Source organism: Balaenoptera acutorostrata, chromosome 1 (assembly GCF_949987535.1).
Source record: "Balaenoptera acutorostrata chromosome 1, mBalAcu1.1, whole genome shotgun sequence".
Taxonomy (NCBI): Eukaryota; Metazoa; Chordata; class Mammalia; order Artiodactyla; family Balaenopteridae; genus Balaenoptera; species Balaenoptera acutorostrata.
In genome coordinates, this window is record NC_080064.1 from 126,020,166 (window position 1) to 126,092,254 (window position 72,089).

Consider the following 72,089-nt stretch of genomic DNA (forward strand, 5'->3'; position numbering starts at 1 on the left):
AGAAAAAAATAATAAGGGGAATTAGGAAAACTGTGGACTTCGAAGGTCATGTATTAGTGAGTCAGACCTGAGGTTTCTGAGGAGTTATATACACATTTGCTATTTGGATTACTTGTTGATAAAGATAAGTGGAAAAACTAGAGTCGTTTCCAAGTGTAGGTAAGATATAATGAGAGGATGGAGGTAGAAAGTAGGGAGGCCTAGAGAGAAGTGGGAATGTCATATTGGGCCAAGATGGTGGTAATATCCAGCAGAACAGATGGTAGGGCAGACTATGGATTCATCTTTTTTATTTCGGCTCCCCACCTCATCCTTAATAATTCTTTGGGAATATTTCATGGCTCTGTGATGCAGGTACAGAATTCGAGTGAGGAGACTACACCCTCAGTGTCCAGCTGTCTGAGTCCTCAGTGTCCTTCAAATGATGGAGAACTATTGCTTCTTTATGAGAAGAGTTAGTACCTCGTAGCTAAGCTTAAGCTGGAGCTTATGCAATATTGATTCCATTTTATATATACTGTTGGCATGGAGGTTCCTCCTCCTCTTTTCTTGACCATTATGAAATGAATCTATATTTCTCAATATTTGGGTATATCAGGTAAATACATTAAGTAAAGGAATCTTATATATTGCTCCCTGCATAGTTTGCTCTTTCTTTTTTTTCTTGTTAAGAAATTCACGTTCTATCTATCTAACTATCTATCTATCTATCTACCTATCTATCTATTTATTTATTTATGACTGTGTTGAGTCTTTGTTTCCATGCGAGGGCTTTCTCCAGTTGTGGCAAGTGGGGACCACTCTTCATCGCGGTGCGCTGGCCTCTCACCATCGCGGCCTCTCTTGTTGCGGAGCACAGGCTCCAGACACGCAGGCTCAGTAATTGTGGCTCACGGGCCCAGTTGCTCCGCGGCATGTGGGATCTTCCCAGACCAGGGCTCGAACCCGCATCCCCTGCATTGGCAGGCAGACTCTCAACCACTGCGCCACCAGGGAAGCCCGTTTGCTCTTTCTTGTTTCTCTTTTACCTTTACTAAATTAGCATAGGGAGACACCTTGAAATGTTCTAATCAGGAGAGATTAGAACATCATATTTCTAGAGAGGTTGGTTGGACAGAGCAGGGGTCCCAGTGAAAATCAAAACTTCTGTTTCTACTTGGAAGTGTACCTGTATAGAGTAGAGGGCTCCAGGAAATATCCTAGAATGTTCCAATGTCCCTGCAGGAGATCATTAAGAGAGGTAGGATCTGGTACCAGATCAGTGTACTATGACATGTTTGTCAGTCATCTGATGTGAGATTCTCAGAGCCAATCCCATATGGTAGGGCTGAGTGCAGAGTGATGAAGAACCTGTGAAAGCCTTTGATTTCATGTTAAAGATGAAGCTCTGATTTTGGGGAGAATTTTCTTACCTGACTGAATGTCACCCTTCTGTGGTGATGAGATTCTGTGCTTTACCACCGTTGATGACCACTGACTGAAAATCATTAGAGAGTCATGTCTAGAAAGCATTCTTTATTTAATTTCTTAAAGAAGAAAACATAGAAAACATTTTTTTCCATTTTCAAATTGAGGATCAAGGGGAATGACATCAGTGAAAATGTCAGAGTAAGGAGCTCTGGCTTGTGTCCATCCCCAGAAACACTGACATACGTGGTACAACCTGTCAAAATGATCTTATCAACACATGTAAGTTTTCTTTTCTTTTCGCCCTGTAGATTTATCTTTCATTGAAACTTTGCTTACTACAGGATGTGGAGAATAAACAGGGAAGTAGAAACTGTATTTCCTGATGAGAGAATCACTAAGTCACATTAGCTGTTCTGAGCTACGTCTTACTCACCGTGACTGTAATTAAAACAAACAAACAAACAAAACACTTTTTTTTGGTAAGTCAGTTCTGACATTTCCTCGTTAAAGACATGGTAACATGGTAACAGATACAGACTTAGACATTTGCCTGCCTCTGTCTTTCCGATTCTTGTGGTTTTAGGTTATAGGCCCAAAAGGTGCCCTGCCGCATCATATGGTAGCTCAATTTTTACCTTTTCAAGCAGCTCCATTCAGTTTTCGTTAGTGCTGTTACCACTTTACATTCCACCAGCAGCTAGCAGGTACAGAGTTCTCTAAAAGCCCTTCAGCATTTATCGTTTGTAGACTTTTTGCTGATGGTCATTTGACTGGTGTGAGCTGAAACCTTTTTGGAAGTTGGATTTGTATGTGGCTAATAATTCCTTATACTGAGCTTTAGGCATGTCCTTTTTTTTCTTTTCGTTTTTTATTTAAAGAGTGACTACAACTTCCCTCTTCATATTGACTTCTTGAAACATTTGTCATGTGTTGAATTTTCTTACCTATTCCCTACCCCAGGGCATTTTTTGAGGACAGGTGTCATTTACAGCCCTGCAGTCCTTGTGACTATTAAGCAACCATTGGCACTTGGTTTAAAGCTGCTGTTGTGGGGAACAGCCACAAGGCGGCAGCATTATTACGTTCTCAACTCTTGTTACTAGTGCAAAAGAGTCTTCCTGGAGGTAGTGTTCCAAGGCTGTAAATTAGAGGGGAATGTACTGAGACAAGCCCCCTGAAGTTTATGTCTCCTTACTTATGTTTGTTTTTGAAAGTTAATTTCTATTTCTTATTGGAGTAAATTTGATTAGAGTGTTGTGGTTTTCTGGCTGTACAGAATCTGCTCAAGGATTCATACATATGTCTGTTTATCTTCGGATCCTGTTACCATGTATGTTGTTACTGAATGTTGAGTAGACCTCCCTTGGTATTTGGTAGGTGTTTTGTCATATATTTTATATGTATTGGTGACTATATAATTCAATTAGTTTATATACATTTAACATACATTACTATATGTATGTTAGCCCCATAGTCCTAATTTATCCATCCTCCCACCTTTCATTTTGGCTAACCATTAGTTTGTTTGATAAGTCTGTGAGTGTCTTTTTCTGTGGAAATATATTCATTGGTAACAATCTTAGGATAACATGTATACGTGATATCATAAGATATTTGTCATTCCCTCTTGACTTACTTAACCTAATGTGATTATTTCTAGACTCATCTGTAGTCCTGAAAACAGCATTGTTCATTGTTTTCCCGAAGCTACTATTCCGTTCTGTCCATATACCACATTTTCTTTGTCCATTCATCTCTTTATGGACCTTTTTTTTGCTTCCATGTCTTGGCTATTTCAGTATTGCTGCAGTGCACATTTGCCTGCCTCTGTCTTTCCGATTCTGGTGGCCTTAGGTTATAGGCCCAAAAGGTGCCCTGCCGCATCATATGGTAGCTCAATTTTTACCTTTTAAAGCAGCTCCATTAAGTTTTTGTTAGTGCTGTTACCACTTTACATCTCACCAGCAGCTAGAAGGTACAGAGTTCCCTAAAACCCCTTGAGCATTTATAGTTTGTAGACTTTTTGCTGATGGTAATTTGACTGGTGTGAGCTGAAACCTTTTTGGACATTGGATTTGCATATGGCTAATAATTCCTTATACTGAGCTTTAGGCATGTCCTTTTTTTTCTTTTCCTTTTTTTTAAAGAATGACTACAACTTCCCTCTTTGTATTGACTTCTTGAAAAATTTGTCATGTGTTGAATTTTCTTGCGTATTCCCTACCGCAGAGCATTTTTTGAGGGCAGGTGTCATTTACAGCCCTGCAGTCCTTGTGAGTATTAAGCAAACATTAGCACTTGGTTTAAAGCTTCTGTGGTGGGAAACAGCCACAAGGCGGCAGCATCATTACGTTCTCAACTCTTGTTACTAGTGCAAAAGAGTCTTCCTGGAGTCAGTGTTCAAAGGTTGTAAGTTAGAGTGGAATGTGCTGGGACAAGTCCCCAGAAGTTTATGTCACCTTACTTATGTTTGCTTTTTAAATTGAATTTCTATTTCTTATCGGAGTAAATTTGATTAGAGTGTTGTGGTTTTCTGGCTGTACAGAATCTGCTCAATGATTCATACATATGTCTGTTCATGTTCGGATCCTGTTACCAGGTATGTTATTACAGAATATTGAGTAGACCTCCCTTGGTATTTGGCAGGTGTTTTGTCATTATATATTTTATATGTATTGGTGACTATATAATTCATATCGTTTATATGTTATATGTTTATATACATTTAACATACATTAGTATATCTGTGTTAGCCCCATAGTCCTAATTTATCCATCCTCCCACCTTTCATTTTGGCTAACTAACCATTAGTTTGTTTGATAAGTCCGTGAGTGTCTTTTTCTGTGGAAATATGTTCATTGGTAGCAATCTTAGGATAACATGTATACATGGTATCATAGGATATTTGTCATTCCCTCTTGACTTACTTAACCTAATATGATTATTTCTAGGCTCATCTGTAGTCCTGAAGACGGCATTGTTCATCGTTTTCCCGAGGCTACTATTCCATTTGGTATGTGTACCACTTCTTCTTTGTCCATTTATCTGTTGATGGACATTTTGTTTGCTTCCATGTCTTGGCTGTTGTAAATACTGCTGCATTACACGGTTTTCCATCCCGTGCCTTTTTGATTCTGGCTTTCACAGGTGACAGGCCCAATAGTGGGCCTTCCAGATCATATGGTGACTCAATTTTTACCTTTAAACGCACTGCCGTCCTGTTCCTATTATTTGGCCGTTACCAGTTTACATCCCACTTAGACCGAGAGGTTACGCTTTTCTCCACAACTTCTTCAGCCCCTATTGTTTGTTGACATTGTTTTTCACACACACACAGTGTATTTTATTTTTACAAGAGATAAATAGACTGACATGAAGCATTGTACATGGATGACCACAACAAAAGCAACAATGATTGCAATTACCAAACCTGAAACACACTCATACTATGTCATAATATTGACATTCAGTCCAGTAATCCTCCACTGTAACAGCTCCTTTACTTTGCAGTGAAAATTGATTTGTACATTCTTTGCCTCTGAGTCCTTGTGGGATTTTTTTTAAATTCAGACAGAAAGTCACAAAAATTATACTCATCCTCATCAGTTCACTCAGTCCCATGTAATTAAATTTTTTTTTTCATCTTGATCTTTTGTTAGCACTTTTTTGATTTCATCAGTTTTTCATGAGAGTGCTGAAAATGCTTATTCATTCAGTTCAGCAGTACAGTCAGTTACCAGAACGCTGTACTTGTCAGAGTCTTTGCCATGAATTTCTTGAAGATGAAACCCTTTACTAGGAACATATTTGCCAAAGCATTAGAGTACACCCAGAACTGTCTGTAAATGAGAAAAGACTTAAAAATGACCACAGTTAAAGATTTGATGAAAGTTCATAATAACGCAGTTGACAAGAAAATTAGTTATCTCTGAGATATACATTTTAAAGTAATAACTAGGATTATTACCTATAACATTATACCAGAACATATAAGATGTTTAGAAATTTCATGTAATGTCTGAAACATTTATATTAACGTATTTCCATACATATTTCCATACAAATACAAATATAAGATTTTTAGAAATTTCATGTAATGTCTGAAACATTTATATTAACATATTTCCATACAAATAACCCAATGAAAGTTTAGTATTAGTTGTTTTGTTTGTTTGTTTTTTTATACTGCAGGTTCTTATTAGGCATCAATTTTATACACATCAGTGTATACATGTCAATCCCAATCGCCCAATTCAGCACACCACCATCCCCACCCCACCGCAGTTTTCCCCCCTTGGTGTCCATATGTCCATTCTCTACATCTGTGTCTCAACTTCTGCCCTGCAAGCCGGCTCATCTGTACCATTTTTCTAGGTTCCACATACATGCATTAATATACGATATTTGTTTTTCTCTTTCTGACTTACTTCACTCTGTATGACAGTCTCTAGAGCCATCCACTTCTCAACAAATGACTCAATTTCGTTCCTTTTTATGGCTGAGTAATATTCCATTGTATATATGTACCACAACTTCTTTATCCATTCGTCTGTTGATGGGCATTTAGGTTGCTTCCATGACCTGGCTATTGTAAATAGTGCTGCAATGAACAGTCGGGTGCATGTGTCTTTTTGAATTACGGTTTTCTCTGGGTATATGCTCAGTAGTGGGATTGCTGGGTCATATGGTAATTCTATTTTTAGTTTTTTAAGGGACCTCCATGTTGTTCTCCATAGTGGCTGTATCAATTTACATTCCCACCAACAGTGCAAGAGGGTTCCCTTTTCTCCGCACCCTCCCCAGCATTTGTTGTTTGCAGATTTTCTGATGATGCCCATTCTAACAGGAGTGAGGTGATACCTCATTGTAGTTTTGATTTGCATTTCTCTAATAATTAGCGATGTTGAGCATCTTTTCATGTGCTTCGTGGCCGTCTGTATGTCTTCTTTGGAGAAATGTCTATTTAGGTCTTCTGCCCATTTTTGGATTGGGGTGTTTGTTTCTTTAATATTGAGCTGAATGAGCTGTTTATATATTTTGGAGACTAATCCTTTGTCCGTTGATTCGTTTGCAAATATTTTCTCCCATTGCGAGGGTTGTCTTTTCCTCTTGTTTACGGTTTCGTTTGCTGTGCAAAAGTTTTGAAGTTTCATTAGGTCCCATTTGTTTATTTTTGTTTTTATTTCCATTACTCTAGGAGGTGGATCAAAAAAGATCTTGCTGTGATTTATGTCAAAGAGTGTTCTTCCTGTGTTTTCCTCTAAGAGTTTTATAGTGTCCAGTCTTACATTTAGGTCTCTAATCCATTTTGAGTTTATTTTTGTGTATGGTGTTCGGGAGTATTCTAATTTCATTCTTTTACATGTAGCTGTCCAGTTTTCCCAGCACCACTTATTGAAGAGACTGTCTTTTCTCCATTGTATATCTTTGCCTCCTTTGTCATAGATTAGTTGACCATAGGTGCGTGGGTTAGTCTCTGGGCTTTTCTATCTTGTTCCATTGATCTGTGTTTCTGTTTTTGTGCCAGTACCATATTGTCTTGATTACTGTAGCTTTGTAGTATAGTCTGAAGTCAGGGAGTCTGATTCCTCCAGCTCCATTTTTTTCCCTCCAGACTGCTTTGGCTATTCGGGGTCTTTTGTGACTCCATACAAATTTTAAGATGATTTGTTCTAGCTCCGTAAAAAAATGCCATTGGTAATTTGATAGGGATTGCATTGAATCTGTATATTGCTTTGGGTAGTATACTCATTTTCACAATGTTGATTCTTCCAATCCAAGAACATGGTATATCTCTCCATCTGTTGGTATCATCTTTAATTTCTTTCATCAGTGTCTTATAGTTTTCTGCATACAGGTCTTTTGTCTCCCTAGGTAGGTTTATTCCTAGGTATTTTATTCTTTTTGTTGCAATGGTAAATGGGAGTGTTTCCATAATTTCTCTTTCAGATTTTTCATCATTCGTGTATAGGAATGCAAGAGATTTCTGTGCATTCATTTTGTATCCTGCAACTTTACCATATTCATTCATTAGCTCTAGCAGTTTTCTGGTGGCAGTTTTAGATTTCTCTATGTATAGTATCATGTCAACCGCAAACAGTGACAGTTGTACTTCTTCTTTTCCCATTTGTATTCCTTTTATTTCTTTTTCTTCTCTGATTGCCGTGGCTAGGACTTCCAGAACTATGTTGAATAATAGTGGTGAGAGTGGACCCCCTTGTCTCGTTCCTGATCTTAGAGGAAATGCTTTCAGTTTTTCACCATTGAGAATGATGTTTGCTGTGGGTTTGTCATATATGGCCTTTATTATGTTGAGGTAGGTTCCCTCTATGCCCACTTTCTGGAGAGTTTTTATCATAACTGGGGGTTGAATTTTGTCAAAAGCTTTTTCTGCATCTATTGAGATGATCATATGGTTTTTATTCTTCAATTTGTTAATATGGTGTATCACATTGATTGATTTGCGTATATTGAAGAATCCTTGCATCCCTGGGATAAATGCCACTTGATCGTGGTGTATGATCCTTTTAATGTGTTGTTGGATTCTGTTTGCTAGTATTTTGTTGAGGATTTTTGCATCTGTATTCATCAGTGATATTGGTCTGTAAGTTTCTTTTTTTGTAGTGTCTTTGTCTGGTTTTGGTATCAGGGTGATGGTGGCCTCATAGAATGAGTTTGGGAGTGTTCCTTCCTCTGCAATTTTTTGGAAGAGTTTGAGAAGGGCAGGTGTTAGCTCTTCTCTAAATGTTTGATAGAATTCACCTGTGAAGCCATCTGGTCCTGGACTTTTGTTTGTTGGAAGATTTTTAATCACACTTTCAATTTCATTACTTGTGATTGGTCTGTTCATATTTTCTGTTTCTTCCTGGTTCAGTCTTGGAAGGTTATGCCTTTCTAAAAATGTGTCCATTTCTTCCAGGTTGTCCATTTTATTGGCATAAAGTTGCTTGTAGTAGTCTCTTAGGATGCTTTGTATTTCTGCGGTGTCTGTTGTAACTTCTCCTTTTTCATTTCGGAATCTATTGATTTGAGTCCTCTCCCTCTTTTTCTTGATGAGTCTGGCTAATGGCTTATCAATTTTGTTTTTCTTCTCAAAGAACCAACTTTTAGTTTTATTGATCTTTGCTATTGTTTTCCTTGTCTCTATTTCATTTATTTCTGCTCTGATCTTTATCATTTCTTTCCTTCTGCTAACTTTGGGTTTTGTTTGTTCTTCTTTCTCTAGTTTCTTTAGGTGTAAGGTTAGATTGTTTACTTGAGATTTTTCTTGTTTCTTGAGATAGGCTTGTATAGCGATAAACTTCCCTCTTAGAACTGCTTTTGCTGCATCCCATAGGTTTTGGGTCGTCGTGTTTTCATTATCATTTGTCTCTAGGTATTTTTTGATTGCCTCTCTGATTTCTTCAGTGATCTCTTGGTTATTTAGTAACGTATTGTTTAGCCTCCATGTGTTTGTCTGTTTTACGTTTTTTTCCCTGTAATTCATTTCTAATCTCATAGCGTTGTGGTCCGAAAAGATGCTTGATATGATTTCAATTTTCTTAAATTTACTGAGGCTTGATTTGTGACCCAAGATGTGATCTGTCCTGGAGAATGTTCCGTGCGCACTTGAGAAGAACGTGTAATCTGCTGTTTTTGGATGGAATGTCCTACATATATCAATTAAATCTAACTGGTCTATTGTGTCATTTAAAGCTTCTGTTTCCTTATTCATTTTCATTTTGGATGATCTGTCCTGTGGTGTAAGTGAGGTGTTAAAGTCCCCCACTATTATTGTGTTACTGTCGATTTCCTCTTTTATAGCTGTTAGCAGTTGCCTTATGTATTGAGGTGCTCCTATGTTGGGTGCATATATATTTATAATCGTTATATCTTCTTCTTGGATTGATCCCTTGATCATTATGTAGTGTCCTTCCTTGTCTCTTGTAACATTCTTTATTTTCAAGTCTATTTTATCTGATATGAGTATAGCTACTCCAGCTTTCTTTTGATTTCCATTTGCATGGAATATCTTTTTCCATCCCCTCACTTTCAGTCTGTATGTGTCCCTAGGTCTAAAGTGGGTCTCTTGTAGACAGCATATATATGGGTCTTGTTTTTGTATCCATTCAGCCAGTCTATGTCTTTTGGTTGGGGCATTTAATCCATTCACGTTTAAGGTAATTATCGATAGGTATGTTCCTGTGACCATTTTCTTAATTGTTTTGGGTTTGTTTTTGTAGGTCCTTTTCTTCTCTTGTGTTTCCCACTTAGAGAAGTTCCTTTAGCATTTGTTGTAGAGCTGGTTTGGTGGTGCTGAATTCTCGTAGCTTTTGCTTGTCTGTAAAGCTTTTGATTTCTCCATCAAATCTAAATGAGATCCTTGCCGGGTAGAGTAATCTTGGTTGTAGGTTCTTCCCTTTCATCACTTGAAGTATATCATGCCACTCCCTTCTGGCTTGTAGAGTTTCTGCTGAGAAATCAGCTGTTAACCTTATGGGAGTTCCCTTGTATGTTACTTGTCGTTTTTCCCTTGCTGCTTTCAATAATTTTTCTTTGTCTTTAATTTTTGCCACTTTGATTACTATGTGTCTCGGTGTGTTTCTCCTTGGGTTGGTCCTGTGTGGGACTCTCTGCGCTTCCTGGACTTGGGTGGCTATTTCCTTTCCCATGTTAGGGAAGTTTTCTACTATAATCTCTTTAGATATTTTCTCTGGTCCTTTCTCTCTCTCTTCTCCTTCTGGTACCCCTATAATGCGAATGTTGTTGCGTTTAATGTTGTCCCAGAGGTCTCTCAGGCTGTCTTCATTTCTTTTCATTCTTTTTTCTTTATTCTGTTCCGTGAATTCTTTGTTCTGTTCAGTGAATTCCACCATTCTGCCTTCCAGGTCACTTATCCGTTCTTCTGCCTCAGTTATTCTGCTATTGATTCCTTCTAGTGTAGTTTTCATTTCAGTTATTGTATTGGTCATCTCTGTTTGTGTGTTCTTTAATTCTTCTAGGTCTTTGTTAATCATTTCTTGCATCTTCTCAATCTTTGCCTCTATTCTTATTCCGAGGTCCTGGATCATCTTCACTATCATTATTCTGAATTCTTTTTCTGGAAGGTTGCCTATCTCCACTTCATTTAGTTGTTTTTCTGGGGTTTTCTCTTGTTCCTTCATCTGGTACATAGCCCTCTGCCTTTTCATCTTGTCTATCTTTCTGTAACTGTGGTTTTTGGTCCACAGGCTGCAGGATTGTAGTTTTTCTTGCTTCTGCTGTCTGCCCTCTGGTGGTTGAGGCTATCTAAGAGGCTTGATGGGAGGCTCTGGTGGTGGGTAGAGCTGACTGTTGGTGTGGCCGTCAGAGCTCAGTAAAACTTTAATCCACTTGACTGTTGATGGGTGGGGCTGGGTTCCCTCCCTGTTGGTTGTTTTGCCTGAGGCAACCCAACACTGGAGCCTACCTGGGCTCTTTGGTGGGGTTAATGGCAGGCTCTGGGAGGGCTCACGCCAAGGAGCACTTCCCAGAACCTCCGCTGCCAGTGTCCTTGTCCCCACGGTGAAACAGAGCCACCCCCCGCCTCTGCAGGAGACCCCCCAACACCAGCAGGTAGGTCTGGTTCAGTCTCCCCCAGGGTCACTGCTCCTTCCCCTGGGTCCCGATGCGCACACTACTTTGTGTGTGCCCTCCAAGAGTGGGGTCTCTGTTTCCCCCAGTCCTGTAGAATTCCTGCAGTCAATTCCCACTAGGCTTCAAAGTCTGATTCTCTAGGAATTCCTCCTCCCGTTGCAGGACCCCCAGGTCGGGAAGCCTGACGTGGGGCTCAGAACCTTCACTCCAGTGGGTGGACTTCTGTGGTATAAGTGTTCGCCAGTCTGTGAGTCACCCACCCAGCAGTTATGGGATTTGATTTTACTCTGATTGCGCCCCTCCTACCGTCTCCCTGTGGCTTCTCCTCTGTCCTTGGACGTGGGGTATCCTCCTTGGTGAAGTCCAGGGTCTTCCTGTCAGTGATTGTCCAGCAGCCAGTTGTGATTCTGGTGCTCTCGCAAGAGGGAGTGAGAGCACGTCCTTCTACTCCGCCATCTTGGTTAATGCTCTGTTTGTTGACATTTTGCTGATGGTCATTCTGACTGGTGTGAGGTGATACCTTTGTGTAGATTGGATTTGCATGCGTCTCATAATTCCTGATGTTTTGCGTTTATCAATGTTCTTTTCATTTTTTTTAAGATGGAGCTAAAGTTACAACTTCAGATTTCCTTCTTGAAAAATTTGCCACGTTTGGATTTTTTTGGCCATTCCCTACCCCAGGACATTTTTTGAGGGCATGAATCATTTACAGCCCTGCAGTCCTTGTGAATATTAGTGACCATTAGCAGTAGATTTAAAGCTGGTGTTTGAGGAAACGGCCTTAGGGTGGCAGCATTTCTACGTTGCCAACTCTGCTTGCTAGGGAAACAGAACCTTGCGGCAAGTTGTGCTTTTAGGTTGCAGATTAGAGTGGAATGTGCCAGGACAAACCCCCATAAGTTTTAGCCTCCGTAATTCTTGTCTGTGTCTTTAAGTTGTAGTTTTTATCAGAGCAAATTTGATTGAAAAATGTCTTTTTCTCTAGGTGTACAGAATCTTGTTCATTTACACATATACATATATCTATTGATCTTTGGGTCCTTTTCCATGTAGGTTGTTACAGAGTGTTGAGTAGACCACTTTTGGTATTCCATAGGTCTTTGGGGATTCTATATTTTCTATGTATTAATACATGTGTGTTAACCCCAATATCCTAATTTATCCATTCCTCACACCTTTTCTTTGGCTTAACCATAAGTTTGTCTTCTCAATCTGAGATTGCCTTTCTCTAGGAAATATGTTCATTTTTATGAATTTTCAGATAACATAAGGGACATCATAGGGCATTTGTCTTTCGCATTCTGACTTACTTCACGTTGTGTGATTATCTCTAGGCTTATTTGCGGTGCTGCATATGCCATTCTTTTATTTTTTGTGTGACCGATATTCCAATCTGTCCATATACCACTTCTTCTTTGTCCATTCATCTGATTATGGACCTTTTTTTTTGCTTCCATGTCTTGGCTATTTCAATATTGCTGCAGTGCCATTTGCCTGCCTCTGTCTTTCCGATTCTTGTGGTCTTAGGTTATAGGCCCAAAAGGTGCCCTGCCGCATCATATGTTAGCTCAATTTTTACGTTTTAAAGCAGCTCCATTCAGTTTTCCTTAGTGCTGTTACCACTTTACGTTCCACCAGCAGCTAGAAGGTACAGAGTTCTCTAAAACCCCTTCAGCATTTATAGTTTGTAGACTTTTTGCTGATGGTAATTTGACTGGTGTGAGCTGAAACCTTTTTGGAAGTTGGATTTGCATGTGGCTAATAATTCCTTATACTGAGCTTTAGGCATGTCCTTTTTTATTTAAAGAGTGACTACAACGTCCCTCTTCATATTGACTTCTTGAAACATTTGTCATGGGTTGAATTGTCTTGCCTATTCCCTACCCCAGGGCATTTTTTGAGGACAGGTGTCATTTAGAGCCCTGCAGTCCTTGTGACTATTAAGCAACCATTAGTACTTGGTGTAAAGCTGCTGTTGTGGGAAACAGCTACAAGGCGGCAGCATTATTACGTTCTCAACTCTTGTTACTGGGGCAACAGAGTCTTCCTGGAGGTAGTGTTCCAAGGTTGTAAATTACACTGGAATGTGCTGGGACAAGCCCTCAGAAGTTTATGTCTCCTTACTTATGTTTGTTTTTTAAATTTAATTTCTATTTCTTATCGGAGTAAATTTGATTAGAGTGTTTTGATTGTCTGGCTGGTACAGAATCTGCTCAATGATTCATACGCATGTCTGTTCATCTTCGGATCCTGTTACCATGTATGTTATTACAGAATGTTGAGTAGACCTCCCTTGGTATTTGGTAGGTGTTTTTGTCATTATGTATTTTATATGTATTGGTGACTATCTAATTCATATAGTTTATATACATTTAACGTACATTAGTATATGTATGTTAGCCCCATAGTCCTAATTTATCCATCCTCCCACCTTTCATTTTGGCTAACCATTAGTTTGTTTGATAAGTCTGTGAGTGTCTTTCTCTGTGGAAATATGTTCATTGGTAGCAATCGTAGAATAACATGTATACCTGATATCATAGGATATTGGTCATTCCCTCTTGACTTACTTAACCTAATATGATGATTTCTAGGCTCATCTGTAGTCCTGAAAATGGCATTGTTCATTTTTTTCCCTAGGCTATACTATTCCATTCTGTCCATATACCACTTTTTCTTTGTCCATTCATCTGTTTATGGACCTTTTTTTTGCTTCCATGTCTTGGCTATTTCAATATTGCTGCAGTGCACATTTGCCTGTCTCTGTCTTTCCGATTCTGGTGGTCTTAGCTTATAGGCCCAAAAGGTGCCCTGCCACATCATATGGTAGCTCAATTTTTACCTTTTAAAGCAGCTCCATTCTGTTTTCGTCAGTGCTGTTACCACTTTACGTTCCACCAGCAGCTAGAAGGTACAGAGTTCTCTAAAAGCCCTTCAGCCTTTATAGTTTGTAGACTTTTTGCTGATGGTCATTTGACTGGTGTGAGCTGAAACCTTTTTCACGTTAGATTTGCATGTGGCTAATAATTCCTTATACTGAGCTTTAGGCATGTCCTTTTTTTTTAAAGACGGACTACAACTTCCCTCTTCATATTGACTTCTTGAAACATTTGTCATGTGTAGAATTTTCTTGCCTATTCCCTACCCCAGGGCATTTTTTGAGGACAGGTGTCATTTATAGCCCTGCAGTCCTTGTGACTCTTAAGCAACCATTAGCACTTGGTTTAAAGCTGCTGTTATGGGAAACAGCCACAAGGCAGCAGCATTATTACGTTCTCCACTCTTGTTGCTAGTGCAAAAGAGTCTTCCTGGAGGTAGTGTTCCAAGGTTGTAAATTAGAGTGGGATGTGCTGAGACAAGCCCCCAGAAGTTTATGTCACCTTACTTATGTTTGTTTTTTTTAATTTAATTTCTATTTCTTATCGGAGTAAATTTGATTAGAGTGTTGTGGTTTTCTGGCTGTACAGAATCTGCTCAATGATTCCTACATATGTCTGTTCATCTTCGGATTCTGTTACCTTGTGTGTATGTTATTACAGAATGTTGCGTAGACCTCCCTTGGTATTTGGTAGGTGTTTTGTCATTCTATATTTTATATGTATTGGTGACTATATAATTCATATAGTTTATATGTTATATGTTTATATACATTTAACATACATTAGTATATCTGTGTTAGCCCCATAGTCCTAATTTATCCATCCTCCCACCTTTCATTTTGGCTAACCATTAGTTTGTTTGATAAGTCCGTGAGTGTCTTTTTCTGTGGAAATATGTTCATTGGTAGCAATCTTAGGATAACATGTATACATGGTATCATAGGATATTTGTCATTCCCTCTTGACTTACTTAACCTAATATGATTATTTCTAGGCTCATCTGTAGTCCTGAAGACGGCATTGTTCATCTTTTTCCCGAGGCTACTATTCCATTTGGTATGTGTACCACTTCTTCTTTGTCCATTTATCTGTTGATGGACATTTTGTTTGCTTCCATGTCTTGGCTGTTGTAAATACTGCTGCATTACACGGTTTTCCATCCCGTGCCTTTTTGATTCTGGCTTTCACAGGTGACAGGCCCAATAGTGGGCCTTCCAGATCATATGGTGACTCAATTTTTACCTTTAAACGCACTGCCGTCCTGTTCCTATTATTTGGCCGTTACCAGTTTACATCCCACTCAGACCGAGAGGTTACGCTTTTCTCCACAACTTCTTCAGCACCTATTGTTTGTTGACATTGTTTTTCACACACACACAGTGTATTTTATTTTTACAAGAGATAAATAGACTGACACGAAGCGTTGTACATGGATGACCACAACAAAAGCAACAACGATTGCAATGACCAAACCTGAAACACACTCATACTATGTCATAATATTGACATTCAGTCCAGTAATCCTCCACTGTAACAGCTCCTTTACTTTGCAGTGAAAATTGATGTGTATATTCTTTGCCTCTGAGTCCTTGTGGGATTTTTTTTTAAATTCAGACAGAAAGTCACAAAAATTATACTCATCCTCATCAGTTCACTCAGTCCCATGTAATTAAATTTTTTTTTCATCTTGATCTTTTGTTAGCACTTTTTTGAGTTCATCAGTTTTTCATGAGAGTGCTGAAAATGCTTATTCATTCAGTTCAGCAGTACAGTCAGTTACCAGAACCCTGTACTTGTCAGAGTCTTTGCCATGAATTTCTTGAAGGTGAAACCCTTTACTAGGAACATATTTGCCAAAGCATCAGAGTACACCCAGAACTGTCTGTAAATGAGAAAAGACTTAAAAACGACCACAGTTAAAGATTTGATGAAAGTTCATAATAATGCAGTTGACAAGAAAATTAGTTATTTCTGAGATATACATTTTAAAGTAATAACTAGGATTATTACTTATAACATTATAGCAGAACATATAAGATTTTTAGAAATTTCATGTAATGTCTGAAACATTTATATTAACATATTTCCATACATATTTCCATACAAATACACATATAAGATTTTTAGAAATTTCATGTAATGTCTGAAACATTTATATTAACATATTTCCATACAAATAACCCAATGAAAGTTTAATATTAGTTGTTTTGTTTGTTTGTTTTTTTATACTGCAGGTTCTTATTAGGCATCAATTTTATACACATCAGTGTATACATGTCAATCCCAATCGCCCAATTCAGCACACCACCATCCCCACCCCACCGCAGTTTTCCCCCCTTGGTGTCCATATGTCCATTCTCTACATCTGTGTCTCAACTTCTGCCCTGCAAACCGGCTCATCTGTACCATTTTTCTAGGTTCCACATACATGCATTAATATACGATATTTGTTTTTCTCTTTCTGACTTACTTCACTCTGTATGACAGTCTCTAGAGCCATCCACTTCTCAACAAATGACTCAATTTCGTTCCTTTTTATGGCTGAGTAATATTCCATTGTATATATGTACCACAACTTCTTTATCCATTCGTCTGGTGATGGGCATTTAGGTTGCTTCCATGACCTGGCTATTGTAAATAGTGCTGCAATGAACATTCGGGTGCATGTGTCTTTTTGAATTACGGTTTTCTCTGGGTATATGCTCAGTAGTGGGATTGCTGGGTCATATGGTAATTCTATTTTTAGTTTTTTTAAGGGACCTCCGTGTTGTTCTCCATAGTGGCTGTATCAATTTACATTCCCACCAACAGTGCAAGAGGGTTCCCTTTTCTCCACACCCTCTCCAGCATTTGTTGTTTGTAGATTTTCTGATGATGCCCATTCTAACAGGAGTGAGGTGATACCTCATTGTAGTTTTGATTGGCATTTCTCTAATAATTAGCGATGTTGAGCATCTTTTCATGTGCTTCGTGGCCGTCTGTATGTCTTCTTTGGAGAAATGTCTATTTAGGTCTTCTGCCCATTTTTGGATTGGGGTGTTTGTTTCTTTAATATTGAGCTGAATGAGCTGTTTATATATTTTGGAGATTAATCCTTTGTCCGTTGATTCGTTTGCAAATATTTTCTCCCATTCCGAGGGTTGTCTCTTCGTCTTGTTTACGGTTTCGTTTGCTGTGCAAAAGCTTTGAAGTTTCATTAGGTCCCATTTGTTTATTTTTGTTTTTATTTCCATTACTCTAGGAGGTGGATCAAAACAGATCTTGCTGTGATTTATGTCAAAGAGTGTTCTTCCTGTGTTTTCCTCTAAGAGTTTTATAGTGTCCAGTCTTATATTTAGGTCTCTAATCCATTTTGAGTTTATTTTTGTGTATGGTGTTAGGGAGTATTCTAATTTCATTCTTTTACATGGAGCTGTCCAGTTTTCCCAGCACCACTTATTGAAGAGACTGTCTTTTCTCCATTGTATATCTTTGCCTCCTTTGTCATAGATTAGTTGACCATAGGTGCGTGGGTTAGTCTCTGGGCTTTTCTATCTTGTTCCATTGATCTGTGTTTCTGTTTTTGTGCCAGTACCATATTGTCTTGATTACTGTAGCTTTGTAGTATAGTCTGAAGTCAGGGAGTCTGATTCCTCCAGCTCCATTTTTTTCCCTCCAGACTGCTTTGGCTATTCGGGGTCTTTTGTGACTCCATACAAATTTTAAGATGATTTGTTCTAGCTCCGTAAAAAATGCCATTGGTAATTTGATAGGGATTGCATTGAATCTGTATATTGCTTTGGGTAGTATACTCATTTTCACAATGTTGATTCTTCCAATCCAAGAACATGGTATATCTCTCCATCTGTTGGTATCATCTTTAATTTCTTTCATCAGTGTCTTATAGTTTTCTGCATACAGGTCTTTTGTCTCCCTAGGTAGGTTTATTCCTAGGTATTTTATTCTTTTTGTTGCACTGGTAAATGGGAGTGTTTCCATAATTTCTCTTTCAGATTGTTCATCATTCGTGTATAGGAATGCAAGAGATTTCTGTGCATTCATTTTGTATCCTGCAACTTTACCATATTCATTCATTAGCTCTAGCAGTTTTCTGGTGGCAGTTTTAGGATTCTCTATGTATAGTATCACGTCGTCCGCAAACAGTGACAGTTGTACTTCTTCTTTTCCCATTTGTATTCCTTTTATTTCTTTTTCTTCTCTGATTGCTGTGGCTAGGACTTCCAGAACTATGTTGAATAATAGTGGTGAGAGTGGACCTCCTTGTCTCGTTCCTGATCTTAGAGGAAATGCTTTCAGTTTTTCACCATTGAGAATGATGTTTGCTGTGGGTTTGTCATATATGGCCTTTATTATGTGGAGGTAGGTTCCCTCTATGCCCACTTTCTGGAGAGTTTTTATCATAACTGGGTGTTGAATTTTGTCAAAAGCTTTTTCTGCATCTATTGAGATGATCATATGGTTTTTATTCTTCAGTTTGTTAATATGGTGTATCACATTGATTGATTTGCGTATATTGAAGAATCCTTGCATCCCTGGGATAAATGCCACTTGATCGTGGTGTATGATCCTTTTAATGTGTTGTTGGATTCTGTTTGCTAGTATTTTGTTGAGGATTTTTGCATCTGTATTCATCAGTGATATTGGTCTGTAATTTTCTTTTTTTGTAGTGTCTTTGTCTGGTTTTGGTATCAGGGTGATGGTGGCCTCATAGAATTAGTTTGGGAGTGTTCCTTCCTCTGCAATTTTTTGGAAGAGTTTGAGAAGGATAGGTGTTAGCTCTTCTCTAAATGTTTGACAGAATTCACCTGTGAAGCCATCTGGTCCTGGACTTTTGTTTGTTGGAAGATTTTTAATCACACTTTCAATTTCATTACTTGTGATTGGTCTGTTCATATTTTCTGTTTCTTCCTGGTTCAGTCTTGGAAGGTTATGCCTTTCTAAAAATGTGTCCATTTCTTCCAGGTTGTCCATTTTATTGGCATAAAGTTGCTTGTAGTAGTCTCTTAGGATGCTTTGTATTTCTGCGGTGTCTGTTGTAACTTCTCCTTTTTCATTTCGGATTCTATTGATTTGAGTCCTCTCCCTCTTTTTCTTGATGAGTCTGGCTAATGGCTTATCAATTTTGTTTATCTTCTCAAAGAAGCAACTTTTAGTTTTATTGATCTTTGCTATTGTTTTCTTTGTCTCTATTTCATTTATTTCTGCTCTGATCTTTATGATTTCTTTCCTTCTGCTAACTTTGGGTTTTGTTTGTTCTTCTTTCTCTAGTTTCTTTAGGTGTAAGGTTAGATTGTTTACTTGAGATTTTTCTTGTTTCTTGAGACAGGCTTGTATAGCGATAAACTTCCCTCTTAGAACTGCTTTTGCTGCATCCCATAGGTTTTGGGTCGTCGTGTTTTCATTGTCATTTGTCTCTAGGTATTTTTTGATTGCCTCTCTGATTTCTTCAGTGATCTCTTGGTTATTTAGTAACGTATCGTTTAGCCTCCATGTGTTTGTCTGTTTTACGTTTTTTTCCCCTGTAATTCATTTCTAATCTCATAGCGTTGTGGTCCGAAAAGATGCTTGATATGATTTCAATTTTCTTAAATTTACTGAGGCTTGATTTGTGACCCAAGATGTGATCTATCCTGGAGAATGTTCCGTGCGCACTTGAGAAGAACGTGTAATCTGCTGTTTTTGGATGGAATGTCCTATATATATCCATTAACTCTAACTGGTCTATTGTGTCATTTAAAGCTTCTGTTTCCTTATTCATTTTCATTTTGGATGATCTGTCCTTTGGTGTAAGTGAGGTGTTAAAGCCCCCCACTATTATTGTGTTACTGTCGATTTCCTCTTTTATAGCTGTTAGCAGTTGCCTTATGTATTGAGGTGCTCCTAGGTTGGGTGCATATATATTTATAATCGTTATATCTTCTTCTTGGATTGATCCCTTGATCATTATGTAGTGTCCTTCCTTGTCTCTTGCAACATTCTTTATTTTCAAGTCTATTTTATCTGATACGAGTATAGCTACTCTCCAGCTTTCTTTTGATTTCCATTTGCATGGAATATCTTTTCCCATCCCCTCACTTTCAGTCTGTATGTGTCCCTAGGTCTAAAGTGGGTCTCTTGTAGACAGCATATATATGGGTCTTGTTTTTGTATCCATTCAGCCAGTCTATGTCTTTTGGTTGGGGCATTTAATCCATTCACGTTTAAGGTAATTATCGATATGTATGTTCCTGTGACCATTTTCTTAATTGTTTTGGGTTTGTTTTTGTAGGTCCTTTTCTTCTCTTGTGTTTCCCACTTAGAGAAGTTCCTTTAGCATTTGTTGTAGAGCTGGTTTGGTGGTGCTGAATTCTCGTAGCTTTTGCTTGTCTGTAAAGCTTTTGATTTCTCCATCAAATCTACATGAGATCCTTGCCGGGTAGAGTAATCTCGGTTGTAGGTTCTTCCCTTTCATCACTTGAAGTATATCATGCCACTCCCTTCTGGCTTGTAGAGTTTCTGCTGAGAAATCAGCTGTTAACCTTATGGGAGTTCCCTTGTATGTTATTTGTCGTTTTTCCCTTGCTGCTTTCAATAATTTTTCTTTGTCTTTAATTTTTTCCACTTTGATTACTATGTGTCTCGGTGTGTTTCTCCTTGGGTTGATCCTGTATGGGACTCTCTGCGCTTCCGGGACTTGGGTGGCTATTTCCTTTCCCATGTTAGGGAAGTTTTCGACTATAATCTCTTCAGATATTTTCTCTGGTCCTTTCTCTCTCTCTTCTCCTTCTGGGACCCCTGTAATGCGAATGTTGTTGCGTTTAATGTTGTCCCAGAGGTCTCTTAGGCTGTCTTCATTTCTTTTCATTCTTTTTTCTTTATTCTGTTCCGCAGCAGTGAATTCCACCATTCTGTCTTCCAGGTCACTTATCCGTTCTTCTGCCTCAGTTATTCTGCCATTGATTCCTTCTAGTGTAGTTTTCATTTCAGTTATTGTATTGGTCATCTCTGTTTGTTTGTTCTTTAATGCTTCTAGGTCTTTGTTAATCATTTCTTGCATCTTCTCAATCTTTGCCTCCATTCTTATTCCGAGGTCCTGGATCATCTTCACTATCATTATTCTGAATTCTTTTTCTGGAAGGTTGCCTATCTCCACTTCATTTAGTTGTTTTTCTGGGGTTTTTTCTTGTTCCTTCATCTGGTACATAGCCCTCTGCCTTTTCATCTTGTCTATCTTTCTGTAACTGTGGTTTTTGGTCCACAGGCTGCAGGATTGTAGTTTTTCTTGCTTCTGCTGTCTGCCCTCTGGTGGTTGAGGCTATCTAAGAGGCTTGATGGGAGGCTCTGGTGGTGGGTAGAGCTGACTGTTGCTGTGGCGGGCAGAGCTCAGTAAAACTTTAATCCACTTGACTGTTGATGGGTGGGGCTGGGTTCCCTCCCTGTTGGTTGTTTTGCCTGAGGCAACCCAACACTGGAGCCTACCTGGGCTCTTTGGTGGGGTTAATGGCAGGCTCTGGGAGGGCTCACGCCAAGGAGCACTTCCCAGAACCTCCGCTGCCAGTGTCCTTGTCCCCAAGGTGAAACAGAGCCACCCCCCGCCTCTGCAGGGACCCCCCCCCAACACCAGCAGGTAGGTCTGGTTCAGTCTCCCCCAGGGTCACTGCTCCTTCCCCTGGGTCCCGATGCGCACACTACTTTGTGTGTGCCCTCCAAGAGTGGCGTCTCTGTTTCCCCCAGTCCTGTAGAAGTCCTGCAGTCAATTCCCACTAGGCTTCAAAGTCTGATTCTCTAGGAATTCCTCCTCCCGTTGCAGGACCCCCAGGTTGGGAAGCCTGACGTGGGGCTCAGAACCTTCACTCCAGTGGGTGGACTTCTGTGGTATAAGTGTTCGCCAGTCTGTGAGTCACCCACCCAGCAGTGATGGGATTTGATTTTACTCTGATTGCGCCCCTCCTACCATCTCCCTGTGGCTTCTCCTCTGTCCTTGGACGTGGGGTATCCTCCTTGGTGAAGTCCAGGGTCTTCCTGTCAGTGATTGTCCAGCAGCCAGTTGTGATTCTGGTGCTCTCGCAAGAGGGAGTGAGAGCACGTCCTTCTACTCCGCCATCTTGGTTAATGCTCTGTTTGTTGACATTTTGCTGATGGTCATTCTGACTGCTGTGAGGTGATACCTTTGTGTAGATCGGATTTGCATGCGTCTCATAATTCCTGATGTTTTGCATTTATCAATGTTCTTTTCGTTTTTTTTTTTAAGATGGAGCTAAAGTTACAGCTTCAAATTGCCTTCTTGAAAAATTTGCCACGTTTGGATTTTTTTGGCCATTCCCTACCCCAGGACATTTTTTGAGGGCATGAATCATTTACAGCCCTGCAGTCCTTGTGAATATTAGTGACCATTAGCAGTAGATTTAAAGCTGGTGTTTGAGGAAACGGCCTTAGGGTGGCAGCATTTCTACGTTGCCAACTCTGCTTGCTAGGGAAACAGAACCTTGCTGCAAGTTGTGCTTTTAGGTTGCAGATTAGAGTGGAATGTGCCAGGACAAACCCCCATAAGTTTTAGCCTCCGTAATTCTTGTCTGTGTCTTTAAGTTGTAGTTTTTATCAGAGCAAATTTGATTGAAAAATGTCTTTTTCTCTAGGTGTACAGAATCTTGTTCATTTACACATATACATATATCTATTGATCTTTGGGTCCTTTTCCATGTAGGTTGTTACAGAGTGTTGAGTAGACCACTTTTGGTATTCCATAGGTCTTTGGGGATTATATATTTTCTATGTATTAATATATGTGTGTTAACCCCAATATCCTAATTTATCCATTCCTCACACCTTTTCTTTGGCTTAACCATAAGTTTGTCTTCTCAATCTGAGATTGCCTTTCTCTAGGAAATATGTTCATTTTTATGAATTTTCAGATAACATAAGGGACATCATAGGGCATTTGTCTTTCGCATTCTGACTTACTTCACGTTGTGTGATTATCTCTAGGCTCATCTGTGGTGCTGCATATGCCATTCTTTTATTTTTTGTGTGACTGATATTCCAATCTGTCCATATACCACTTCTTCTTTGTCCATTCATCTGATTATGGACCTTTTCTTTTTTGCTTCCATGTCTTGGCTATTTCAATATTGCTGCAGTGCACATTTGCCTGCCTCTGTCTTTCCGATTCTGGTGGTCTTAGGTTATAGGCCCAAAAGGTGCCCTGCCGCATCATATGGTAGCTCAATTTTTACCTTTTAAAGCAGCTCCATTCTGTTTTCGTTAGTGCTGTTACCACTTTACGTTCCACCAGCAGCTAGAAGGTACAGAGTTCTCTAAAAGCCCTTCAGCCTTTATAGTTTGTAGACTTTTTGCTGATGGTCATTTGACTGGTGTGAGCTGAAACCTTTTTGGAAGTTGGATTTGCATGTGGCTAATAATTCCTTATACTGAGCTTTAGGCATGTCCTTTTTTATTTAAAGAGTGACTACAACGTCCCTCTTCATATTGACTTCTTGAAACATTTGTCATGGGTTGAATTGTCTTGCCTATTCCCTACCCCAGGGCATTTTTTGAGGACAGGTGTCATTTAGAGCCCTGCAGTCCTTGTGACTATTAAGCAACCATTAGTACTTGGTGTAAAGCTGCTGTTGTGGGAAACAGCTACAAGGCGGCAGCATTATTACGTTCTCAACTCTTGTTACTGGGGCAACAGAGTCTTCCTGGAGGTAGTGTTCCAAGGTTGTAAATTACACTGGAATGTGCTGGGACAAGCCCCCAGAAGTTTATGTCTCCTTACTTATGTTTTTGAAATTTAATTTCTATTTCTTATCGGAGTAAATTTGATTAGAGTGTTTTGATTGTCTGGCTGGTACAGAATCTGCTCAATGATTCATACGCATGTCTGTTCATCTTCGGATCCTGTTACCATGTATGTTATTACAGAATGTTGAGTAGACCTCCCTTGGTATTTGGTAGGTGTTTTTGTCATTATGTATTTTATATGTATTGGTGACTATCTAATTCATAGAGTTTATATACATTTAACGTACATTAGTATATGTATGTTAGCCCCATAGTCCTAATTTATCCATCCTCCCACCTTTCATTTTGGCTAACCATTAGTTTGTTTGATAAGTCTGTGAGTGTCTTTCTCTGTGGAAATATGTTCATTGGTAGCAATCGTAGAATAACATGTATACCTGATATCATAGGATATTGGTCATTCCCTCTTGACTTACTTAACCTAATATGATGATTTCTAGGCTCCTCTGTAGTCCTGAAAATGGCATTGTTCATTTTTTTCCCTAGGCTACTATTCCATTCTGTCCATATACCACTTTTTCTTTGTCCATTCATCTGTTTATGGACCTTTTTTTGGCTTCCATGTCTTGGCTATTTCAATATTGCTGCAGTGCACATTTGCCTGTCTCTGTCTTTCCGATTCTGGTGGTCTTAGCTTATAGGCCCAAAAGGTGCCCTGCCACATCATATGGTAGCTCAGTTTTTACCTTTTAAAGCAGCTCCATTCTGTTTTCGTCAGTGCTGTTACCACTTTACGTTCCACCAGCAGCTAGAAGGTACAGAGTTCTCTAAAAGCCCTTCAGCCTTTACAGTTTGTAGACTTTTTGCTGATGGTCATTTGACTGGTGTGAGCTGAAACCTTTTTCACGTTAGATTTGCATGTGGCTAATAATTCCTTATACTGAGCTTTAGGCATGTCCTTTTTTTTTAAAGACGGACTACAACTTCCCTCTTCATATTGACTTCTTGAAACATTTGTCATGTGTAGAATTTTCTTGCCTATTCCCTACCCCAGGGCATTTTTTGAGGACAGGTGTCATTTATAGCCCTGCAGTCCTTGTGACTCTTAAGCAACCATTAGCACTTGGTTGAAAGCTGCTGTTATGGGAAACAGCCACAAGGCAGCAGCATTATTACGTTCTCCACTCTTGTTGCTAGTGCAAAAGAGTCTTCCTGGAGGTAGTGTTCCAAGGTTGTAAATTAGAGTGGGATGTGCTGAGACAAGCCCCCAGAAGTTTATGTCACCTTACTTATGTTTGTTTTTTTTAATTTAATTTCTATTTCTTATCGGAGTAAATTTGATTAGAGTGTTGTGGTTTTCTGGCTGTACAGAATCTGCTCAATGATTCCTACATATGTCTGTTCATCTTCGGATTCTGTTACCTTGTGTGTATGTTATTACAGAATGTTGCGTAGACCTCCCTTGGTATTTGGTAGGTGTTTTGTCATTCTATATTTTATATGTATTGGTGACTATATAATTCATATAGTTTATATGTTATATGTTTATATACATTTAACATACATTAGTATATCTGTGTTAGCCCCATAGTCCTAATTTATCCATCCTCCCACCTTTCATTTTGGCTAACCATTAGTTTGTTTGATAAGTCCGTGAGTGTCTTTTTCTGTGGAAATATGTTCATTGGTAGCAATCTTAGGATAACATGTATACATGGTATCATAGGATATTTGTCATTCCCTCTTGACTTACTTAACCTAATATGATTATTTCTAGGCTCATCTGTAGTCCTGAAGACGGCATTGTTCATCTTTTTACCGAGGCTACTATTCCATTTGGTATGTGTACCACTTCTTCTTTGTCCATTTATCTGTTGATGGACATTTTGTTTGCTTCCATGTCTTGGCTGTTGTAAATACTGCTGCATTACACGGTTTTCCATCCCGTGCCTTTTTGATTCTGGATTTCACAGGTGACAGGCCCAATAGTGGGCCTTCCAGATCATATGGTGACTCAATTTTTACCTTTAAACGCACTGCCGTCCTGTTCCTATTATTTGGCCGTTACCAGTTTACATCCCACTCAGACCGAGAGGTTACGCTTTTCTCCACAACTTCTTCAGCACCTATTGTTTGTTGACATTGTTTTTCACACACACACAGTGTATTTTATTTTTACAAGAGATAAATAGACTGACACGAAGCGTTGTACATGGATGACCACAACAAAAGCAACAACGATTGCAATGACCAAACCTGAAACACACTCATACTATGTCATAATATTGACATTCAGTCCAGTAATCCTCCACTGTAACAGCTCCTTTACTTTGCAGTGAAAATTGATGTGTATATTCTTTGCCTCTGAGTCCTTGTGGGATTTTTTTTTAAATTCAGACAGAAAGTCACAAAAATTATACTCCTCCTCATCAGTTCACTCAGTCCCATGTAATTAAATTTTTTTTTCATCTTGATCTTTTGTTAGCACTTTTTTGAGTTCATCAGTTTTTCATGAGAGTGCTGAAAATGCTTATTCATTCAGTTCAGCAGTACAGTCAGTTACCAGAACCCTGTACTTGTCAGAGTCTTTGCCATGAATTTCTTGAAGGTGAAACCCTTTACTAGGAACATATTTGCCTTAAAGCATCAGAGTACACCCAGAACTGTCTGTAAATGAGAAAAGACTTAAAAACGACCACAGTTAAAGATTTGATGAAAGTTCATAATAATGCAGTTGACAAGAAAATTAGTTATTTCTGAGATATACATTTTAAAGTAATAACTAGGATTATTACTTATAACATAGCAGAACATATAAGATGTTTAGAAATTTCATGTAATGTCTGAAACATTTATATTAACATATTTCCATACATATTTCCATACAAATACACATATAAGATTTTTAGAAATTTCATGTAATGTCTGAAACATTTATATTAACATATTTCCATACAAATAACCCAATGAAAGTTTAATATTAGTTGTTTTGTTTGTTTGTTTTTTTATACTGCAGGTTCTTATTAGGCATCAATTTTATACACATCAGTGTATACATGTCAATCCCAATCGCCCAATTCAGCACACCACCATCCCCACCCCACCGCAGTTTTCCCCCCTTGGTGTCCATATGTCCATTCTCTACATCTGTGTCTCAACTTCTGCCCTGCAAACCGGCTCATCTGTACCATTTTTCTAGGTTCCACATACATGCATTAATATACGATATTTGTTTTTCTCTTTCTGACTTACTTCACTCTGTATGACAGTCTCTAGAGCCATCCACTTCTCAACAAATGACTCAATTTCGTTCCTTTTTATGGCTGAGTAATATTCCATTGTATATATGTACCACAACTTCTTTATCCATTCGTCTGGTGATGGGCATTTAGGTTGCTTCCATGACCTGGCTATTGTAAATAGTGCTGCAATGAACATTCGGGTGCATGTGTCTTTTTGAATTACGGTTTTCTCTGGGTATATGCTCAGTAGTGGGATTGCTGGGTCATATGGTAATTCTATTTTTAGTTTTTTTAAGGGACCTCCGTGTTGTTCTCCATAGTGGCTGTATCAATTTACATTCCCACCAACAGTGCAAGAGGGTTCCCTTTTCTCCACACCCTCTCCAGCATTTGTTGTTTGTAGATTTTCTGATGATGCCCATTCTAACAGGAGTGAGGTGATACCTCATTGTAGTTTTGATTGGCATTTCTCTAATAATTAGCGATGTTGAGCATCTTTTCATGTGCTTCGTGGCCGTCTGTATGTCTTCTTTGGAGAAATGTCTATTTAGGTCTTCTGCCCATTTTTGGATTGGGGTGTTTGTTTCTTTAATATTGAGCTGAATGAGCTGTTTATATATTTTGGAGATTAATCCTTTGTCCGTTGATTCGTTTGCAAATATTTTCTCCCATTCCGAGGGTTGTCTCTTCGTCTTGTTTACGGTTTCGTTTGCTGTGCAAAAGCTTTGAAGTTTCATTAGGTCCCATTTGTTTATTTTTGTTTTTATTTCCATTACTCTAGGAGGTGGATCAAAACAGATCTTGCTGTGATTTATGTCAAAGAGTGTTCTTCCTGTGTTTTCCTCTAAGAGTTTTATAGTGTCCAGTCTTATATTTAGGTCTCTAATCCATTTTGAGTTTATTTTTGTGTATGGTGTTAGGGAGTATTCTAATTTCATTCTTTTACATGGAGCTGTCCAGTTTTCCCAGCACCACTTATTGAAGAGACTGTCTTTTCTCCATTGTATATCTTTGCCTCCTTTGTCATAGATTAGTTGACCATAGGTGCGTGGGTTAGTCTCTGGGCTTTTCTATCTTGTTCCATTGATCTGTGTTTCTGTTTTTGTGCCAGTACCATATTGTCTTGATTACTGTAGCTTTGTAGTATAGTCTGAAGTCAGGGAGTCTGATTCCTCCAGCTCCATTTTTTTCCCTCCAGACTGCTTTGGCTATTCGGGGTCTTTTGTGACTCCATACAAATTTTAAGATGATTTGTTCTAGCTCCGTAAAAAATGCCATTGGTAATTTGATAGGGATTGCATTGAATCTGTATATTGCTTTGGGTAGTATACTCATTTTCACAATGTTGATTCTTCCAATCCAAGAACATGGTATATCTCTCCATCTGTTGGTATCATCTTTAATTTCTTTCATCAGTGTCTTATCGTTTTCTGCATACAGGTCTTTTGTCTCCCTAGGTAGGTTTATTCCTAGGTATTTTATTCTTTTTGTTGCACTGGTAAATGGGAGTGTTTCCATAATTTCTCTTTCAGATTGTTCATCATTCGTGTATAGGAATGCAAGAGATTTCTGTGCATTCATTTTGTATCCTGCAACTTTACCATATTCATTCATTAGCTCTAGCAGTTTTCTGGTGGCAGTTTTAGGATTCTCTATGTATAGTATCACGTCGTCCGCAAACAGTGACAGTTGTACTTCTTCTTTTCCCATTTGTATTCCTTTTATTTCTTTTTCTTCTCTGATTGCCGTGGCTAGGACTTCCAGAACTATGTTGAATAATAGTGGTGAGAGTGGACCTCCTTGTCTCGTTCCTGATCTTAGAGGAAATGCTTTCAGTTTTTCACCATTGAGAATGATGTTTGCTGTGGGTTTGTCATATATGGCCTTTATTATGTGGAGGTAGGTTCCCTCTATGCCCACTTTCTGGAGAGTTTTTATCATAACTGGGTGTTGAATTTTGTCAAAAGCTTTTTCTGCATCTATTGAGATGATCATATGGTTTTTATTCTTCAGTTTGTTAATATGGTGTATCACATTGATTGATTTGCGTATATTGAAGAATCCTTGCATCCCTGGGATAAATGTCACTTGATCGTGGTGTATGATCCTTTTAATGTGTTGTTGGATTCTGTTTGCTAGTATTTTGTTGAGGATTTTTGCATCTGTATTCCTCAGTGATATTGGTCTGTAATTTTCTTTTTTTGTAGTGTCTTTGTCTGGTTTTGGTATCAGGGTGATGGTGGCCTCATAGAATGAGTTTGGGAGGGTTCCTTCCAGAAGAGTTTGAGAAGGATAGGTGTTAGCTCTTCTCTAAATGTTTGACAGAATTCACCTGTGAAGCCATCTGGTCCTGGACTTTTGTTTGTTGGAAGATTTTTAATCACAGTTTCAATTTCATTACTTGTGATTGGTCTGTTCATATTTTCTGTTTCTTCCTGGTTCAGTCTTGGAAGGTTATGCCTTTCTAAAAATGTGTCCATTTCTTCCAGGTTGTCCATTTTATTGGCATAAAGTTGCTTGTAGTAGTCTCTTAGGATGCTTTGTATTTCTGCGGTGTCTGTTGTAACTTCTCCTTTTTCATTTCGGATTCTATTGATTTGAGTCCTCTCCCTCTTTCTCTTGATGAGTCTGGCTAATGGCTTATCAATTTTGTTTATCTTCTCAAAGAAGCAACTTTTAGTTTTATTGATCTTTGCTATTGTTTTCTTTGTCTCTATTTCATTTATTTCTGCTCTGATCTTTATGATTTCTTTCCTTCTGCTAACTTTGGGTTTTGTTTGTTCTTCTTTCTCTAGTTTCTTTAGGTGTAAGGTTAGATTGTTTACTTGAGATTTTTCTTGTTTCTTGAGACAGGCTTGTATAGCGATAAACTTCCCTCTTAGAACTGCTTTTGCTGCATCCCATAGGTTTTGGGTCGTCGTGTTTTCATTGTCATTTGTCTCTAGGTATTTTTTGATTGCCTCTCTGATTTTCTTCAGTGATCTCTTGGTTATTTAGTAACGTATTGTTTAGCCTCCATGTGTTTGTCTGTTTTACGTTTTTTTCCCCTGTAATTCATTTCTAATCTCATAGCGTTGTGGTCCGAAAAGATGCTTGATATGATTTCAATTTTCTTAAATTTACTGAGGCTTGATTTGTGACCCAAGATGTGATCTGTCCTGGAGAATGTTCCGTGCGCACTTGAGAAGAACGTGTAATCTGCTGTTTTTGGATGGAATGTCCTATATATATCCATTAACTCTAACTGGTCTATTGTGTCATTTAAAGCTTCTGTTTCCTTATTCATTTTCATTTTGGATGATCTGTCCTTTGGTGTAAGTGAGGTGTTAAAGCCCCCCACTATTATTGTGTTACTGTCGATTTCCTCTTTTATAGCTGTTAGCAGTTGCCTTATGTATTGAGGTGCTCCTAGGTTGGGTGCATATATATTTATAATCGTTATATCTTCTTCTTGGATTGATCCCTTGATCATTATGTAGTGTCCTTCCTTGTCTCTTGCAACATTCTTTATTTTCAAGTCTATTTTATCTGATACGAGTATAGCTACTCTCCAGCTTTCTTTTGATTTCCATTTGCATGGAATATCTTTTCCCATCCCCTCACTTTCAGTCTGTATGTGTCCCTAGGTCTAAAGTGGGTCTCTTGTAGACAGCATATATATGGGTCTTGTTTTTGTATCCATTCAGCCAGTCTATGTCTTTTGGTTGGGGCATTTAATCCATTCACGTTTAAGGTAATTATCGATATGTATGTTCCTGTGACCATTTTCTTAATTGTTTTGGGTTTGTTTTTGTAGGTCCTTTTCTTCTCTTGTGTTTCCCACTTAGAGAAGTTCCTTTAGCATTTGTTGTAGAGCTGGTTTGGTGGTGCTGAATTCTCGTAGCTTTTGCTTGTCTGTAAAGCTTTTGATTTCTCCATCAAATCTAAATGAGATCCTTGCCGGGTAGAGTAATCTCGGTTGTAGGTTCTTCCCTTTCATCACTTGAAGTATATCATGCCACTCCCTTCTGGCTTGTAGAGTTTCTGCTGAGAAATCAGCTGTTAACCTTATGGGAGTTCCCTTGTATGTTATTTGTCGTTTTTCCCTTGCTGCTTTCAATAATTTTTCTTTGTTTTTAATTTTTGCCACTTTGATTACTATGTGTCTCGGTGTGTTTCTCCTTGGGTTGATCCTGTATGGGACTCTCTGCGCTTGCTGGACTTGGGTGGCTATTTCCTTTCCCATGTTAGGGAAGTTTTCGACTATAATCTCTTCAGATATTTTCTCTGGTCCTTTCTCTCTCTCTTCTCCTTCTGGGACCCCTATAATGCGAATGTTGTTGCGTTTAATGTTGTCCCAGAGGTCTCTTAGGCTGTCTTCTTTTCTTTTCATTCTTTTTTCTTTATTCTGTTCCGCAGCAGTCAATTCCACCATTCTGTCTTCCAGGTCACTTATCCGTTCTTCTGCCTCAGTTATTCTGCTATTGATTCCTTCTAGTGTAGTTTTCATTTCAGTTATTGTATTGGTCATCTCTGTTTGTTTGTTCTTTAATTCTTCTAGGTCTTTGTTAATCATTTCTTGCATCTTCTCAATCTTTGCCTCCATTCTTATTCCGAGGTCCTGGATCATCTTCACTATCATTATTCTGAATTCTTTTTCTGGAAGGTTGCCTATCTCCACTTCATTTAGTTGTGTTTCTGGGGTTTTTTCTTGTTCCTTCATCTGGTACATAGCCCTCTGCCTTTTCATCTTGTCTATCTTTCTGTAACTGTGGTTTTTGGTCCACAGGCTGCAGGATTGTAGTTTTTCTTGCTTCTGCTGTCTGCCCTCTGGTGGTTGAGGCTATCTAAGAGGCTTGATGGGAGGCTCTGGTGGTGGGTAGAGCTGACTGTTGCTGTGGCGGTCAGAGCTCAGTAAAACTTTAATCCACTTGACTGTTGATGGGTGGGCCTGGGTCCCCTCTCTGTTGGTTGTTTTGCCTGAGGCAACCCAACACTGGAGCCTACCTGGGCTCTTTGGTGGGGTTAATGGCAGGCTCTGGGAGGGCTCACGCCAAGGAGCACTTCCCAGAACCTCCGCTGCCAGTGTCCTTGTCCCCAAGGTGAAACAGAGCCACCCCCCGCCTCTGCAGTAGACCCCCCCAACACCAGCAGGTAGGTCTGGTTCAGTCTCCCCCAGGGTCACTGCTCCTTCCCCTGGGTCCCGATGCGCACACTACTTTGTGTGTGCCCTCCAAGAGTGGCGTCTCTGTTTCCCCCAGTCCTGTAGAAGTCCTGCAGTCAATTCCCACTAGGCTTCAAAGTCTGATTCTCTAGGAATTCCTCCTCCTGTTGCAGGACCCCCAGGTTGGGAAGCCTGACGTGGGGCTCAGAACCTTCACTCCAGTGGGTGGACTTCTGTGGTATAAGTGTTCGCCAGTCTGTGAGTCACCCACCCAGCAGTGATGGGATTTGATTTTACTCTGATTGCGCCCCTCCTACCATCTCCCTGTGGCTTCTCCTCTGTCCTTGGACGTGGGGTATCCTCCTTGGTGAAGTCCAGGGTCTTCCTGTCAGTGATTGTCCAGCAGCCAGTTGTGATTCTGGTGCTCTCGCAAGAGGGAGTGAGAGCACGTCCTTCTACTCCGCCATCTTGGTTAATGCTCTGTTTGTTGACATTTTGCTGATGGTCATTCTGACTGGTGTGAGGTGATACCTTTGTGTAGATTGGATTTGCATGCGTCTCATAATTCCTGATGTTTTGCGTTTATCAATGTTCTTTTCGTTTTTTTTTTAAGATGGAGCTAAAGTTACAGCTTCAGATTGCCTTCTTGAAAAATTTGCCACGTTTGGATTTTTTTGGCCATTCCCTACCCCAGGACATTTTTTGAGGGCATGAATCATTTACAGCCCTGCAGTCCTTGTGAATATTAGTGACCATTAGCAGTAGATTTAAAGCTGGTGTTTGAGGAAACGGCCTTAGGGTGGCAGCATTTCTACGTTGCCAACTCTGCTTGCTAGGGAAACAGAACCTTGCTGCAAGTTGTGCTTTTAGGTTGCAGATTAGAGTGGAATGTGCCAGGACAAACCCCCATAAGTTTTAGCCTCCGTAATTCTTGTCTGTGTCTTTAAGTTGTAGTTTTTATCAGAGCAAATTTGATTGAAAAATGTCTTTTTCTCTAGGTGTACAGAATCTTGTTCATTTACACATATACATATATCTATTGATCTTTGGGTCCTTTTCCATGTAGGTTGTTACAGAGTGTTGAGTAGACCACTTTTGGTATTCCATAGGTCTTTGGGGATTATATATTTTCTATGTATTAATATATGTGTGTTAACCCCAATATCCTAATTTATCCATTCCTCACACCTTTTCTTTGGCTTAACCATAAGTTTGTCTTCTCAATCTGAGATTGCCTTTCTCTAGGAAATATGTTCATTTTTATGAATTTTCAGATAACATAAGGGACATCATAGGGCATTTGTCTTTCGCATTCTGACTTACTTCACGTTGTGTGATTATCTCTAGGCTCATCTGTGGTGCTGCATATGCCATTCTTTTATTTTTTGTGTGACTGATATTCCAATCTGTCCATATACCACTTCTTCTTTGTCCATTCATCTGATTATGGACCTTTTCTTTTTTGCTTCCATGTCTTGGCTATTTCAATATTGCTGCAGTGCACATTTGCCTGCCTCTGTCTTTCCGATTCTGGTGGTCTTAGGTTATAGGCCCAAAAGGTGCCCTGCCGCATCATATGGTAGCTCAATTTTTACCTTTTAAAGCAGCTCCATTCTGTTTTCGTTAGTGCTGTTACCACTTTACGTTCCACCAGCAGCTAGAAGGTACAGAGTTCTCTAAAAGCCCTTCAGCCTTTATAGTTTGTAGACTTTTTGCTGATGGTCATTTGACTGGTGTGAGCTGAAACCTTTTTGGAAGTTGGATTTGCATGTGGCTAATAATTCCTTATACTGAGCTTTAGGCATGTCCTTTTTTATTTAAAGAGTGACTACAACGTCCCTCTTCATATTGACTTCTTGAAACATTTGTCATGGGTTGAATTGTCTTGCCTATTCCCTACCCCAGGGCATTTTTTGAGGACAGGTGTCATTTAGAGCCCTGCAGTCCTTGTGACTATTAAGCAACCATTAGTACTTGGTGTAAAGCTGCTGTTGTGGGAAACAGCTATAAGGCGGCAGCATTATTACGTTCTCAACTCTTGTTACTGGGGCAACAGAGTCTTCCTGGAGGTAGTGTTCCAAGGTTGTAAATTACACTGGAATGTGCTGGGACAAGCCCCCAGAAGTTTATGTCTCCTTACTTATGTTTTTTAAATTTAATTTCTATTTCTTATCGGAGTAAATTTGATTAGAGTGTTTTGATTGTCTGGCTGGTACAGAATCTGCTCAATGATTCCTACGCATGTCTGTTCATCTTCGGATCCTGTTACCATGTATGTTATTACAGAATGTTGAGTAGACCTCCCTTGGTATTTGGTAGGTGTTTTTGTCATTATGTATTTTATATGTATTGGTGACTATCTAATTCATATAGTTTATATACATTTAACGTACATTAGTATATGTATGTTAGCCCCATAGTCCTAATTTATCCATCCTCCCACCTTTCATTTTGGCTAACCATTAGTTTGTTTGATAAGTCTGTGAGTGTCTTTCTCTGTGGAAATATGTTCATTGGTAGCAATCGTAGAATAACATGTATACCTGATATCATAGGATATTGGTCATTCCCTCTTGACTTACTTAACCTAATATGATGATTTCTAGGCTCCTCTGTAGTCCTGAAAATGGCATTGTTCATTTTTTTCCCTAGGCTACTATTCCATTCTGTCCATATACCACTTTTTCTTTGTCCATTCATCTGTTTATGGACCTTTTTTTGGCTTCCATGTCTTGGCTATTTCAATATTGCTGCAGTGCACATTTGCCTGTCTCTGTCTTTCCGATTCTGGTGGTCTTAGCTTATAGGCCCAAAAGGTGCCCTGCCACATCATATGGTAGCTCAATTTTTACCTTTTAAAGCAGCTCCATTCTGTTTTCGTCAGTGCTGTTACCACTTTACGTTCCACCAGCAGCTAGAAGGTACAGAGTTCTCTAAAAGCCCTTCAGCTTTTATAGTTTGTAGACTTTTTGCTGATGGTCATTTGACTGGTGTGAGCTGAAACCTTTTTCACGTTAGATTTGCATGTGGCTAATAATTCCTTATACTGAGCTTTAGGCATGTCCCTTTTTTTTAAAGACGGACTACAACTTCCCTCTTCATATTGACTTCTTGAAACATTTGTCATGTGTAGAATTTTCTTGCCTATTCCCTACCCCAGGGCATTTTTTGAGGACAGGTGTCATTTATAGCCCTGCAGTCCTTGTGACTCTTAAGCAACCATTAGCACTTGGTTTAAAGCTGCTGTTATGGGAAACAGCCACAAGGCAGCAGCATTATTACGTTCTCCACTCTTGTTGCTAGTGCAAAAGAGTCTTCCTGGAGGTAGTGTTCCAAGGTTGTAAATTAGAGTGGGATGTGCTGAGACAAGCCCCCAGAAGTTTATGTCACCTTACTTATGTTTGTTTTTTTAAATTTAATTTCTATTTCTTATCGGAGTAAATTTGATTAGAGTGTTGTGGTTTTCTGGCTGTACAGAATCTGCTCAATGATTCCTACATATGTCTGTTCATCTTCGGATTCTGTTACCTTGTGTGTATGTTATTACAGAATGTTGCGTAGACCTCCCTTGGTATTTGGTAGGTGTTTTGTCATTCTATATTTTATATGTATTGGTGACTATATAATTCATATAGTTTATATGTTATATGTTTATATACATTTAACATACATTAGTATATCTGTGTTAGCCCCATAGTCCTAATTTATCCATCCTCCCACCTTTCATTTTGGCTAACCATTAGTTTGTTTGATAAGTCCGTGAGTGTCTTTTTCTGTGGAAATATGTTCATTGGTAGCAATCTTAGGATAACATGTATACATGGTATCATAGGATATTTGTCATTCCCTCTTGACTTACTTAACCTAATATGATTATTTCTAGGCTCATCTGTAGTCCTGAAGACGGCATTGTTCATCTTTTTCCCGAGGCTACTATTCCATTTGGTATGTGTACCACTTCTTCTTTGTCCATTTATCTGTTGATGGACATTTTGTTTGCTTCCATGTCTTGGCTGTTGTAAATACTGCTGCATTACACGGTTTTCCATCCCGTGCCTTTTTGATTCTGGCTTTCACAGGTGACAGGCCCAATAGTGGGCCTTCCAGATCATATGGTGACTCAATTTTTACCTTTAAACGCACTGCCGTCCTGTTCCTATTATTTGGCCGTTACCAGTTTACATCCCACTCAGACCGAGAGGTTACGCTTTTCTCCACAACTTCTTCAGCACCTATTGTTTGTTGACATTGTTTTTCACACACACACAGTGTATTTTATTTTTACAAGAGATAAATAGACTGACATGAAGCGTTGTACATGGATGACCACAACAAAAGCAACAACGATTGCAATGACCAAACCTGAAACACACTCATACTATGTCATAATATTGACATTCAGTCCAGTAATCCTCCACTGTAACAGCTCCTTTACTTTGCAGTGAAAATTGATGTGTATATTCTTTGCCTCTGAGTCCTTGTGGGATTTTTTTTTAAATTCAGACAGAAAGTCACAAAAATTATACTCCTCCTCATCAGTTCACTCAGTCCCATGTAATTAAATTTTTTTTTTCATCTTGATCTTTTGTTAGCACTTTTTTGAGTTCATCAGTTTTTCATGAGAGTGCTGAAAATGCTTATTCATTCAGTTCAGCAGTACAGTCAGTTACCAGAACCCTGTACTTGTCAGAGTCTTTGCCATGAATTTCTTGAAGGTGAAACCCTTTACTAGGAACATATTTGCCAAAGCATCAGAGTACACCCAGAACTGTCTGTAAATGAGAAAAGACTTAAAAACGACCACAGTTAAAGATTTGATGAAAGTTCATAATAATGCAGTTGACAAGAAAATTAGTTATTTCTGAGATATACATTTTAAAGTAATAACTAGGATTATTACTTATAACATTATAGCAGAACATATAAGATTTTTAGAAATTTCATGTAATGTCTGAAACATTTATATTAACATATTTCCATACATATTTCCATACAAATACACATATAAGATTTTTAGAAATTTCATGTAATGTCTGAAACATTTATATTAACGTATTTCCATACAAATAACCCAATGAAAGTTTAATATTAGTTGTTTTGTTTGTTTGTTTTTTTATACTGCAGGTTCTTATTAGGCATCAATTTTATACACATCAGTGTATACATGTCAATCCCAATCGCCCAATTCAGCACACCACCATCCCCACCCCACCGCAGTTTTCCCCCCTTGGTGTCCATATGTCCATTCTCTACATCTGTGTCTCAACTTCTGCCCTGCAAACCGGCTCATCTGTACCATTTTTCTAGGTTCCACATACATGCATTAATATACGATATTTGTTTTTCTCTTTCTGACTTACTTCACTCTGTATGACAGTCTCTAGAGCCATCCACTTCTCAACAAATGACTCAATTTCGTTCCTTTTTATGGCTGAGTAATATTCCATTGTATATATGTACCACAACTTCTTTATCCATTCGTCTGGTGATGGGCATTTAGGTTGCTTCCATGACCTGGCTATTGTAAATAGTGCTGCAATGAACATTCGGGTGCATGTGTCTTTTTGAATTACGGTTTTCTCTGGGTATATGCTCAGTAGTGGGATTGCTGGGTCATATGGTAATTCTATTTTTAGTTTTTTTAAGGGACCTCCGTGTTGTTCTCCATAGTGGCTGTATCAATTTACATTCCCACCAACAGTGCAAGAGGGTTCCCTTTTCTCCACACCCTCTCCAGCATTTGTTGTTTGTAGATTTTCTGATGATGCCCATTCTAACAGGAGTGAGGTGATACCTCATTGTAGTTTTGATTGGCATTTCTCTAATAATTAGCGATGTTGAGCATCTTTTCATGTGCTTCGTGGCCGTCTGTATGTCTTCTTTGGAGAAATGTCTATTTAGGTCTTCTGCCCATTTTTGGATTGGGGTGTTTGTTTCTTTAATATTGAGCTGAATGAGCTGTTTATATATTTTGGAGATTAATCCTTTGTCCGTTGATTCGTTTGCAAATATTTTCTCCCATTCCGAGGGTTGTCTCTTCGTCTTGTTTACGGTTTCGTTTGCTGTGCAAAAGCTTTGAAGTTTCATTAGGTCCCATTTGTTTATTTTTGTTTTTATTTCCATTACTCTAGGAGGTGGATCAAAACAGATCTTGCTGTGATTTATGTCAAAGAGTGTTCTTCCTGTGTTTTCCTCTAAGAGTTTTATAGTGTCCAGTCTTATATTTAGGTCTCTAATCCATTTTGAGTTTATTTTTGTGTATGGTGTTAGGGAGTATTCTAATTTCATTCTTTTACATGGAGCTGTCCAGTTTTCCCAGCACCACTTATTGAAGAGACTGTCTTTTCTCCATTGTATATCTTTGCCTCCTTTGTCATAGATTAGTTGACCATAGGTGCGTGGGTTAGTCTCTGGGCTTTTCTATCTTGTTCCATTGATCTGTGTTTCTGTTTTTGTGCCAGTACCATATTGTCTTGATTACTGTAGCTTTGTAGTATAGTCTGAAGTCAGGGAGTCTGATTCCTCCAGCTCCATTTTTTTCCCTCCAGACTGCTTTGGCTATTCGGGGTCTTTTGTGACTCCATACAAATTTTAAGATGATTTGTTCTAGCTCCGTAAAAAATGCCATTGGTAATTTGATAGGGATTGCATTGAATCTGTATATTGCTTTGGGTAGTATACTCATTTTCACAATGTTGATTCTTCCAATCCAAGAACATGGTATATCTCTCCATCTGTTGGTATCATCTTTAATTTCTTTCATCAGTGTCTTATCGTTTTCTGCATACAGGTCTTTTGTCTCCCTAGGTAGGTTTATTCCTAGGTATTTTATTCTTTTTGTTGCACTGGTAAATGGGAGTGTTTCCATAATTTCTCTTTCAGATTGTTCATCATTCGTGTATAGGAATGCAAGAGATTTCTGTGCATTCATTTTGTATCCTGCAACTTTACCATATTCATTCATTAGCTCTAGCAGTTTTCTGGTGGCAGTTTTAGGATTCTCTATGTATAGTATCACGTCGTCCGCAAACAGTGACAGTTGTACTTCTTCTTTTCCCATTTGTATTCCTTTTATTTCTTTTTCTTCTCTGATTGCTGTGGCTAGGACTTCCAGAACTATGTTGAATAATAGTGGTGAGAGTGGACCTCCTTGTCTCGTTCCTGATCTTAGAGGAAATGCTTTCAGTTCTTCACCATTGAGAATGATGTTTGCTGTGGGTTTGTCATATATGGCCTTTATTATGTGGAGGTAGGTTCCCTCTATGCCCACTTTCTGGAGAGTTTTTATCATAACTGGGTGTTGAATTTTGTCAAAAGCTTTTTCTGCATCTATTGAGATGATCATATGGTTTTTATTCTTCAGTTTGTTAATATGGTGTATCACATTGATTGATTTGCGTATATTGAAGAATCCTTGCATCCCTGGGATAAATGTCACTTGATCGTGGTGTATGATCCTTTTAATGTGTTGTTGGATTCTGTTTGCTAGTATTTTGTTGAGGATTTTTGCATCTGTATTCATCAGTGATATTGGTCTGTAATTTTCTTTTTTTGTAGTGTCTTTGTCTGGTTTTGGTATCAGGGTGATGGTGGCCTCATAGAATGAGTTTGGGAGTGTTCCTTCCTCTGCAATTTTTTGGAAGAGTTTGAGAAGGATAGGTGTTAGCTCTTCTCTAAATGTTTGACAGAATTCACCTGTGAAGCCATCTGGTCCTGGACTTTTGTTTGTTGGAAGATTTTTAATCACACTTTCAATTTCATTACTTGTGATTGGTCTGTTCATATTTTCTGTTTCTTCCTGGTTCAGTCTTGGAAGGTTATGCCTTTCTAAAAATGTGTCCATTTCTTCCAGGTTGTCCATTTTATTGGCATAAAGTTGCTTGTAGTAGTCTCTTAGGATGCTTTGTATTTCTGCGGTGTCTGTTGTAACTTCTCCTTTTTCATTTCGGATTCTATTGATTTGAGTCCTCTCCCTCTTTTTCTTGATGAGTCTGGCTAATGGCTTATCAATTTTGTTTATCTTCTCAAAGAAGCAACTTTTAGTTTTATTGATCTTTGCTATTGTTTTCTTTGTCTCTATTTCATTTATTTCTGCTCTGATCTTTATGATTTCTTTCCTTCTGCTAACTTTGGGTTTTGTTTGTTCTTCTTTCTCTAGTTTCTTTAGGTGTAAGGTTAGATTGTTTACTTGAGATTTTTCTTGTTTCTTGAGACAGGCTTGTATAGCGATAAACTTCCCTCTTAGAACTGCTTTTGCTGCATCCCATAGGTTTTGGGTCGTCGTGTTTTCATTGTCATTTGTCTCTAGGTATTTTTTGATTGCCTCTCTGATTTCTTCAGTGATCTCTTGGTTATTTAGTAACGTATCGTTTAGCCTCCATGTGTTTGTCTGTTTTACGTTTTTTTCCCCTGTAATTCATTTCTAATCTCATAGCGTTGTGGTCCGAAAAGATGCTTGATATGATTTCAATTTTCTTAAATTTACTGAGGCTTGATTTGTGACCCAAGATGTGATCTATCCTGGAGAATGTTCCGTGCGCACTTGAGAAGAACGTGTAATCTGCTGTTTTTGGATGGAATGTCCTATATATATCCATTAACTCTAACTGGTCTATTGTGTCATTTAAAGCTTCTGTTTCCTTATTCATTTTCATTTTGGATGATCTGTCCTTTGGTGTAAGTGAGGTGTTAAAGCCCCCCCACTATTATTGTGTTACTGTCGATTTCCTCTTTTATAGCTGTTAGCAGTTGCCTTATGTATTGAGGTGCTCCTAGGTTGGGTGCATATATATTTATAATCGTTATATCTTCTTCTTGGATTGATCCCTTGATCATTTATGTAGTGTCCTTCCTTGTCTCTTGCAACATTCTTTATTTTCAAGTCTATTTTATCTGATACGAGTATAGCTACTCTCCAGCTTTCTTTTGATTTCCATTTGCATGGAATATCTTTTCCCATCCCCTCACTTTCAGTCTGTATGTGTCCCTAGGTCTAAAGTGGGTCTCTTGTAGACAGCATATATATGGGTCTTGTTTTTGTATCCATTCAGCCAGTCTATGTCTTTTGGTTGGGACATTTAATCCATTCACGTTTAAGGTAATTATCGATATGTATGTTCCTGTGACCATTTTCTTAATTGTTTTGGGTTTGTTTTTGTAGGTCCTTTTCTTCTCTTGTGTTTCCCACTTAGAGAAGTTCCTTTAGCATTTGTTGTAGAGCTGGTTTGGTGGTGCTGAATTCTCGTAGCTTTTGCTTGTCTGTAAAGCTTTTGATTTCTCCATCAAATCTAAATGAGATCCTTGCCGGGTAGAGTAATCTCGGTTGTAGGTTCTTCCCTTTCATCACTTGAAGTATATCATGCCACTCCCTTCTGGCTTGTAGAGTTTCTGCTGAGAAATCAGCTGTTAACCTTATGGGAGTTCCCTTGTATGTTATTTGTCATTTTTCCCTTGCTGCTTTCAATAATTTTTCTTTGTCTTTAATTTTTTCCACTTTGATTACTATGTGTCTCGGTGTGTTTCTCCTTGGGTTGATCCTGTATGGGACTCTCTGCGCTTCCGGGACTTGGGTGGCTATTTCCTTTCCCATGTTAGGGAAGTTTTCGACTATCATCTCTTCAGATATTTTCTCTGGTCCTTTCTCTCTCTCTTCTCCTTCTGGGACCCCTGTAATGCGAATGTTGTTGCGTTTAATGTTGTCCCAGAGGTCTCTTAGGCTGTCTTCATTTCTTTTCATTCTTTTTTCTTTATTCTGTTCCCGCAGCAGTGAATTCCACCATTCTGTCTTCCAGGTCACTTATCCGTTCTTCTGCCTCAGTTATTCTGCCATTGATTCCTTCTAGTGTAGTTTTCATTTCAGTTATTGTATTGGTCATCTCTGTTTGTTTGTTCTTTAATTCTTCTAGGTCTTTGTTAATCATTTCTTGCATCTTCTCAATCTTTGCCTCCATTCTTATTCCGAGGTCCTGGATCATCTTCACTATCATTATTCTGAATTCTTTTTCTGGAAGGTTGCCTATCTCCACTTCATTTAGTTGTTTTTCTGGGGTTTTTTCTTGTTCCTTCATCTGGTACATAGCCCTCTGCCTTTTCATCTTGTCTATCTTTCTGTAACTGTGGTTTTTGGTCCACAGGCTGCAGGATTGTAGTTTTTCTTGCTTCTGCTGTCTGCCCTCTGGTGGTTGAGGCTATCTAAGAGGCTTGATGGGAGGCTCTGGTGGTGGGTAGAGCTGACTGTTGCTGTGGCGGGCAGAGCTCAGTAAAACTTTAATCCACTTGACTGTTGATGGGTGGGGCTGGGTTCCCTCCCTGTTGGTTGTTTTGCCTGAGGCAACCCAACACTGGAGCCTACCTGGGCTCTTTGGTGGGGTTAATGGCAGGCTCTGGGAGGGCTCACGCCAAGGAGCACTTCCCAGAACCTCCGCTGCCAGTATCCTTGTCCCCAAGGTGAAACAGAGCCACCCCCCGCCTCTGCAGGGACCCCCCCCCCAACACCAGCAGGTAGGTCTGGTTCAGTCTCCCCCAGGGTCACTGCTCCTTCCCCTGGGTCCCGATGCGCACTTCAAAGTCTGATTCTCTAGGAATTCCTCCTCCCGTTGCAGGACCCCCAGGTTGGGAAGCCTGACGTGGGGCTCAGAACCTTCACTCCAGTGGGTGGACTTCTGTGGTATAAGTGTTCGCCAGTCTGTGAGTCACCCACCCAGCAGTGATGGGATTTGATTTTACTCTGATTGCGCCCCTCCTACCATCTCCCTGTGGCTTCTCCTCTGTCCTTGGACGTGGGGTATCCTCCTTGGTGAAGTCCAGGGTCTTCCTGTCAGTGATTGTCCAGCAGCCAGTTGTGATTCTGGTGCTCTCGCAAGAGGGAGTGAGAGCACGTCCTTCTACTCCGCCATCTTGGTTAATGCTCTGTTTGTTGACATTTTGCTGATGGTCATTCTGACTGCTGTGAGGTGATACCTTTGTGTAGATTGGATTTGCATGCGTCTCATAATTCCTGATGTTTTGCGTTTATCAATGTTCTTTTCGTTTTTTTTTTTAAGATGGAGCTAAAGTTACAGCTTCAAATTGCCTTCTTGAAAAATTTGCCACGTTTGGATTTTTTTGGCCATTCCCTACCCCAGGACATTTTTTGAGGGCATGAATCATTTACAGCCCTGCAGTCCTTGTGAATATTAGTGACCATTAGCAGTAGATTTAAAGCTGGTGTTTGAGGAAACGGCCTTAGGGTGGCAGCATTTCTACGTTGCCAACTCTGCTTGCTAGGGAAACAGAACCTTGCGGCAAGTTGTGCTTTTAGGTTGCAGATTAGAGTGGAATGTGCCAGGACAAACCCCCATAAGTTTTAGCCTCCGTAATTCTTGTCTGTGTCTTTAAGTTGTAGTTTCTATCAGAGCAAATTTGATTGAAAAATGTCTTTTTCTCTAGGTGTACAGAATCTTGTTCATTTACACATATACATATATCTATTGATCTTTGGGTCCTTTTCCATGTAGGTTGTTACAGAGTGTTGAGTAGACCACTTTTGGTATTCCATAGGTCTTTGGGGATTATATATTTTCTATGTATTAATATATGTGTGTTAACCCCAATATCCTAATTTATCCATTCCTCACACCTTTTCTTTGGCTTAACCATAAGTTTGTCTTCTCAATCTGAGATTGCCTTTCTCTAGGAAATATGTTCATTTTTATGAATTTTCAGATAACATAAGGGACATCATAGGGCATTTGTCTTTCGCATTCTGACTTACTTCACGTTGTGTGATTATCTCTAGGCTCATCTGTGGTGCTGCATATGCCATTCTTTTATTTTTTGTGTGACTGATATTCCAATCTGTCCATATACCACTTCTTCTTTGTCCATTCATCTGATTATGGACCTTTTCTTTTTTGCTTCCATGTCTTGGCTATTTCAATATTGCTGCAGTGCACATTTGCCTGCCTCTGTCTTTCCGATTCTGGTGGTCTTAGGTTATAGGCCCAAAAGGTGCCCTGCCGCATCATATGGTAGCTCAATTTTTACCTTTTAAAGCAGCTCCATTCTGTTTTCGTTAGTGCTGTTACCACTTTACGTTCCACCAGCAGCTAGAAGGTACAGAGTTCTCTAAAAGCCCTTCAGCCTTTATAGTTTGTAGACTTTTTGCTGATGGTCATTTGACTGGTGTGAGCTGAAACCTTTTTGGAAGTTGGATTTGCATGTGGCTAATAATTCCTTATACTGAGCTTTAGGCATGTCCTTTTTTATTTAAAGAGTGACTACAACTTCCCTGTTCATATTGACTTCTTGAAACATTTGTCATGTGTTGAATTGTCTTGCCTATTCCCTACCCCAGGGCATTTTTTCAGGACAGGTGTCATTTACAGCCCTGCAGTCCTTGTGACTATTAAGCAACCATTAGTACTTGGTGTAAAGCTGCTGTTGTGGGAAACAGCTACAAGGCGGCAGCATTATTACGTTCTCAACTCTTGTTACTGGGGCAACAGAGTCTTCCTGGAGGTAGTGTTCCAAGGTTGTAAATTACACTGGAATGTGCTGGGACAAGCCCCCAGAAGTTTATGTCTCCTTACTTATGTTTGTTTTTGAAATTTAATTTCTATTTCTTATCGGAGTAAATTTGATTAGAGTGTTTTGATTGTCTGGCTGGTACAGAATCTGCTCAATGATTCATACGCATGTCTGTTCATCTTCGGATCCTGTTACCACGTATGTTATTACAGAATGTTGAGTAGACCTCCCTTGGTATTTGGTAGGTGTTTTTGTCATTATGTATTTTATATGTATTGGTGACTATCTAATTCATATAGTTTATATACATTTAACGTACATTAGTATATGTATGTTAGCCCCATAGTCCTAATTTATCCATCCTCCCACCTTTCATTTTGGCTAACCATTAGTTTGTTTGATAAGTCTGTGAGTGTCTTTCTCTGTGGAAATATGTTCATTGGTAGCAATCGTAGAATAACATGTATACCTGATATCATAGGATATTGGTCATTCCCTCTTGACTTACTTAACCTAATATGATGATTTCTAGGCTCCTCTGTAGTCCTGAAAATGGCATTGTTCATTTTTTTCCCTAGGCTACTATTCCATTCTGTCCATATACCACTTTTTCTTTGTCCATTCATCTGTTTATGGACCTTTTTTTGGCTTCCATGTCTTGGCTATTTCAATATTGCTGCAGTGCACATTTGCCTGTCTCTGTCTTTCCGATTCTGGTGGTCTTAGCTTATAGGCCCAAAAGGTGCCCTGCCACATCATATGGTAGCTCAATTTTTACCTTTTAAAGCAGCTCCATTCTGTTTTCGTCAGTGCTGTTACCACTTTACGTTCCACCAGCAGCTAGAAGGTACAGAGTTCTCTAAAAGCCCTTCAGCCTTTATAGTTTGTAGACTTTTTGCTGATGGTCATTTGACTGGTGTGAGCTGAAACCTTTTTCACGTTAGATTTGCATGTGGCTAATAATTCCTTATACTGAGCTTTAGGCATGTCCTTTTTTTTTAAAGACGGACTACAACTTCCCTCTTCATATTGACTTCTTGAAACATTTGTCATGTGTAGAATTTTCTTGCCTATTCCCTACCCCAGGGCATTTTTTGAGGACAGGTGTCATTTATAGCCCTGCAGTCCTTGTGACTCTTAAGCAACCATTAGCACTTGGTTTAAAGCTGCTGTTATGGGAAACAGCCACAAGGCAGCAGCATTATTACGTTCTCCACTCTTGTTGCTAGTGCAAAAGAGTCTTCCTGGAGGTAGTGTTCCAAGGTTGTAAATTAGAGTGGGATGTGCTGAGACAAGCCCCCAGAAGTTTATGTCACCTTACTTATGTTTGTTTTTTTAAATTTAATTTCTATTTCTTATCGGAGTAAATTTGATTAGAGTGTTGTGGTTTTCTGGCTGTACAGAATCTGCTCAATGATTCCTACATATGTCTGTTCATCTTCGGATTCTGTTACCTTGTGTGTATGTTATTACAGAATGTTGCGTAGACCTCCCTTGGTATTTGGTAGGTGTTTTGTCATTCTATATTTTATATGTATTGGTGACTATATAATTCATATAGTTTATATGTTATATGTTTATATACATTTAACATACATTAGTATATCTGTGTTAGCCCCATAGTCCTAATTTATCCATCCTCCCACCTTTCATTTTGGCTAACCATTAGTTTGTTTGATAAGTCCGTGAGTGTCTTTTTCTGTGGAAATATGTTCATTGGTAGCAATCTTAGGATAACATGTATACATGGTATCATAGGATATTTGTCATTCCCTCTTGACTTACTTAACCTAATATGATTATTTCTAGGCTCATCTGTAGTCCTGAAGACGGCATTGTTCATCTTTTTCCCGAGGCTACTATTCCATTTGGTATGTGTACCACTTCTTCTTTGTCCATTTATCTGTTGATGGACATTTTGTTTGCTTCCATGTCTTGGCTGTTGTAAATACTGCTGCATTACACGGTTTTCCATCCCGTGCCTTTTTGATTCTGGCTTTCACAGGTGACAGGCCCAATAGTGGGCCTTCCAGATCATATGGTGACTCAATTTTTACCTTTAAACGCACTGCCGTCCTGTTCCTATTATTTGGCCGTTACCAGTTTACATCCCACTCAGACCGAGAGGTTACGCTTTTCTCCACAACTTCTTCAGCACCTATTGTTTGTTGACATTGTTTTTCACACACACACAGTGTATTTTATTTTTACAAGAGATAAATAGACTGACACGAAGCGTTGTACATGGATGACCACAACAAAAGCAACAACGATTGCAATGACCAAACCTGAAACACACTCATACTATGTCATAATATTGACATTCAGTCCAGTAATCCTCCACTGTAACAGCTCCTTTACTTTGCAGTGAAAATTGATTTGTATATTCTTTGCCTCTGAGTCCTTGTGGGATTTTTTTTTTAATTCAGACAGAAAGTCACAAAAATTATACTCCTCCTCATCAGTTCACTCAGTCCCATGTAATTAAATTTTTTTTTCATCTTGATCTTTTGTTAGCACTTTTTTGAGTTCATCAGTTTTTCATGAGAGTGCTGAAAATGCTTATTCATTCAGTTCAGCAGTACAGTCAGTTACCAGAACCCTGTACTTGTCAGAGTCTTTGCCATGAATTTCTTGAAGGTGAAACCCTTTACTAGGAACGTATTTGCCTTAAAGCATCAGAGTACACCCAGAACTGTCTGTAAATGAGAAAAGACTTAAAAACGACCACAGTTAAAGATTTGATGAAAGTTCATAATAATGCAGTTGACAAGAAAATTAGTTATTTCTGAGATATACATTTTAAAGTAATAACTAGGATTATTACTTATAACATTATAGCAGAACATATAAGATTTTTAGAAATTTCATGTAATGTCTGAAACATTTATATTAACATATTTCCATACATATTTCCATACAAATACACATATAAGATTTTTAGAAATTTCATGTAATGTCTGAAACATTTATATTAACGTATTTCCATACAAATAACCCAATGAAAGTTTAATATTAGTTGTTTTGTTTGTTTGTTTTTTTATACTGCAGGTTCTTATTAGGCATCAATTTTATACACATCAGTGTATACATGTCAATCCCAATCGCCCAATTCAGCACACCACCATCCCCACCCCACCGCAGTTTTCCCCCCTTGGTGTCCATATGTCCATTCTCTACATCTGTGTCTCAACTTCTGCCCTGCAAACCGGCTCCTCTGTACCATTTTTCTAGGTTCCACATACATGCATTAATATACGATATTTGTTTTTCTCTTTCTGACTTACTTCACTCTGTATGACAGTCTCTAGAGCCATCCACTTCTCAACAAATGACTCAATTTCGTTCCTTTTTATGGCTGAGTAATATTCCATTGTATATATGTACCACAACTTCTTTATCCATTCGTCTGGTGATGGGCATTTAGGTTGCTTCCATGACCTGGCTATTGTAAATAGTGCTGCAATGAACATTCGGGTGCATGTGTCTTTTTGAATTACGGTTTTCTCTGGGTATATGCTCAGTAGTGGGATTGCTGGGTCATATGGTAATTCTATTTTTAGTTTTTTTAAGGGACCTCCGTGTTGTTCTCCATAGTGGCTGTATCAATTTACATTCCCACCAACAGTGCAAGAGGGTTCCCTTTTCTCCACACCCTCTCCAGCATTTGTTGTTTGTAGATTTTCTGATGATGCCCATTCTAACAGGAGTGAGGTGATACCTCATTGTAGTTTTGATTGGCATTTCTCTAATAATTAGCGATGTTGAGCATCTTTTCATGTGCTTCGTGGCCGTCTGTATGTCTTCTTTGGAGAAATGTCTATTTAGGTCTTCTGCCCATTTTTGGATTGGGGTGTTTGTTTCTTTAATATTGAGCTGAATGAGCTGTTTATATATTTTGGAGATTAATCCTTTGTCCGTTGATTCGTTTGCAAATATTTTCTCCCATTCCGAGGGTTGTCTCTTCGTCTTGTTTACGGTTTCGTTTGCTGTGCAAAAGCTTTGAAGTTTCATTAGGTCCCATTTGTTTATTTTTGTTTTTATTTCCATTACTCTAGGAGGTGGATCAAAACAGATCTTGCTGTGATTTATGTCAAAGAGTGTTCTTCCTGTGTTTTCCTCTAAGAGTTTTATAGTGTCCAGTCTTATATTTAGGTCTCTAATCCATTTTGAGTTTATTTTTGTGTATGGTGTTAGGGAGTATTCTAATTTCATTCTTTTACATGGAGCTGTCCAGTTTTCCCAGCACCACTTATTGAAGAGACTGTCTTTTCTCCATTGTATATCTTTGCCTCCTTTGTCATAGATTAGTTGACCATAGGTGCGTGGGTTAGTCTCTGGGCTTTTCTATCTTGTTCCATTGATCTGTGTTTCTGTTTTTGTGCCAGTACCATATTGTCTTGATTACTGTAGCTTTGTAGTATAGTCTGAAGTCAGGGAGTCTGATTCCTCCAGCTCCATTTTTTTCCCTCCAGACTGCTTTGGCTATTCGGGGTCTTTTGTGACTCCATACAAATTTTAAGATGATTTGTTCTAGCTCCGTAAAAAATGCCATTGGTAATTTGATAGGGATTGCATTGAATCTGTATATTGCTTTGGGTAGTATACTCATTTTCACAATGTTGATTCTTCCAATCCAAGAACATGGTATATCTCTCCATCTGTTGGTATCATCTTTAATTTCTTTCATCAGTGTCTTATCGTTTTCTGCATACAGGTCTTTTGTCTCCCTAGGTAGGTTTATTCCTAGGTATTTTATTCTTTTTGTTGCACTGGTAAATGGGAGTGTTTCCATAATTTCTCTTTCAGATTGTTCATCATTCGTGTATAGGAATGCAAGAGATTTCTGTGCATTCATTTTGTATCCTGCAACTTTACCATATTCATTCATTAGCTCTAGCAGTTTTCTGGTGGCAGTTTTAGGATTCTCTATGTATAGTATCACGTCGTCCGCAAACAGTGACAGTTGTACTTCTTCTTTTCCCATTTGTATTCCTTTTATTTCTTTTTCTTCTCTGATTGCCGTGGCTAGGACTTCCAGAACTATGTTGAATAATAGTGGTGAGAGTGGACCTCCTTGTCTCGTTCCTGATCTTAGAGGAAATGCTTTCAGTTTTTCACCATTGAGAATGATGTTTGCTGTGGGTTTGTCATATATGGCCTTTATTATGTGGAGGTAGGTTCCCTCTATGCCCACTTTCTGGAGAGTTTTTATCATAACTGGGTGTTGAATTTTGTCAAAAGCTTTTTCTGCATCTATTGAGATGATCATATGGTTTTTATTCTTCAGTTTGTTAATATGGTGTATCACATTGATTGATTTGCGTATATTGAAGAATCCTTGCATCCCTGGGATAAATGTCACTTGATCGTGGTGTATGATCCTTTTAATGTGTTGTTGGATTCTGTTTGCTAGTATTTTGTTGAGGATTTTTGCATCTGTATTCATCAGTGATATTGGTCTGTAATTTTCTTTTTTTGTAGTGTCTTTGTCTGGTTTTGGTATCAGGGTGATGGTGGCCTCATAGAATGAGTTTGGGAGTGTTCCTTCCTCTGCAATTTTTTGGAAGAGTTTGAGAAGGATAGGTGTTAGCTCTTCTCTAAATGTTTGACAGAATTCACCTGTGAAGCCATCTGGTCCTGGACTTTTGTTTGTTGGAAGATTTTTAATCACACTTTCAATTTCATTACTTGTGATTGGTCTGTTCATATTTTCTGTTTCTTCCTGGTTCAGTCTTGGAAGGTTATGCCTTTCTAAAAATGTGTCCATTTCTTCCAGGTTGTCCATTTTATTGGCATAAAGTTGCTTGTAGTAGTCTCTTAGGATGCTTTGTATTTCTGCGGTGTCTGTTGTAACTTCTCCTTTTTCATTTCGGATTCTATTGATTTGAGTCCTCTCCCTCTTTTTCTTGATGAGTCTGGCTAATGGCTTATCAATTTTGTTTATCTTCTCAAAGAAGCAACTTTTAGTTTTATTGATCTTTGCTATTGTTTTCTTTGTCTCTATTTCATTTATTTCTGCTCTGATCTTTATGATTTCTTTCCTTCTGCTAACTTTGGGTTTTGTTTGTTCTTCTTTCTCTAGTTTCTTTAGGTGTAAGGTTAGATTGTTTACTTGAGATTTTTCTTGTTTCTTGAGACAGGCTTGTATAGCGATAAACTTCCCTCTTAGAACTGCTTTTGCTGCATCCCATAGGTTTTGGGTCGTCGTGTTTTCATTGTCATTTGTCTCTAGGTATTTTTTGATTGCCTCTCTGATTTCTTCAGTGATCTCTTGGTTATTTAGTAACGTATCGTTTAGCCTCCATGTGTTTGTCTGTTTTACGTTTTTTTCCCCTGTAATTCATTTCTAATCTCATAGCGTTGTGGTCCGAAAAGATGCTTGATATGATTTCAATTTTCTTAAATTTACTGAGGCTTGATTTGTGACCCAAGATGTGATCTATCCTGGAGAATGTTCCGTGCGCACTTGAGAAGAACGTGTAATCTGCTGTTTTTGGATGGAATGTCCTATATATATCCATTAACTCTAACTGGTCTATTGTGTCATTTAAAGCTTCTGTTTCCTTATTCATTTTCATTTTGGATGATCTGTCCTTTGGTGTAAGTGAGGTGTTAAAGCCCCCCCACTATTATTGTGTTACTGTCGATTTCCTCTTTTATAGCTGTTAGCAGTTGCCTTATGTATTGAGGTGCTCCTAGGTTGGGTGCATATATATTTATAATCGTTATATCTTCTTCTTGGATTGATCCCTTGATCATTATGTAGTGTCCTTCCTTGTCTCTTGCAACATTCTTTATTTTCAAGTCTATTTTATCTGATACGAGTATAGCTACTCTCCAGCTTTCTTTTGATTTCCATTTGCATGGAATATCTTTTCCCATCCCCTCACTTTCAGTCTGTATGTGTCCCTAGGTCTAAAGTGGGTCTCTTGTAGACAGCATATATATGGGTCTTGTTTTTGTATCCATTCAGCCAGTCTATGTCTTTTGGTTGGGGCATTTAATCCATTCACGTTTAAGGTAATTATCGATATGTATGTTCCTGTGACCATTTTCTTAATTGTTTTGGGTTTGTTTTTGTAGGTCCTTTTCTTCTCTTGTGTTTCCCACTTAGAGAAGTTCCTTTAGCATTTGTTGTAGAGCTGGTTTGGTGGTGCTGAATTCTCGTAGCTTTTGCTTGTCTGTAAAGCTTTTGATTTCTCCATCAAATCTAAATGAGATCCTTGCCGGGTAGAGTAATCTCGGTTGTAGGTTCTTCCCTTTCATCACTTGAAGTATATCATGCCACTCCCTTCTGGCTTGTAGAGTTTCTGCTGAGAAATCAGCTGTTAACCTTATGGGAGTTCCCTTGTATGTTATTTGTCGTTTTTCCCTTGCTGCTTTCAATAATTTTTCTTTGTCTTTAATTTTTGCCACTTTGATTACTATGTGTCTCGGTGTGTTTCTCCTTGGGTTGATCCTGTATGGGACTCTCTGCGCTTCCTGGACTTGGGTGGCTATTTCCTTTCCCATGTTAGGGAAGTTTTCGACTATCATCTCTTCAGATATTTTCTCTGGTCCTTTCTCTCTCTCTTCTCCTTCTGGGACCCCTGTAATGCGAATGTTGTTGCGTTTAATGTTGTCCCAGAGGTCTCTTAGGCTGTCTTCATTTCTTTTCATTCTTTTTTCTTTATTCTGTTCCCGCAGCAGTGAATTCCACCATTCTGTCTTCCAGGTCACTTATCCGTTCTTCTGCCTCAGTTATTCTGCCATTGATTCCTTCTAGTGTAGTTTTCATTTCAGTTATTGTATTGGTCATCTCTGTTTGTTTGTTCTTTAATTCTTCTAGGTCTTTGTTAATCATTTCTTGCATCTTCTCAATCTTTGCCTCCATTCTTATTCCGAGGTCCTGGATCATCTTCACTATCATTATTCTGAATTCTTTTTCTGGAAGGTTGCCTATCTCCACTTCATTTAGTTGTTTTTCTGGGGTTTTTTCTTGTTCCTTCATCTGGTACATAGCCCTCTGCCTTTTCATCTTGTCTATCTTTCTGTAACTGTGGTTTTTGGTCCACAGGCTGCAGGATTGTAGTTTTTCTTGCTTCTGCTGTCTGCCCTCTGGTGGTTGAGGCTATCTAAGAGGCTTGATGGGAGGCTCTGGTGGTGGGTAGAGCTGACTGTTGCTGTGGCGGGCAGAGCTCAGTAAAACTTTAATCCACTTGACTGTTGATGGGTGGGGCTGGGTTCCCTCCCTGTTGGTTGTTTTGCCTGAGGCAACCCAACACTGGAGCCTACCTGGGCTCTTTGGTGGGGTTAATGGCAGGCTCTGGGAGGGCTCACGCCAAGGAGCACTTCCCAGAACCTCCGCTGCCAGTGTCCTTGTCCCCAAGGTGAAACAGAGCCACCCCCCGCCTCTGCAGGGACCCCCCCCCCCAACACCAGCAGGTAGGTCTGGTTCAGTCTCCCCCAGGGTCACTGCTCCTTCCCCTGGGTCCCGATGCGCACACTACTTTGTGTGTGCCCTCCAAGAGTGGGGTCTCTGTTTCCCCCAGTCCTGTAGAAGTCCTGCAGTCAATTCCCACTAGGCTTCAAAGTCTGATTCTCTAGGAATTCCTCCTCCCGTTGCAGGACCCCCAGGTTGGGAAGCCTGACGTGGGGCTCAGAACCTTCACTCCAGTGGGTGGACTTCTGTGGTATAAGTGTTCGCCAGTCTGTGAGTCACCCACCCAGCAGTGATGGGATTTGATTTTACTCTGATTGCGCCCCTCCTACCATCTCCCTGTGGCTTCTCCTCTGTCCTTGGACGTGGGGTATCCTCCTTGGTGAAGTCCAGGGTCTTCCTGTCAGTGATTGTCCAGCAGCCAGTTGTGATTCTGGTGCTCTCGCAAGAGGGAGTGAGAGCACGTCCTTCTACTCCGCCATCTTGGTTAATGCTCTGTTTGTTGACATTTTGCTGATGGTCATTCTGACTGCTGTGAGGTGATACCTTTGTGTAGATTGGATTTGCATGCGTCTCATAATTCCTGATGTTTTGCATTTATCAATGTTCTTTTCGTTTTTTTTTTAAGATGGAGCTAAAGTTACAGCTTCAAATTGCCTTCTTGAAAAATTTGCCACGTTTGGATTTTTTTGGCCATTCCCTACCCCAGTACATTTTTTGAGGGCATGAATCATTTACAGCCCTGCAGTCCTTGTGAATATTAGTGACCATTAGCAGTAGATTTAAAGCTGGTGTTTGAGGAAACGGCCTTAGGGTGGCAGCATTTCTACGTTGCCAACTCTGCTTGCTAGGGAAACAGAACCTTGCGGCAAGTTGTGCTTTTAGGTTGCAGATTAGAGTGGAATGTGCCAGGACAAACCCCCATAAGTTTTAGCCTCCGTAATTCTTGTCTGTGTCTTTAAGTTGTAGTTTTTGTCAGAGCAAATTTGATTGAAAAATGTCTTTTTCTCTAGGTGTACAGAATCTTGTTCATTTACACATATACATATATCTATTGATCTTTGGGTCCTTTTCCATGTAGGTTGTTACAGAGTGTTGAGTAGACCACTTTTGGTATTCCATAGGTCTTTGGGGATTATATATTTTCTATGTATTAATATATGTGTGTTAACCCCAATATCCTAATTTATCCATTCCTCACACCTTTTCTTTGGCTTAACCATAAGTTTGTCTTCTCAATCTGAGATTGCCTTTCTCTAGGAAATATGTTCATTTTTATGAATTTTCAGATAACATAAGGGACATCATAGGGCATTTGTCTTTCGCATTCTGACTTACTTCACGTTGTGTGATTATCTCTAGGCTCATCTGTGGTGCTGCATATGCCATTCTTTTATTTTTTGTGTGACTGATATTCCAATCTGTCCATATACCACTTCTTCTTTGTCCATTCATCTGATTATGGACCTTTTCTTTTTGCTTCCATGTCTTGGCTATTTCAATATTGCTGCAGTGCACATTTGCCTGCCTCTGTCTTTCCGATTCTGGTGGTCTTAGGTTATAGGCCCAAAAGGTGCCCTGCCGCATCATATGGTAGCTCAATTTTTACCTTTTAAAGCAGCTCCATTCTGTTTTCGTTAGTGCTGTTACCACTTTACGTTCCACCAGCAGCTAGAAGGTACAGAGTTCTCTAAAAGCCCTTCAGCCTTTATAGTTTGTAGACTTTTTGCTGATGGTCATTTGACTGGTGTGAGCTGAAACCTTTTTGGAAGTTGGATTTGCATGTGGCTAATAATTCCTTATACTGAGCTTTAGGCATGTCCTTTTTTATTTAAAGAGTGACTACAACGTCCCTCTTCATATTGACTTCTTGAAACATTTGTCATGGGTTGAATTGTCTTGCCTATTCCCTACCCCAGGGCATTTTTTGAGGACAGGTGTCATTTAGAGCCCTTCAGTCCTTGTGACTATTAAGCAACCATTAGTACTTGGTGTAAAGCTGCTGTTGTGGGAAACAGCTACAAGGCGGCAGCATTATTACGTTCTCAACTCTTGTTACTGGGGCAACAGAGTCTTCCTGGAGGTAGTGTTCCAAGGTTGTAAATTACACTGGAATGTGCTGGGACAAGCCCCCAGAAGTTTATGTCTCCTTACTTATGTTTTTTAAATTTAATTTCTATTTCTTATCGGAGTAAATTTGATTAGAGTGTTTTGATTGTCTGGCTGGTACAGAATCTGCTCAATGATTCCTACGCATGTCTGTTCATCTTCGGATCCTGTTACCATGTATGTTATTACAGAATGTTGAGTAGACCTCCCTTGGTATTTGGTAGGTGTTTTTGTCATTATGTATTTTATATGTATTGGTGACTATCTAATTCATATAGTTTATATACATTTAACGTACATTAGTATATGTATGTTAGCCCCATAGTCCTAATTTATCCATCCTCCCACCTTTCATTTTGGCTAACCATTAGTTTGTTTGATAAGTCTGTGAGTGTCTTTCTCTGTGGAAATATGTTCATTGGTAGCAATCGTAGAATAACATGTATACCTGATATCATAGGATATTGGTCATTCCCTCTTGACTTACTTAACCTAATATGATGATTTCTAGGCTCCTCTGTAGTCCTGAAAATGGCATTGTTCATTTTTTTCCCTAGGCTACTATTCCATTCTGTCCATATACCACTTTTTCTTTGTCCATTCATCTGTTTATGGACCTTTTTTTGGCTTCCATGTCTTGGCTATTTCAATATTGCTGCAGTGCACATTTGCCTGTCTCTGTCTTTCCGATTCTGGTGGTCTTAGCTTATAGGCCCAAAAGGTGCCCTGCCACATCATATGGTAGCTCAATTTTTACCTTTTAAAGCAGCTCCATTCTGTTTTCGTCAGTGCTGTTACCACTTTACGTTCCACCAGCAGCTAGAAGGTACAGAGTTCTCTAAAAGCCCTTCAGCCTTTATAGTTTGTAGACTTTTTGCTGATGGTCATTTGACTGGTGTGAGCTGAAACCTTTTTCACGTTAGATTTGCATGTGGCTAATAATTCCTTATACTGAGCTTTAGGCATGTCCTTTTTTTTTAAAGACGGACTACAACTTCCCTCTTCATATTGACTTCTTGAAACATTTGTCATGTGTAGAATTTTCTTGCCTATTCCCTACCCCAGGGCATTTTTTGAGGACAGGTGTCATTTATAGCCCTGCAGTCCTTGTGACTCTTAAGCAACCATTAGCACTTGGTTTAAAGCTGCTGTTATGGGAAACAGCCACAAGGCAGCAGCATTATTACGTTCTCCACTCTTGTTGCTAGTGCAAAAGAGTCTTCCTGGAGGTAGTGTTCCAAGGTTGTAAATTAGAGTGGGATGTGCTGAGACAAGCCCCCAGAAGTTTATGTCACCTTACTTATGTTTGTTTTTTTAAATTTAATTTCTATTTCTTATCGGAGTAAATTTGATTAGAGTGTTGTGGTTTTCTGGCTGTACAGAATCTGCTCAATGATTCCTACATATGTCTGTTCATCTTCGGATTCTGTTACCTTGTGTGTATGTTATTACAGAATGTTGCGTAGACCTCCCTTGGTATTTGGTAGGTGTTTTGTCATTCTATATTTTATATGTATTGGTGACTATATAATTCATATAGTTTATATGTTATATGTTTATATACATTTAACATACATTAGTATATCTGTGTTAGCCCCGTAGTCCTAATTTATCCATCCTCCCACCTTTCATTTTGGCTAACCATTAGTTTGTTTGATAAGTCCGTGAGTGTCTTTTTCTGTGGAAATATGTTCATTGGTAGCAATCTTAGGATAACATGTATACATGGTATCATAGGATATTTGTCATTCCCTCTTGACTTACTTAACCTAATATGATTATTTCTAGGCTCATCTGTAGTCCTGAAGACGGCATTGTTCATCTTTTTCCCGAGGCTACTATTCCATTTGGTATGTGTACCACTTCTTCTTTGTCCATTTATCTGTTGATGGACATTTTGTTTGCTTCCATGTCTTGGCTGTTGTAAATACTGCTGCATTACACGGTTTTCCATCCCGTGCCTTTTTGATTCTGGCTTTCACAGGTGACAGGCCCAATAGTGGGCCTTCCAGATCATATGGTGACTCAATTTTTACCTTTAAACGCACTGCCGTCCTGTTCCTATTATTTGGCCGTTACCAGTTTACATCCCACTCAGACCGAGAGGTTACGCTTTTCTCCACAACTTCTTCAGCACCTATTGTTTGTTGACATTGTTTTTCACACACACACAGTGTATTTTATTTTTACAAGAGATAAATAGACTGACACGAAGCGTTGTACATGGATGACCACAACAAAAGCAACAACGATTGCAATGACCAAACCTGAAACACACTCATACTATGTCATAATATTGACATTCAGTCCAGTAATCCTCCACTGTAACAGCTCCTTTACTTTGCAGTGAAAATTGATTTGTATATTCTTTGCCTCTGAGTCCTTGTGGGATTTTTTTTTTAATTCAGACAGAAAGTCACAAAAATTATACTCCTCCTCATCAGTTCACTCAGTCCCATGTAATTAAATTTTTTTTTCATCTTGATCTTTTGTTAGCACTTTTTTGAGTTCATCAGTTTTTCATGAGAGTGCTGAAAATGCTTATTCATTCAGTTCAGCAGTACAGTCAGTTACCAGAACCCTGTACTTGTCAGAGTCTTTGCCATGAATTTCTTGAAGGTGAAACCCTTTACTAGGAACATATTTGCCAAAGCATCAGAGTACACCCAGAACTGTCTGTAAATGAGAAAAGACTTAAAAACGACCACAGTTAAAGATTTGATGAAAGTTCATAATAATGCAGTTGACAAGAAAATTAGTTATTTCTGAGATATACATTTTAAAGTAATAACTAGGATTATTACTTATAACATTATAGCAGAACATATAAGATTTTTAGAAATTTCATGTAATGTCTGAAACATTTATATTAACATATTTCCATACATATTTCCATACAAATACACATATAAGATTTTTAGAAATTTCATGTAATGTCTGAAACATTTATATTAACGTATTTCCATACAAATAACCCAATGAAAGTTTAATATTAGTTGTTTTGTTTGTTTGTTTTTTTATACTGCAGGTTCTTATTAGGCATCAATTTTATACACATCAGTGTATACATGTCAATCCCAATCGCCCAATTCAGCACACCACCATCCCCACCCCACCGCAGTTTTCCCCCCTTGGTGTCCATATGTCCATTCTCTACATCTGTGTCTCAACTTCTGCCCTGCAAACCGGCTCCTCTGTACCATTTTTCTAGGTTCCACATACATGCATTAATATACGATATTTGTTTTTCTCTTTCTGACTTACTTCACTCTGTATGACAGTCTCTAGAGCCATCCACTTCTCAACAAATGACTCAATTTCGTTCCTTTTTATGGCTGAGTAATATTCCATTGTATATATGTACCACAACTTCTTTATCCATTCGTCTGGTGATGGGCATTTAGGTTGCTTCCATGACCTGGCTATTGTAAATAGTGCTGCAATGAACATTCGGGTGCATGTGTCTTTTTGAATTACGGTTTTCTCTGGGTATATGCTCAGTAGTGGGATTGCTGGGTCATATGGTAATTCTATTTTTAGTTTTTTTAAGGGACCTCCGTGTTGTTCTCCATAGTGGCTGTATCAATTTACATTCCCACCAACAGTGCAAGAGGGTTCCCTTTTCTCCACACCCTCTCCAGCATTTGTTGTTTGTAGATTTTCTGATGATGCCCATTCTAACAGGAGTGAGGTGATACCTCATTGTAGTTTTGATTGGCATTTCTCTAATAATTAGCGATGTTGAGCATCTTTTCATGTGCTTCGTGGCCGTCTGTATGTCTTCTTTGGAGAAATGTCTGTTTAGGTCTTCTGCCCATTTTTGGATTGGGGTGTTTGTTTCTTTAATATTGAGCTGAATGAGCTGTTTATATATTTTGGAGATTAATCCTTTGTCCGTTGATTCGTTTGCAAATATTTTCTCCCATTCCGAGGGTTGTCTCTTCGTCTTGTTTACGGTTTCGTTTGCTGTGCAAAAGCTTTGAAGTTTCATTAGGTCCCATTTGTTTATTTTTGTTTTTATTTCCATTACTCTAGGAGGTGGATCAAAACAGATCTTGCTGTGATTTATGTCAAAGAGTGTTCTTCCTGTGTTTTCCTCTAAGAGTTTTATAGTGTCCAGTCTTATATTTAGGTCTCTAATCCATTTTGAGTTTATTTTTGTGTATGGTGTTAGGGAGTATTCTAATTTCATTCTTTTACATGGAGCTGTCCAGTTTTCCCAGCACCACTTATTGAAGAGACTGTCTTTTCTCCATTGTATATCTTTGCCTCCTTTGTCATAGATTAGTTGACCATAGGTGCGTGGGTTAGTCTCTGGGCTTTTCTATCTTGTTCCATTGATCTGTGTTTCTGTTTTTGTGCCAGTACCATATTGTCTTGATTACTGTAGCTTTGTAGTATAGTCTGAAGTCAGGGAGTCTGATTCCTCCAGCTCCATTTTTTTCCCTCCAGACTGCTTTGGCTATTCGGGGTCTTTTGTGACTCCATACAAATTTTAAGATGATTTGTTCTAGCTCCGTAAAAAATGCCATTGGTAATTTGATAGGGATTGCATTGAATCTGTATATTGCTTTGGGTAGTATACTCATTTTCACAATGTTGATTCTTCCAATCCAAGAACATGGTATATCTCTCCATCTGTTGGTATCATCTTTAATTTCTTTCATCAGTGTCTTATAGTTTTCTGCATACAGGTCTTTTGTCTCCCTAGGTAGGTTTATTCCTAGGTATTTTATTCTTTTTGTTGCACTGGTAAATGGGAGTGTTTCCATAATTTCTCTTTCAGATTGTTCATCATTCGTGTATAGGAATGCAAGAGATTTCTGTGCATTCATTTTGTATCCTGCAACTTTACCATATTCATTCATTAGCTCTAGCAGTTTTCTGGTGGCAGTTTTAGGATTCTCTATGTATAGTATCACGTCGTCCGCAAACAGTGACAGTTGTACTTCTTCTTTTCCCATTTGTATTCCTTTTATTTCTTTTTCTTCTCTGATTGCCGTGGCTAGGACTTCCAGAACTATGTTGAATAATAGTGGTGAGAGTGGACCTCCTTGTCTCGTTCCTGATCTTAGAGGAAATGCTTTCAGTTCTTCACCATTGAGAATGATGTTTGCTGTGGGTTTGTCATATATGGCCTTTATTATGTGGAGGTAGGTTCCCTCTATGCCCACTTTCTGGAGAGTTTTTATCATAACTGGGTGTTGAATTTTGTCAAAAGCTTTTTCTGCATCTATTGAGATGATCATATGGTTTTTATTCTTCAGTTTGTTAATATGGTGTATCACATTGATTGATTTGCGTATATTGAAGAATCCTTGCATCCCTGGGATAAATGTCACTTGATCGTGGTGTATGATCCTTTTAATGTGTTGTTGGATTCTGTTTGCTAGTATTTTGTTGAGGATTTTTGCATCTGTATTCATCAGTGATATTGGTCTGTAATTTTCTTTTTTTGTAGTGTCTTTGTCTGGTTTTGGTATCAGGGTGATGGTGGCCTCATAGAATGAGTTTGGGAGTGTTCCTTCCTCTGCAATTTTTTGGAAGAGTTTGAGAAGGATAGGTGTTAGCTCTTCTCTAAATGTTTGACAGAATTCACCTGTGAAGCCATCTGGTCCTGGACTTTTGTTTGTTGGAAGATTTTTAATCACACTTTCAATTTCATTACTTGTGATTGGTCTGTTCATATTTTCTGTTTCTTCCTGGTTCAGTCTTGGAAGGTTATGCCTTTCTAAAAATGTGTCCATTTCTTCCAGGTTGTCCATTTTATTGGCATAAAGTTGCTTGTAGTAGTCTCTTAGGATGCTTTGTATTTCTGCGGTGTCTGTTGTAACTTCTCCTTTTTCATTTCGGATTCTATTGATTTGAGTCCTCTCCCTCTTTTTCTTGATGAGTCTGGCTAATGGCTTATCAATTTTGTTTATCTTCTCAAAGAAGCAACTTTTAGTTTTATTGATCTTTGCTATTGTTTTCTTTGTCTCTATTTCATTTATTTCTGCTCTGATCTTTATGATTTCTTTCCTTCTGCTAACTTTGGGTTTTGTTTGTTCTTCTTTCTCTAGTTTCTTTAGGTGTAAGGTTAGATTGTTTACTTGAGATTTTTCTTGTTTCTTGAGACAGGCTTGTATAGCGATAAACTTCCCTCTTAGAACTGCTTTTGCTGCATCCCATAGGTTTTGGGTCGTCGTGTTTTCATTGTCATTTGTCTCTAGGTATTTTTTGATTGCCTCTCTGATTTCTTCAGTGATCTCTTGGTTATTTAGTAACGTATCGTTTAGCCTCCATGTGTTTGTCTGTTTTACGTTTTTTTCCCCTGTAATTCATTTCTAATCTCATAGCGTTGTGGTCCGAAAAGATGCTTGATATGATTTCAATTTTCTTAAATTTACTGAGGCTTGATTTGTGACCCAAGATGTGATCTATCCTGGAGAATGTTCCGTGCGCACTTGAGAAGAACGTGTAATCTGCTGTTTTTGGATGGAATGTCCTATATATATCCATTAACTCTAACTGGTCTATTGTGTCATTTAAAGCTTCTGTTTCCTTATTCATTTTCATTTTGGATGATCTGTCCTTTGGTGTAAGTGAGGTGTTAAAGCCCCCCCACTATTATTGTGTTACTGTCGATTTCCTCTTTTATAGCTGTTAGCAGTTGCCTTATGTATTGAGGTGCTCCTAGGTTGGGTGCATATATATTTATAATCGTTATATCTTCTTCTTGGATTGATCCCTTGATCATTATGTAGTGTCCTTCCTTGTCTCTTGCAACATTCTTTATTTTCAAGTCTATTTTATCTGATACGAGTATAGCTACTCTCCAGCTTTCTTTTGATTTCCATTTGCATGGAATATCTTTTCCCATCCCCTCACTTTCAGTCTGTATGTGTCCCTAGGTCTAAAGTGGGTCTCTTGTAGACAGCATATATATGGGTCTTGTTTTTGTATCCATTCAGCCAGTCTATGTCTTTTGGTTGGGACATTTAATCCATTCACGTTTAAGGTAATTATCGATATGTATGTTCCTGTGACCATTTTCTTAATTGTTTTGGGTTTGTTTTTGTAGGTCCTTTTCTTCTCTTGTGTTTCCCACTTAGAGAAGTTCCTTTAGCATTTGTTGTAGAGCTGGTTTGGTGGTGCTGAATTCTCGTAGCTTTTGCTTGTCTGTAAAGCTTTTGATTTCTCCATCAAATCTAAATGAGATCCTTGCCGGGTAGAGTAATCTCGGTTGTAGGTTCTTCCCTTTCATCACTTGAAGTATATCATGCCACTCCCTTCTGGCTTGTAGAGTTTCTGCTGAGAAATCAGCTGTTAACCTTATGGGAGTTCCCTTGTATGTTATTTGTCGTTTTTCCCTTGCTGCTTTCAATAATTTTTCTTTGTCTTTAATTTTTGCCACTTTGATTACTATGTGTCTCGGTGTGTTTCTCCTTGGGTTGATCCTGTATGGGACTCTCTGCGCTTCCGGGACTTGGGTGGCTATTTCCTTTCCCATGTTAGGGAAGTTTTCGACTATCATCTCTTCAGATATTTTCTCTGGTCCTTTCTCTCTCTCTTCTCCTTCTGGGACCCCTGTAATGCGAATGTTGTTGCGTTTAATGTTGTCCCAGAGGTCTCTTAGGCTGTCTTCATTTCTTTTCATTCTTTTTTCTTTATTCTGTTCCCGCAGCAGTGAATTCCACCATTCTGTCTTCCAGGTCACTTATCCGTTCTTCTGCCTCAGTTATTCTGCCATTGATTCCTTCTAGTGTAGTTTTCATTTCAGTTATTGTATTGGTCATCTCTGTTTGTTTGTTCTTTAATTCTTCTAGGTCTTTGTTAATCATTTCTTGCATCTTCTCAATCTTTGCCTCCATTTTTATTCCGAGGTCCTGGATCATCTTCACTATCATTATTCTGAATTCTTTTTCTGGAAGGTTGCCTATCTCCACTTCATTTAGTTGTTTTTCTGGGGTTTTTTCTTGTTCCTTCATCTGGTACATAGCCCTCTGCCTTTTCATCTTGTCTATCTTTCTGTAACTGTGGTTTTTGGTCCACAGGCTGCAGGATTGTAGTTTTTCTTGCTTCTGCTGTCTGCCCTCTGGTGGTTGAGGCTATCTAAGAGGCTTGATGGGAGGCTCTGGTGGTGGGTAGAGCTGACTGTTGCTGTGGCGGGCAGAGCTCAGTAAAACTTTAATCCACTTGACTGTTGATGGGTGGGGCTGGGTTCCCTCCCTGTTGGTTGTTTTGCCTGAGGCAACCCAACACTGGAGCCTACCTGGGCTCTTTGGTGGGGTTAATGGCAGGCTCTGGGAGGGCTCACGCCAAGGAGCACTTCCCAGAACCTCCGCTGCCAGTATCCTTGTCCCCAAGGTGAAACAGAGCCACCCCCCGCCTCTGCAGGGACCCCCCCCCCCAACACCAGCAGGTAGGTCTGGTTCAGTCTCCCCCAGGGTCACTGCTCCTTCCCCTGGGTCCCGATGCGCACTTCAAAGTCTGATTCTCTAGGAATTCCTCCTCCCGTTGCAGGACCCCCAGGTTGGGAAGCCTGACGTGGGGCTCAGAACCTTCACTCCAGTGGGTGGACTTCTGTGGTATAAGTGTTCGCCAGTCTGTGAGTCACCCACCCAGCAGTGATGGGATTTGATTTTACTCTGATTGCGCCCCTCCTACCATCTCCCTGTGGCTTCTCCTCTGTCCTTGGACGTGGGGTATCCTCCTTGGTGAAGTCCAGGGTCTTCCTGTCAGTGATTGTCCAGCAGCCAGTTGTGATTCTGGTGCTCTCGCAAGAGGGAGTGAGAGCACGTCCTTCTACTCCGCCATCTTGGTTAATGCTCTGTTTGTTGACATTTTGCTGATGGTCATTCTGACTGCTGTGAGGTGATACCTTTGTGTAGATTGGATTTGCATGCGTCTCATAATTCCTGATGTTTTGCGTTTATCAATGTTCTTTTCGTTTTTTTTTTTTAAGATGGAGCTAAAGTTACAGCTTCAAATTGCCTTCTTGAAAAATTTGCCACGTTTGGATTTTTTTGGCCATTCCCTACCCCAGTACATTTTTTGAGGGCATGAATCATTTACAGCCCTGCAGTCCTTGTGAATATTAGTGACCATTAGCAGTAGATTTAAAGCTGGTGTTTGAGGAAACGGCCTTAGGGTGGCAGCATTTCTACGTTGCCAACTCTGCTTGCTAGGGAAACAGAACCTTGCGGCAAGTTGTGCTTTTAGGTTGCAGATTAGAGTGGAATGTGCCAGGACAAACCCCCATAAGTTTTAGCCTCCGTAATTCTTGTCTGTGTCTTTAAGTTGTAGTTTTTGTCAGAGCAAATTTGATTGAAAAATGTCTTTTTCTCTAGGTGTACAGAATCTTGTTCATTTACACATATACATATATCTATTGATCTTTGGGTCCTTTTCCATGTAGGTTGTTACAGAGTGTTGAGTAGACCACTTTTGGTATTCCATAGGTCTTTGGGGATTATATATTTTCTATGTATTAATATATGTGTGTTAACCCCAATATCCTAATTTATCCATTCCTCACACCTTTTCTTTGGCTTAACCATAAGTTTGTCTTCTCAATCTGAGATTGCCTTTCTCTAGGAAATATGTTCATTTTTATGAATTTTCAGATAACATAAGGGACATCATAGGGCATTTGTCTTTCGCATTCTGACTTACTTCACGTTGTGTGATTATCTCTAGGCTCATCTGTGGTGCTGCATATGCCATTCTTTTATTTTTTGTGTGACTGATATTCCAATCTGTCCATATACCACTTCTTCTTTGTCCATTCATCTGATTATGGACCTTTTCTTTTTGCTTCCATGTCTTGGCTATTTCAATATTGCTGCAGTGCACATTTGCCTGCCTCTGTCTTTCCGATTCTGGTGGTCTTAGGTTATAGGCCCAAAAGGTGCCCTGCCGCATCATATGGTAGCTCAATTTTTACCTTTTAAAGCAGCTCCATTCTGTTTTCGTTAGTGCTGTTACCACTTTACGTTCCACCAGCAGCTAGAAGGTACAGAGTTCTCTAAAAGCCCTTCAGCCTTTATAGTTTGTAGACTTTTTGCTGATGGTCATTTGACTGGTGTGAGCTGAAACCTTTTTGGAAGTTGGATTTGCATGTGGCTAATAATTCCTTATACTGAGCTTTAGGCATGTCCTTTTTTATTTAAAGAGTGACTACAACGTCCCTCTTCATATTGACTTCTTGAAACATTTGTCATGGGTTGAATTGTCTTGCCTATTCCCTACCCCAGGGCATTTTTTGAGGACAGGTGTCATTTAGAGCCCTTCAGTCCTTGTGACTATTAAGCAACCATTAGTACTTGGTGTAAAGCTGCTGTTGTGGGAAACAGCTACAAGGCGGCAGCATTATTACGTTCTCAACTCTTGTTACTGGGGCAACAGAGTCTTCCTGGAGGTAGTGTTCCAAGGTTGTAAATTACACTGGAATGTGCTGGGACAAGCCCCCAGAAGTTTATGTCTCCTTACTTATGTTTTTTAAATTTAATTTCTATTTCTTATCGGAGTAAATTTGATTAGAGTGTTTTGATTGTCTGGCTGGTACAGAATCTGCTCAATGATTCCTACGCATGTCTGTTCATCTTCGGATCCTGTTACCATGTATGTTATTACAGAATGTTGAGTAGACCTCCCTTGGTATTTGGTAGGTGTTTTTGTCATTATGTATTTTATATGTATTGGTGACTATCTAATTCATATAGTTTATATACATTTAACGTACATTAGTATATGTATGTTAGCCCCATAGTCCTAATTTATCCATCCTCCCACCTTTCATTTTGGCTAACCATTAGTTTGTTTGATAAGTCTGTGAGTGTCTTTCTCTGTGGAAATATGTTCATTGGTAGCAATCGTAGAATAACATGTATACCTGATATCATAGGATATTGGTCATTCCCTCTTGACTTACTTAACCTAATATGATGATTTCTAGGCTCCTCTGTAGTCCTGAAAATGGCATTGTTCATTTTTTTCCCTAGGCTACTATTCCATTCTGTCCATATACCACTTTTTCTTTGTCCATTCATCTGTTTATGGACCTTTTTTTGGCTTCCATGTCTTGGCTATTTCAATATTGCTGCAGTGCACATTTGCCTGTCTCTGTCTTTCCGATTCTGGTGGTCTTAGCTTATAGGCCCAAAAGGTGCCCTGCCACATCATATGGTAGCTCAATTTTTACCTTTTAAAGCAGCTCCATTCTGTTTTCGTCAGTGCTGTTACCACTTTACGTTCCACCAGCAGCTAGAAGGTACAGAGTTCTCTAAAAGCCCTTCAGCCTTTATAGTTTGTAGACTTTTTGCTGATGGTCATTTGACTGGTGTGAGCTGAAACCTTTTTCACGTTAGATTTGCATGTGGCTAATAATTCCTTATACTGAGCTTTAGGCATGTCCTTTTTTTTTAAAGACGGACTACAACTTCCCTCTTCATATTGACTTCTTGAAACATTTGTCATGTGTAGAATTTTCTTGCCTATTCCCTACCCCAGGGCATTTTTTGAGGACAGGTGTCATTTATAGCCCTGCAGTCCTTGTGACTCTTAAGCAACCATTAGCACTTGGTTGAAAGCTGCTGTTATGGGAAACAGCCACAAGGCAGCAGCATTATTACGTTCTCCACTCTTGTTGCTAGTGCAAAAGAGTCTTCCTGGAGGTAGTGTTCCAAGGTTGTAAATTAGAGTGGGATGTGCTGAGACAAGCCCCCAGAAGTTTATGTCACCTTACTTATGTTTGTTTTTTTAAATTTAATTTCTATTTCTTATCGGAGTAAATTTGATTAGAGTGTTGTGGTTTTCTGGCTGTACAGAATCTGCTCAATGATTCCTACATATGTCTGTTCATCTTCGGATTCTGTTACCTTGTGTGTATGTTATTACAGAATGTTGCGTAGACCTCCCTTGGTATTTGGTAGGTGTTTTGTCATTCTATATTTTATATGTATTGGTGACTATATAATTCATATAGTTTATATGTTATATGTTTATATACATTTAACATACATTAGTATATCTGTGTTAGCCCCATAGTCCTAATTTATCCATCCTCCCACCTTTCATTTTGGCTAACCATTAGTTTGTTTGATAAGTCCGTGAGTGTCTTTTTCTGTGGAAATATGTTCATTGGTAGCAATCTTAGGATAACATGTATACATGGTATCATAGGATATTTGTCATTCCCTCTTGACTTACTTAACCTAATATGATTATTTCTAGGCTCATCTGTAGTCCTGAAGACGGCATTGTTCATCTTTTTCCCGAGGCTACTATTCCATTTGGTATGTGTACCACTTCTTCTTTGTCCATTTATCTGTTGATGGACATTTTGTTTGCTTCCATGTCTTGGCTGTTGTAAATACTGCTGCATTACACGGTTTTCCATCCCGTGCCTTTTTGATTCTGGCTTTCACAGGTGACAGGCCCAATAGTGGGCCTTCCAGATCATATGGTGACTCAATTTTTACCTTTAAACGCACTGCCGTCCTGTTCCTATTATTTGGCCGTTACCAGTTTACATCCCACTCAGACCGAGAGGTTATGCTTTTCTCCACAACTTCTTCAGCACCTATTGTTTGTTGACATTGTTTTTCACACACACACAGTGTATTTTATTTTTACAAGAGATAAATAGACTGACACGAAGCGTTGTACATGGATGACCACAACAAAAGCAACAACGATTGCAATGACCAAACCTGAAACACACTCATACTATGTCATAATATTGACATTCAGTCCAGTAATCCTCCACTGTAACAGCTCCTTTACTTTGCAGTGAAAATTGATGTGTATATTCTTTGCCTCTGAGTCCTTGTGGGATTTTTTTTTAAATTCAGACAGAAAGTCACAAAAATTATACTCCTCCTCATCAGTTCACTCAGTCCCATGTAATTAAATTTTTTTTTTCATCTTGATCTTTTGTTAGCACTTTTTTGAGTTCATCAGTTTTTCATGAGAGTGCTGAAAATGCTTATTCATTCAGTTCAGCAGTACAGTCAGTTACCAGAACCCTGTACTTGTCAGAGTCTTTGCCATGAATTTCTTGAAGGTGAAACCCTTTACTAGGAACATATTTGCCAAAGCATCAGAGTACACCCAGAACTGTCTGTAAATGAGAAAAGACTTAAAAACGACCACAGTTAAAGATTTGATGAAAGTTCATAATAATGCAGTTGACAAGAAAATTAGTTATTTCTGAGATATACATTTTAAAGTAATAACTAGGATTATTACTTATAACATTATAGCAGAACATATAAGATTTTTAGAAATTTCATGTAATGTCTGAAACATTTATATTAACATATTTCCATACATATTTCCATACAAATACACATATAAGATTTTTAGAAATTTCATGTAATGTCTGAAACATTTATATTAACGTATTTCCATACAAATAACCCAATGAAAGTTTAATATTAGTTGTTTTGTTTGTTTGTTTTTTTATACTGCAGGTTCTTATTAGGCATCAATTTTATACACATCAGTGTATACATGTCAATCCCAATCGCCCAATTCAGCACACCACCATCCCCACCCCACCGCAGTTTTCCCCCCTTGGTGTCCATATGTCCATTCTCTACATCTGTGTCTCAACTTCTGCCCTGCAAACCGGCTCATCTGTACCATTTTTCTAGGTTCCACATACATGCATTAATATACGATATTTGTTTTTCTCTTTCTGACTTACTTCACTCTGTATGACAGTCTCTAGAGCCATCCACTTCTCAACAAATGACTCAATTTCGTTCCTTTTTATGGCTGAGTAATATTCCATTGTATATATGTACCACAACTTCTTTATCCATTCGTCTGGTGATGGGCATTTAGGTTGCTTCCATGACCTGGCTATTGTAAATAGTGCTGCAATGAACATTCGGGTGCATGTGTCTTTTTGAATTACGGTTTTCTCTGGGTATATGCTCAGTAGTGGGATTGCTGGGTCATATGGTAATTCTATTTTTAGTTTTTTTAAGGGACCTCCGTGTTGTTCTCCATAGTGGCTGTATCAATTTACATTCCCACCAACAGTGCAAGAGGGTTCCCTTTTCTCCACACCCTCTCCAGCATTTGTTGTTTGTAGATTTTCTGATGATGCCCATTCTAACAGGAGTGAGGTGATACCTCATTGTAGTTTTGATTGGCATTTCTCTAATAATTAGCGATGTTGAGCATCTTTTCATGTGCTTCGTGGCCGTCTGTATGTCTTCTTTGGAGAAATGTCTATTTAGGTCTTCTGCCCATTTTTGGATTGGGGTGTTTGTTTCTTTAATATTGAGCTGAATGAGCTGTTTATATATTTTGGAGATTAATCCTTTGTCCGTTGATTCGTTTGCAAATATTTTCTCCCATTCCGAGGGTTGTCTCTTCGTCTTGTTTACGGTTTCGTTTGCTGTGCAAAAGCTTTGAAGTTTCATTAGGTCCCATTTGTTTATTTTTGTTTTTATTTCCATTACTCTAGGAGGTGGATCAAAACAGATCTTGCTGTGATTTATGTCAAAGAGTGTTCTTCCTGTGTTTTCCTCTAAGAGTTTTATAGTGTCCAGTCTTATATTTAGGTCTCTAATCCATTTTGAGTTTATTTTTGTGTATGGTGTTAGGGAGTATTCTAATTTCATTCTTTTACATGGAGCTGTCCAGTTTTCCCAGCACCACTTATTGAAGAGACTGTCTTTTCTCCATTGTATATCTTTGCCTCCTTTGTCATAGATTAGTTGACCATAGGTGCGTGGGTTAGTCTCTGGGCTTTTCTATCTTGTTCCATTGATCTGTGTTTCTGTTTTTGTGCCAGTACCATATTGTCTTGATTACTGTAGCTTTGTAGTATAGTCTGAAGTCAGGGAGTCTGATTCCTCCAGCTCCATTTTTTTCCCTCCAGACTGCTTTGGCTATTCGGGGTCTTTTGTGACTCCATACAAATTTTAAGATGATTTGTTCTAGCTCCGTAAAAAATGCCATTGGTAATTTGATAGGGATTGCATTGAATCTGTATATTGCTTTGGGTAGTATACTCATTTTCACAATGTTGATTCTTCCAATCCAAGAACATGGTATATCTCTCCATCTGTTGGTATCATCTTTAATTTCTTTCATCAGTGTCTTATCGTTTTCTGCATACAGGTCTTTTGTCTCCCTAGGTAGGTTTATTCCTAGGTATTTTATTCTTTTTGTTGCACTGGTAAATGGGAGTGTTTCCATAATTTCTCTTTCAGATTGTTCATCATTCGTGTATAGGAATGCAAGAGATTTCTGTGCATTCATTTTGTATCCTGCAACTTTACCATATTCATTCATTAGCTCTAGCAGTTTTCTGGTGGCAGTTTTAGGATTCTCTATGTATAGTATCACGTCGTCCGCAAACAGTGACAGTTGTACTTCTTCTTTTCCCATTTGTATTCCTTTTATTTCTTTTTCTTCTCTGATTGCCGTGGCTAGGACTTCCAGAACTATGTTGAATAATAGTGGTGAGAGTGGACCTCCTTGTCTCGTTCCTGATCTTAGAGGAAATGCTTTCAGTTCTTCACCATTGAGAATGATGTTTGCTGTGGGTTTGTCATATATGGCCTTTATTATGTGGAGGTAGGTTCCCTCTATGCCCACTTTCTGGAGAGTTTTTATCATAACTGGGTGTTGAATTTTGTCAAAAGCTTTTTCTGCATCTATTGAGATGATCATATGGTTTTTATTCTTCAGTTTGTTAATATGGTGTATCACATTGATTGATTTGCGTATATTGAAGAATCCTTGCATCCCTGGGATAAATGTCACTTGATCGTGGTGTATGATCCTTTTAATGTGTTGTTGGATTCTGTTTGCTAGTATTTTGTTGAGGATTTTTGCATCTGTATTCATCAGTGATATTGGTCTGTAATTTTCTTTTTTTGTAGTGTCTTTGTCTGGTTTTGGTATCAGGGTGATGGTGGCCTCATAGAATGAGTTTGGGAGTGTTCCTTCCTCTGCAATTTTTTGGAAGAGTTTGAGAAGGATAGGTGTTAGCTCTTCTCTAAATGTTTGACAGAATTCACCTGTGAAGCCATCTGGTCCTGGACTTTTGTTTGTTGGAAGATTTTTAATCACACTTTCAATTTCATTACTTGTGATTGGTCTGTTCATATTTTCTGTTTCTTCCTGGTTCAGTCTTGGAAGGTTATGCCTTTCTAAAAATGTGTCCATTTCTTCCAGGTTGTCCATTTTATTGGCATAAAGTTGCTTGTAGTAGTCTCTTAGGATGCTTTGTATTTCTGCGGTGTCTGTTGTAACTTCTCCTTTTTCATTTCGGATTCTATTGATTTGAGTCCTCTCCCTCTTTTTCTTGATGAGTCTGGCTAATGGCTTATCAATTTTGTTTATCTTCTCAAAGAAGCAACTTTTAGTTTTATTGATCTTTGCTATTGTTTTCTTTGTCTCTATTTCATTTATTTCTGCTCTGATCTTTATGATTTCTTTCCTTCTGCTAACTTTGGGTTTTGTTTGTTCTTCTTTCTCTAGTTTCTTTAGGTGTAAGGTTAGATTGTTTACTTGAGATTTTTCTTGTTTCTTGAGACAGGCTTGTATAGCGATAAACTTCCCTCTTAGAACTGCTTTTGCTGCATCCCATAGGTTTTGGGTCGTCGTGTTTTCATTGTCATTTGTCTCTAGGTATTTTTTGATTGCCTCTCTGATTTCTTCAGTATCTCTTGGTTATTTAGTAACGTATCGTTTAGCCTCCATGTGTTTGTCTGTTTTACGTTTTTTTCCCCTGTAATTCATTTCTAATCTCATAGCGTTGTGGTCCGAAAAGATGCTTGATATGATTTCAATTTTCTTAAATTTACTGAGGCTTGATTTGTGACCCAAGATGTGATCTATCCTGGAGAATGTTCCGTGCGCACTTGAGAAGAACGTGTAATCTGCTGTTTTTGGATGGAATGTCCTATATATATCCATTAACTCTAACTGGTCTATTGTGTCATTTAAAGCTTCTGTTTCCTTATTCATTTTCATTTTGGATGATCTGTCCTTTGGTGTAAGTGAGGTGTTAAAGCCCCCCCACTATTATTGTGTTACTGTCGATTTCC

General features: G+C 38.9%; 1 long non-coding RNA gene across 1 annotated transcript; it reads left to right on the forward strand.

Moving 5' to 3' along the window:
* Positions 1–4,399: 4,399 nt before the first annotated feature.
* On the forward strand, positions 4,400–35,947 carry LOC130705943 (uncharacterized). The gene is made up of 3 exons (XR_009006338.1): positions 4,400–4,423; positions 14,878–14,939; positions 35,875–35,947. It is a non-coding gene; the product is annotated as an uncharacterized LOC130705943 (long non-coding RNA).
* The last annotated feature ends 36,142 nt before the right edge of the window (positions 35,948–72,089 follow it).